This window comes from Ricinus communis, chromosome 7, assembly GCF_019578655.1.
Source record: "Ricinus communis isolate WT05 ecotype wild-type chromosome 7, ASM1957865v1, whole genome shotgun sequence".
Taxonomy (NCBI): Eukaryota; Viridiplantae; Streptophyta; class Magnoliopsida; order Malpighiales; family Euphorbiaceae; genus Ricinus; species Ricinus communis.
In genome coordinates, this window is record NC_063262.1 from 18,317,855 (window position 1) to 18,389,943 (window position 72,089).

Below are 72,089 nucleotides of genomic sequence, written 5' to 3' on the forward strand. Positions count from 1 at the left end.
ATCAATAATAATTTTAGAATCCTATTTGGTCTAGGTAGCGTCTAGATTAAAACAAGAGTTTGACTCTTATCCGCCAAAAATTATAAGGATTAAAAGGGATTTTTTATTCTTTAAATTTGATTTATTAATTAAAAATATCGTTAATCCTAATTAACCTAGGACTTATGCCTTAGTGTCCTAGTATGACTAGGTTGTTTGTCTTAATTAAGACATAAGTATGATAACTAAAATAACCAAGACAAGAAAGCAAACCCAAAGGGAATCTAAACTAGTTGGCAATCAAACAAAAAATAAAGGATTGGTGAGTCTAATTATGCTACCTGTGGACGAATTCTTAACCGAATTCGGTTTCTCTCTCGAGATAACCGAATTCCTAAACCTAATAACCTAAAGTTAGAATTTCTTCCTAACGATTGATTCTTAAATTAGCATTAAGCTTTAATCCGCCTCTATTAAGCTTTATTAATTCCTAATCCGGCTAGTTAATTATCCTTATCTCTAAGCGATTATTAACCAGTTCTTGCTATTCAAAATTCCAATTACTAAATGGACTTCTCAATCACACAAAGCAATCTAAACACACAATTCACAACGTCTCATGAATGATGCATTATCTTATTAATACTTAAAGCAAGAAGAATACAAAACTAATCCAAACAATCCAACAATATAATACTAAGCCAACATAGTAAAGAAATCCCAATGGATTTAATCAATCTAGCTAATCATGTTCATTATCAAAATACACAAGAATACAATTACAACAAAGAGTAAAGGTAGAGAAACTCGATTACACCCTTGGATGAGAGTAAACAACCCCAATTCCTCTTGCTCGAATTGAATCGATTCTTGTTTCTTGCTCGATTTGAAAACCAATCAACGAACCTCGCCCAATCTTCAATCCTTGAAGGGAATCCGATTAAAACCTTGATCCAAGTCTCCTTTTTCTTTGGTTCCATCTCAGAAAACCCTTAGGGAGAGAAAAGTTAGGGTTTGGGACGTTCTCCCCCGCTTTCCTTTCTTTTTTGTAATTAATTCCCTCTATCGCCGCCAACACGGCCGTGTTGAGGCCTGTGTTCCCAACACGGTCTGGTGTTTATGCCCGTTTACTCTTTGTGGTCATGCTCCCTAAATACTTCTCCTTCTTTGATGTTTGATGCACCCAACACGACCGTGTTGGTACCCGTGTTGAAATCAACATGGCCATGTTCAGCTTCCTCATGCTCGCACTTAACTTGTTTCGGCAGCTTCAGCGTCCAATTATGCTCCAATTCTTCCCTTTATCATCCTTTGACTTCTTTTGGACCTAATGCACATAAATAGACGCATAGGGTGAGTGTTGGGACCAATTCACATCCAAATATCCATAAAATCAATCTTAAAAACCTCGTATTTTATGCACATCAGGGCTCGAAATAATAAATAACAGATTTTTATAGTTTGAAAGTAAAAATGTTATTAAAACCTTAAAAAGAAGGATTTTGGTAATAATCTAATAAATTAATAAAAGAGTTTTTTAGTGGATATCCATATCCAATCTAACCCAATCCATATATATAAGGGTCATTTTCTTATTACCCTTTTACAATCCATTTAATTCTTATATATTATCTATTTTTTACTCATTACCCATATAATAAGGGTGAATTAGGATGGATAAAAGAGTAAGGGTGGAATTTGCCACCTCTATTATTAGATGATTGAAAAAGTATAAAAGTTCCATCAGACATCTACCTTAAATAAAAGCAATAACAAACGTCTGAACATAATTCTATGTGTCAGCAATCTCTATTTATGAACATGTGCATCTTAGATATCTTATTAAATGGATCAATGTGCTTTTTCAAAATGAATTTCTTGCACATTGTAAAATTTCAAATCTTCTTTTGTTTTTAAATCATGGAAAGATATATTTGATTTTCTTAAAGTGATTTAGAAAGCAAAAACTCTTATTCCTTTAATGTCATATTTTTAAGACATTTATTTTGGATCAGACATCCATTCAATACTTTTAAGGTATCTATTTGTTATCTAGTATGATACATTATTTTTCATATATTTACATATTCCTCAAATATGTCCAAACAACAGTTTTTAATGGATGAAGTAGAAGCAACCTCACACTATTAACTTTAGTTATTTACCAAAATGACAAATGTTTTTAGACAGCTTTCTATTAACTGTTGGCGGAAAGCTATAAAGTGTGTCAAAAGTCTAAATAAGCAATTGTAAAGTTCTTTAAAGTAAATTTTAAAAAGGTTTCTTTTTGCATATATCTAAACTCTTTAAAAATGTCTCTAACAACTATAAATAAAGGCTTCATCTACCAAATCAATAAAGAAGTGTAGCATTTATTCACCAAACTCTCAAGAACCGAAAAGCCTTATCACTATTCATCTTCATCTTTTATTCTTAAGTGTTTGCATTTATGATCTTTCAAAATCAGTTTTTCTTGTATTAAAATTGCATCTGATTCAAATAAGGATTCTGTTCATTTATATTTATTACTTTCAAAAGAGAAAATCTCTTGTAACTTCTCTAAGCACCTTATGTCAAAGCTTGTGGTTTGTAGGGTGACACAATTTCCTTTCTAAACGTCTGTAAGAGGTCCATTTGCACCTAAGAAAGCAAGTAGGAGGTTGACAAAGGCCAATAACTTCTATGGGTTAGTAAGAGAGGAGATATCTCAAACTGTATAAGGTGTCTTTATATTAAAACCTTGTAAGGCTTGATATCTAGCCGTTAATAGAGTCAAATAGTGGAGACAATCTTAAGGTGCATCCTTAAGGACTGGATGTAGGTCTTAATACCAAACCAGGATAAATCTTTATATTGATCTCTATTAACTTAAAATTCATTAGAGATCTAATACTGCTACATACCTTGTTAGTTCTCTATTACATCTTAAGAAAACAAGAATCTACTACTAAGACATAATTATTTTCAAAAGAAACGTTAGATGGCTTTCTCCTTGCATCCTCTTACTCATATAATCTACAAGAGCTTACAAGTTATAACAGTTGAGGTATTAGTTGAAATAGCTGGATTACTGTTGTAGGTATCTAATAGAAAGCTTTCTAAGCTTAGTTAGATATCTATGCAATTAGCTTTAAGCTCACAATAAAATAAATGCAAAGCTATCTTATTAGCATTTCATAAACTAGTAAGGTACCTAAGCTAGGAAAGTTTGAGAAGTCCAATTCACCCCCTCATGGACATTTATTTTACACTTTCATTTGGTACTAGAACATGCCTTTGCAATATAAGGCTTAACATCTTTGAGTAAAGATCCAGGATGGTTAGTACATCTCAAACTAGTACACCAATGTTGTATGAAGGGTAATCTATTACAAGGCTTTCTTTATTCGATGGAACACACTACTCCTACTGGAAAAGTAGGATGATCAATTTCATTGAGGCTATTAACATAGTTGCCTAGACTAATATTAGAACTGGACCAAAAGTTTCGGTTGAAAGAGTTGATACATAATGGGTTCCTATAGAGGAATCTGAATATACAAAAATTGACTAGCAATAGGTAGCTTATAATGCAAAAACTATAAAAATTCTGCATTATGCTCTAACACCCATTGAGTATAATCGGGTGTCTGGTTATAAGACAACTAAACAAAAATGGGATAAGTTAAAAGTAACTTATGAAGGAACAACCAAGTAAAGGAATAAACAATCAACCTTCTAACAGAGATTATGAAATGTTTCAAAGGATTGCAATTGAGGGCATTGCAGAAATAAATACGAGATTTATAGATATAATAAATCAATTGAAGTCTCTTGGAAAAGATATCTCAGAACTAGAGCAAGTGAAAAAGCTATTGAGATCTTTGTCTAAATCTTAGGATTCCAAAGTGATCGTATTGGAGTCTAAAAATTTAGACGTCTATATCTATGATGAATTTATTAGATCTCTAATGACTTATGAAATGTTGTTGAATAAGTAGGATAGTGAGACGTCCAAAGAAGAGACAAAGAAGAAAGGAATAACACTTGCTGCAAGCTCTAAAAATATTGATTCAGATTCATCAAATGAGAAAATTACGGCTTCCATTAGAAAAATGAAGAGGTTCTTTAGAAAGGTAGTCCAAGGAACAAAAGAGCTTTTCAGAAGTCTAACCCTGTTAAACCAGATATTAGAAAGAATGAGACTTCTAATGTCATATGTTATGAATACAACAAGTTGGGTTATAAAAGTGTAACTATCCTAATCTCAAGAAGAAAACAAAAAAGGACAATCAGAAGAAAGTTTTAGCCATATGGAATGCTAGTGATGATCTATCAAGCGATGATGAGACGTCTGACAAAGAAGAGAAAGCCAACCTATGTCTCATAGTAGATACAGATGACCAATCTTATCAGACAATCAGGTATCTAATTCAGATTCAGATAATTCTTAAAATGTATTCAATGAATTGTTTAACGAATATAGAAACATTAAAAGAAAGTACAATTCTCTATTGACAAAATTCACAGGATTACATGTTCAGAATTCCATCACTTTTGAATTAAATAATTCCTTGCATGTTGATGTCATGAAAAATGAATTTCTATAAGAAAAATTGAAAAACTAAGCAATGATCTATCCCATTCTTTGATTCAAAATAGCTATCTAATTTGTAGAAATGAATGAACAACTAATGAGAATGACAAGATACCAAAAATATTGAGCCTAAATACTTCTTTCATGACTAAGTTAAAGGGTGAAAGAGAAAGTTTCTTAAAATTCATGGAGAAACATAAGTCTGATCAAAGGAAAGGAAATTTCTTATCCTACCTCAAGTTCTAAAAAATGGTTTAATGAGGATTACAAATAAAAAATGATTGAGAAACCTTTGCATGAATCTATTACTTCTTCATCTAAGTCTACTAAGATCATTTATGCTAGTAATACAGACATCCAAAAGCATTGTACTCATGGTTATTGTAACGGGCATAAAAGGGTATAAGGCTAAAACCTACCAACAAATTAGGACCCAACATAGATTAAGGACTTAAATCTAAATAATTATTTATAGGTATGTTTGAGCAATATAAAGCAAATAGATGACTGGTACATTGATAATGGTTGCTCGAGACACATGATAAGGGACTCATTGAAGTTCTTAAAGCTAGGTAAAACCTGTAATAGATATGTGAAATATGGAGATAAAAGAAAAGGAATGATCATAGGAAAAGGAGTTATCAATTCAAATCCTCAAATTGAAGATGTTTCACTTGTGGAAGGACTAAAGTACTATCTGCTGAGTGTTAGTCACCTATTTGACAAGAACAAAAAAGCCATATTTGAGGCGTATCACTGTGAGGTGTAGTCAACCATTGATAATCAGACCTTGTTCATTGGTCCTCGTGTGGGTAATGTATATGTGTTCAATCCGAATTCTCTTAATGTCAAAGAAAAATGCCTGATTACTATTGAGGATAATAGTTGATTGTGGCATAGGCATCTAAGATATGTGAACATGCATTTAATTTCAAAACTAATTCAAAAAGACCTTGTTAGGGGTCTACCCAACTTTAAAATTGAAAAAATCATCTATGTGATGCATGTCAAAAGAGGAAGCAAACAAAGTCTGTTTTTAAGTTAAGATCCATTATGTCCACGTCTATACTTTTGGAATTGTTGCATTGTGACTTGTTTGGGCCCATAACTCCTTAGAGTCTAAATGGTAGTAAATATGCACTGATGATAGTATATGACTATTCACGGTTCACATGGGTTATGTTTATGCATAAAAAATAGATACCTACGCTGAATTTATACATTTCTCCAAAAGAGTTCAAAATGAAAAAGGCTATTCCATCACATATATTAGAAGTAATCATGGGAGAGAGTTTGGAAATGAAATGTTTGATTCATGTTGCAAAGACCATGGGATATATCATAATTTCTCAACACCAAGAACCCCGCAGCAAAACAGTGTGGTAGAATGTAGGAATATAACTTTAGCTAAAATGACCAAAACCATGTTGCATGAGAGAAACCAACCAAAATACTTTTGGGCAGAGGCAAGAAACACAACCTGCTACATAATAAATAGTCCTTACCAGACCAATTCTAAGTTATGAGCCGTGGAGAGGAAGAAAAGCCAATTTTGCCATATTTTCATACATTTGGTTGCATATGTTCCATATTGAATAACAAGATGGATTACCTTAGAAAGTTGGACTCAAAATCAAGTGAGGGAATATTTCTTGGCTATCCAATATCAAGCAAAGCATATAGAATATTCAACAAACGTACTCTAATTGTTGAGAAATCCATGCATACTATTTTTTATTAATCTAACCATGTTATGGGATAAAATTGTTAAGATACAGATTTAAATGAGAAAGAAAGAAAAGATGGTGAAAAAGGAGCAGATGTCCCGGAAGAAAAAGCATAAGAAAAGCATGATGCATGCAATGATAAGGAGATGTCTAAAAATGAAACTAAGATCTCAAATTCAGCTCCTGTAGACATCACCATTCAACAGACATTAGACCTTCCAAGAGATTGGAAGGACCACAGATATCATCCAAGTGATAATATATTAGATAGTCCATCACAAGGAAGAATGACCATAGCAGAATGCAGACGCCTACTTGGAAATATGGCTTTTTATTTCACAAATTGAATGAAAGTCTTATGATAAGGCTTAAACTGATGAAAATTAGGTATCTGCTATGCAGGAAGTGCTAAATCAGATTAAAGGAAGTTTGAAAGCTAGTACCTAGACCAAGAAAGAAATTTGTCATTGGAACTAAGTGGGTATTTAAAGAAAATTAGACGAGCAAGGTAATGTTATTAGAAATAAAGCTAGATTAGTCGCCTAAGGGTACAACCAAGAAGAAGGTATTGATTTCGATGAAACTTTTTGCTCGTATAGCTAGACTTAAAGCTATTAGACTTTTATGTGTTGTCACATGTTTTAAAGGCTTTAAACTTTACCAAATGGACATAAAAAGTGCATTTCTAAATGGATATCTAAATGAAGCCTATGTGGAATAGCCCCCTGGCTTTAAAAACTATGAGATGCTTAATCATATTTTTAAACTTACAAAGACTTTCTATGGTTTAAAACAAGCCCTAAGGGCTTAGTATGAAAGGCTAAATAAATTTTTGTTAGAAAAGGGCTTTTCTAGAGGAGAAATCAATATCATCTTGTTTATAAAATCAAAATAAAAAGATTTGCTCATTGTTCAAATATATTTAGATGAAATTACTTTTGGTTCTAATGACAACTCTTTTTATGAGCAAGTTTCTAAGAATATGCGGGGTGCGTTTGAAATGAGCCTCATGGGTGAGCTTAACTTTTTCTCAGGATTACAAATAAAGCAATCAGATGAGGCATCTTCATTTTTCAAATAAAATACACCAAGGAATTGATAGAGAAATTCAAAATTGAAGGGCTCAAGTCCATTGGATCACCTATAAGCCCCTCAACTAAACTTAAAAAGGATGAGGATGGTAAATATGTTGATATGAAGCTTTAAAGTGGAATGAGTGGATCTATATCGTAATTAACTACAAGCAGACTAGACATTCACTTTAGTGTATGTCTATGTGCAAGGTTCTAAAAAGACCCTAAGGAATCATATCTAATTGTTGTGAAAAGAATATCAGATATCTAATTGGAAGTAGTAATCTAGGTTTATGATATCCTAAATGTGAATTCTTTGATCTCAGTGGATACAGTGATGCTGACTATGCAAGAAACAGAGTTGATAGGAAGAGCACATTAGGCACCTGTCAGTTCCTAGGTCACTGCTTAATTTCTTGGTTCAGTAAGAGACAGACGTCTGTTGCTCTATCCATAGTTGAGGTAGAAAAAATTTCAGCAAAGCAACTGCGTTGTAGAAATCCTATGGATGAGGCAACAATTAGAAGACTATGGACTGTTTTACAAATAGATATCAATTCGATGTGACCACACCAGCACTATTAACCTATCAAAAAATCCTATACAACATTTAAGGACCAAGCACATTGAAGTAAGACATTATTTCATCAAAGATCATGTTCAAAAGGAAGACATCCAATTGGAACTTGTCCCATCATATGAGCAACTAGCAGAGATCTTAACCAAGCCTCTTGGTGAAGATCAATTTTGCAAAAGTATAAGATCCCTTGGTAAGTTATATCTAATTTGCTCTTCAGTGATAATCTAATTGTGCCATGTGTCATATCCGTTTAGATACGTGATCATTTATTTTACTACTCATTTTAATGTGATCCCCCTCATATTATTTTTGTTGATTATTTATTTTGAGATGTTATTAATAAATTATCTTGAAGAGATTAAATCCAAAATATTTTATTTTCATGATGTGCACAAAATCAATTTTAAAATCATTATGAAAATTTATTTTACAAATAAGGAAAAGAGCCCTTATATTTGGTGTAGGGGGCAGTCTCAAGTGCGCACCCAAGTGTTTTTAGCGACCATGCTCTGTAAGGCTTTTTAACCTAATTGAAAATATACTACCTAATCATGAAGACTAGCACCGAAAAAAGGGAGTCGCTGCCCGAGTAAATTATAGGATACTTTTTCTGATTGAGTGGCGTAATTAGATTCCATAAGAAAGCATCACCACATCCAAAGATAGATCTGGAAGCCAACTTCCTTATTTGTGTATCTCTACTTTCAATTTTATTAATTAATAACTTATTCCCTGTAAATACAATATAATAATTTTCTACACATCAAATAATACAGCATGTTAGGTTCACCTAGTCCTAGCTCATTAAGCTTAGCTCAATTCCCCATTTATTTGATTATCCTAGTTAACTATTAAATTATGCCAAAAAGGTGAGCTTAGTCTAGCCAAATTATTATAAATTATGCTTTAATTACTTACAATTAATCCTAAATGTGCTACATTTTACATGGCAAAGCCTGTTTTAGCTGCCTAAGTCTAAATGAGTCCATTTATTTATTTAGCATGACAAAGTCCACCTATGTCTAATTAATTTTACTTTTTAAAGCCCAAGTACCATCTTATTAATTTAATGGACTATAATCTTCATGTCAAGATCCAAATTAAAAGCCTTATGTGTAGGTAATCAGTTTTAATTATCAATCAGTTAAACATGCATTTTTCATCATAGGTTACAAAAATAAAGCAAAAGAGAGCAGAAAAATTACTAAGCTATTAAAACTCGCCTGCAACTAAAATGACTCAAAATTGACTAAAATATGCAAACGACACCGAAAATCATCCAAAATCTTTAAAAATCAGCAAAACGGACGATTAAGAGACAAACATTCGATTGACTATGTTATAGAGCCGATCGGCTCTAAGGGCTTTCCTAGGCCAAATTTGATGAACAGTCACTCCAAACTCCTTGACAGTTATATACATGCATGAAAACACGTGAACATTAGCTAGTACACATATAAATTGCAAAGAGACACATAAATAAGTCAATTTTAGGGCAAAATATAAGACATGAACTTACAGTAAACAAGTAGATTCATTAGATATGATAACTTTCCTAAAAGAAATAAATATCAACCAATCTAAACTAATAATGTGAATTTGATAACAAAACCCTAAATCTAGTAATACACATGGAAATTATCATAATCAAATCTAACAAATATACTTCCACAAAAGTTATTAGATTCAAAATCCTATTATGCAAGTCAACAAAAAATAGCATAAACTTAATAAAATATCATAGAAAACTTAAATCTAAACATGGTATACATATAAACGATCAAAAGAAAGCATTTATCATATAAAACCTAGGCATGTTGCTAGATCCATAAAGAAAGGCATTAAGAGAATAAATGAAATAGAATGATGCAATGAGTTTATAAACCCTCAGGTTGTCATCGTATTGAGAAGATCCTTAAGTCTCAAGAGCACTGGAGTTGATTCAGAGATCGGGTAGGAATCTAGAGTGTTTAGGGTTTGGTGTTTAGTTTTAAGAAATCTCAGTATGTTTACCTAAACAGCTTATCTGTCATTCTCTATCAAGAATTGTCAACCCTTTAGCCTAGGGTTTCCTTTTTTATTTATAGAGAAGGAAGAAGGAAACCTTAGAATCTAAGATATACATTTACTTAATTATTGATAATCACTAATAATTATTAAATAATAAAGGGTTTATCAAAAATTGTATTGAACGATAATTATTGATAAATGTTAAATTAATCATAAAAAGTATTAAAAATCCGGATAGTTATCAATAAAATCTTCTAGAACACAAATTTCAATAATTTTTGGCATTTACAACCAAAAAATACTCAAAATGATATAAAAATTTATGTTACGAGTTAATTAAGATTGTGTAGAGCTAATCGACTCTCCATAGAGTCGATTGGCTCTGCGTACAGCCAACAGCTATATGCAAAGTCAATTGGCTCTAGGTTGGCAACTTTTAGAAATTTATGCAATTTAGACTCAGAACTTTTCAATTATTTCAATTTCACCTTGCAAACTTATTTTTTCTATCAATTTAGTCCAAATTGATTACAGAAAATGATATGTGGCCTAATCATTTGTAACCCTTGCTAGAAGTTGACCGTCCTCAACTCTTCGAGAACTAGGAGAACCAACAACTTTCATCATCGGGTTTTTTGTAATTCTCTCAATAACTAGATTTTGAAAACGGTTACTTATAGTTTGCCCCGGTTTGTCGAGATTTATAAAAATATGCATGATTAAATAAATTGAGACAGATCATGAACATTAAGGATATGAATAAAAGGAAATATGAGCTACAGAAGCTTTGCTTCGTAGCCCGTGATATCTCAAAGACCTCCCTCCATGTAAACTATGTGTAGAATTTTTACGGCTTTCTGGTGTAGATTTTGTTTCTAGCTTTGTTGTCAAGTTATGGGCTTAATCCGTTATATCTTGAATACCTCCTCTCAAGATAAATATATGCAGAGACTTCCCTCTAGCTTTATGGTATCCTCTTCTAAAACCGATCTCATGTAGATTTTTTATCTGGCTTGAATTAGGGAATTTGCCTGCCATAAATTGATTTAAGGACCACACCTACCATAAATTAATTAGGGACCACTCCCACCCATCTTGATTTTAGGAACTATACTTGTCCTTGATTTACTTTAACTATGGCAAACAATGAGATGTAATTTGATTGTTTTGCTCTTTGGGGAGTAAACCGGTAATTCGCCAACTAGAGACCAAAACATAATTTGTTGGTTAGAGACCCAAACAGCAGCTTGCCTCTTTTAGGACATATATTTATCCTTTTTATTTCATTATTTTATTTCACCCAATTTTCTTCTAACTTTATATACTCTCTTTCTTTGATTTTTCTCTCAATTTTTAACCAAATCCATCCAAATTTGTTTTGAAATGGCAAGTTCCTCCTCAAGATCAGCGAGCTGCATCTTAATCGCACTGAATTGAAACTTTTTACTACTGATTTCGTGCCAAAATGACCTAGGATTGGTGATAGGGAAGGAAATTCTCCTTTTGGCCAAATTGAGCACTCATTGAGCTTATTCGGCGATCGATGAGGTATTTTCTCTTGCTATTTGCTTACTTGTCATTTATACACTCAAATTAGCTGTGCATGAGCTGAAATAGCCTTACGCACACCGATTTGCAGAAAAAAATTGAAAAATCTAGCATTCATACTAGATTTTTTTACTGTAATATATGTATATGTGTCTTCAAACCTGTGTTAATGCTTTCGGACTAACACTGTATCACTCTGATTCGCTGGTAGCTTCTATGGAGCTTGTGAGTGGTTCGATGAGCTTTCAAGCTCTTTCCAAGCTCAAATAGATGACACCGGTTTGTAGCTGCCCCTTCCTTTTGCAAATGGAAGGACTAATCCTACCTTGGTGTATGCACTGATCAAGTAGTGGATGGATATTGCCCATACCTTCCACACTCCTCTCGCCTTCATGGCCATTACAGGGATCGACTTCTCGTGTTGCCCTGTACCTTTCAACAATGCCATCCATAATTAGTGGTATGATGCTCGAGACTAGTTTAGCATATCAAAGAACTCCTCTCCACTATAGAGGATTCACTCCTCACTTTATTAAAGGAGGTTGATAAGATGGCTCGGGCATTCTTAGTCACTTGTTCGGGACTACTCTATTATGCAATTCAGGCAATTCAATGAACCTCCACTATTTACATAGACTATGTCTCCTCATACGACTGTGGGTCTGCTGCACTAACCTACCTATACTAACATATGGATATCATAGTCCGCAGGAGCAAGAGGCTTTATAGTTTCTGGCACGCCATACGTGTACATTTTCCTTTCTATTATCTATTCATGTCTTATTTGTTGTACATTTTTTTATTGTTTGAATACAGGTGTGGGCCTTGGAGCTCAGCCTCTTGGTAGATGCTCAACCTATCAGTACCACATGTGTTTTTCTATGCTTAAGCCATTGGGGTTCTAGCAGTAGCATCCTGCTGGAGTGGGAACAGGTCCATGTGCACCGTGTGTGGATTAACTCTTTGTCTTGGTATCAGGTAATAAGGAAAGTATATTAGTTTAATTTATAAATTATAGTTTAAATACTTACCTTTGTCTTTCAGTTTTGTGCTAATTGGCTCAAGGATCGGTGCTGTTGGGACCCTTATATGCTATCTACAACTAACTTTGAGTGCAGAAAGATACTCCTTACAGGACTAGCTTGCCAAATATGGTACTTAGGTAAGCAGATCTATGGTAGGGAGAGAGGACCTAGTTGTCGATAGGACCTAAGTCACCTTCTTTTCCATATTCTAGACAGTGGATTTGGCTGATAAGGAGCTGGAAGAGTGCCTCAAAGGTTACGATGACCTCAAGGAGCTTAGATTTAGGTGACAGAGGTCCAACTATATGTCCTTTATGACTCAGCTATTGGGGTTTGTGCCACAAGACAGGGACATTGTCGCTCATGTATTTTCTTACCATTCTTCCTTTTACTTGATTATCATATGTCTATCTAAGTATTCTTTTGTCATGTTTTTAATTTTCCCAACCTAGTGCTCCTCGAGTATTGAAATTAGAAGAGGGGTGGCATGTACGTCGTCCTAGGGGCACTCAAATTTCTAGCTCATCTACCATTACTGCTTCTGAGGTGCCTCCTACAATGATGTTGGATGTGATCCTGGAGAGTATACCATCTCTTCCAAATCTGACCGTGTCATACTGGAGCCCTTCTAGTGCTGCAAACCACTAGTTGGCCCTAGAGTCGAGCCTCCTTTAAGAGTTCACTCCGAGTGTTTGCACACATGTGAGTAGTCTTCTCATTAATTACTTTAACATACTTTGCTTCCTTGAAATGTTAGTGATATATGTACACATATATACAATTATATAGATTCAGAGGGATCAGTTCGAGCACGTACATAAGCTCACTACAGCTGCTTAGAGACAATTCTTTATCATTTGTGAGGACTAGAGGGTAACTAAAATAAAATTTATAAGATGTATGCATTTTATGTCATGAAATATAATGCCGAATCCTTTTGGGTTTATACAAAGGGACCATGAGGGCTTCCAAGGGCCAGTCGACATTCATTAGCGGTAGATAGGGACTTTGATGCTTTAATTATCGGCTCTCTGACTCAGAGTTTAGAGGCCAATTCCAATGAGGGGATAGATGACTTGGGAGATGGTCCCAATGACTTTGACTGGATTAGCTGCTTCTTTTCTTTTAGAACACTGCTTTTTACTAATACTTGCTACTACACCCATTATTGGTTATATAACATTGAATTTTGAATAGTAAAGCCAATTTGATCACATTGAATGCATATATTCATTATTCAATGCCAATTTTTACATATGTACAACTTGTACAAGTCTAGGCATGTGAAAACATATTAAGAATAGGATTTTGAATCTGGGCTACGTCACACAACCAATCGGTTATAGAGCTGAGCCGATCGGTGCTGTGATAGTCGATCCCCTGTAGGTAGTGCTGATTGGCTCTACAATTTCAAAGTCCAAATCCACCTAGATTTTGACTCTATAAATACATGCACACCTCATGGCTTCCTTAAATGCAATTTCCTCTATTCTTAGCTCAAATAAATAACTCAAAGAACTGCAAAAGCCCTCAAAACCCTAACTGGTAATGAAGGGATCAAACTTGGAAAATTTCACCTGTCCTTCTTCAAGACTTTGCAACACAGCAAGCTTAACTACAGGTTCCTCCATTTAGCTGTTAACTTTTGTTGCCCAAAAGACCATATCTTTTGTTTCAATGGCCAAGAGTTATGCCCAATAATTGAGGAATTCATAGCCATCCTTGTAGGTCCTAATGATTCTACTCATCAAATTGCGTTGCCAAGACTAGATGATCCTTTTCCTGAAAAACTAGCAGAGCTATTCAACATGCCCTTAGCTGAGGTACTTTTCTATTTTATTGATTACATTATTCTTACTTCTTTAATTTTATGTTGTGATAAGAAAGAGAGAGGAATTCTTGTATGGGTTAGGATTATTAAGCTTTTATCTTTTTGCCAAATTTCTGCTAATTTCTCTTCAAGGAGGAGGAGATATCTGAATTGTTGGCATCATTGACCAAATGGAACATGGAGCTAATCCAGTTCCAGTGATTTTGGTTAAAACCATTATTGTATTGAACATGTACAAAACCCATTAAAGGTTTACTGGAAGCCTTATTCTCCTATAGGTATGTGACTAAATCTCTTTTTATTTTATGACTTAACTTTTGCCTAAGCCGCCATTTCGGGTTTTCAACTTAGCAAGCTATTCTCTTAACTTTTGCCTAAGCTGCCCTTTCGGGTTTTCAACTTAGCAGACTCTATTTTTCCCTAAGTCACCCTTTCAAGTTTTTAACTTAGCATGCTCTTTTCTCCTTATTTATTATTTTCCTCTTTTTTACAAATTTGGTTGTGCGAGAAACTTCAAATACTGACTGTCTCAAGGGACATTGATAAATTCGAGCCAAAGCACATGCAAGTCCGTTCTATTATTGTGCCTCGAGGTCATGAGAACTGGGTTACTTGGATGAAGGGCACTCTGGATACATTTTTTGCTGGAGCTACCCCTGGTGGAATATTCGACACGTCCAACTCCTGATATATAGGAGTTGCATCCCTTCACCTGGGTTACGAGCATCTACCTTCTACACACCCTCTAGGCTATGTCACCAATATGGGCAGATGCAACAAGTCCTAGAATATCTTTCTAAGTTTGAAGTATTCCCATTGAGGAAGATTTCTTGGACAAGATTGAGAGATTGTGGCCCCAGCTTACTATAGAGTGCAACATCTTTACGAAAGGTGAACTAACCACAAACGATAACCTCAAGGCTTGAGTTCTACTTCACACCACCACTACACTTAGATTTGCATGGTTTAAAAGGATTTGAGAACTAGCTGCTGAGTCTAGAAATGCAAGTGAAAAGAGGAGAAAGTGAAAAATGCTTCCATCATTAGATCTCATAGATTTTTCTTAGGATTTAGTTTTATTTTTCTTTTAGTAGTGCATAAAGTAATAAACATTCATATGCATATTTAATAAAACCTCTATACAATTTTATTCATTTAGTAAAGGCTCAAACAAGTATATTTTTATTTCTCATGATGCAACTCCTGTTATCAGCCAGTCCTTCCAGATTTTCAAGCTGAACATTCTCTCTCTTTATTGCCTTAACTTTTGTGTGACCAACCTTTTTAGGTTTATAATCAACAAGCTTTTTCTTTTTCTACACGTAGTGTTTCTTGAGATGATCTAGGTTGATAGGCTCAGAGAATTCATTCCCTTTCAGGTTTGAAACTTAGTCGCACCCCTTGGGTAGGATGTTCTTTATAAGATATGGGCCCTCATAATTAGACTTGAATTTCCCTATCAAATCGAGTGTTGTAGGCCTCATGTGCTACAACATAAATCACTAGCTCTGGTCTTCCCCTATTACACTTTCTTTTTCAATACCCTAGCCACCCTCTTTTGATACAATTACATATGATACAAAGCCTTCATCCATTATTTGTCTATCAAAGCTAACTATTCATATCTTTGCTCGGCCTATTAATACTCTTTTATAGTAGCTTCCAGCACAACCCTTCAACTCTAGCTCAACTGGTAGAACTGCTTTAGTCCTATAAACCATGGAGTACGGTGTTTGCCCCTCGATGTTCATTTAGTAGTTCGGTGTCTTGAAAGTGTGAAAGGTAGTCGAACTAACCAATCCTTATAATTCCACACCATCTTAGAAAGTATCTTCTTCAAGTTCTTGTTGGTTGATTCAATTGCACCATTTTCTTGAAGCCTGTATGGAGAAGACCTGTGATTTTTAATCTTGTATTCTTCAAGTAGGTTTGTCCCAACATGATGCGGGACCCTATACCTACAAAATAAGGTTCCTTTCTATAAAATAGAGCCATCTGATTTGCCCCTATGGTGGTAAACGACTCGGCCTCAACCCATTTAAAGAAGTAGTTAATTGCCATGACTATGAACCTATGCTCGTTCGAAGGATGCTTTATCTCTCCATTATATCAATTTCCTAGGCGGTGAAAGGCCACAAAGATGTTAGATTGTGAAGTTCAATCGAAGGCAAATGACTCGGATTACTGTACAGTTGATACTCATGGCATTTTCTTACTAAGGCTATACAATCTCTTTCCATCATCAACCAATAATAGTCTTAATGCATGATTTTCCTAGTCAAAACTATGTTGTTCATGTGAGGTGCACACACCCCTTTGTGCACTTCTTCCATCATAACTTATGCTTCTTTCTTAGTCAAGCACTTGAGCTGAACACCTGAAGTCATTCTTCTATACAATATCTCATCGTGGCTGAAGTAGTTCCTAGCTTGAATCCGTAGCGCGTACTTGTCCCTTGCAGATGCCTCTTCAGGATACTCTCTTCTTTTCATAAACCTCTACAAATCATAAAACCAGGGCTTCTTTTCTGGGCCTATTTAGATATCCATAATCTGCTCCCTATAGTAGCAAAGTACTTTGGATTTTACAATCACCAATGGCTTTCTCAAGAGCCGTGCGAGATTATTCCATATAAATGAAAGAGTGGCCAATAAATCCGCCATTTGGTTATCATCTTTGGGAAAGTGTATGAATGAACACTTAGAGAAATTGCAAACCAAAGTTCTGAGGTAATTGACATATGGTCTTAACCTCTCTTCCTTCACTTCCCATTCTTAAAGTAGCTTGCTGAATCACCAACAAAGAGTCCCTTAGAACATCAGCTGCTTCGCTCCTGCCATTATAGCCACTTCTAATCCATATAGACATGCTTCACACTTCGCTATGTTATTTATTACCTTAAAGTCCATTCTCTAGGCTATTAGCAGCATTTCACCTTCTAGTGTGGCTAGAACTAGTTCTAACCTTACATGTCTTGCATTTACTGCTCTATTGAAGTACAACCTTCACTATTGAGTCTTGATTGCCCTTAGATTCTCATCGAGAAACTCTAGATCCTAAGGGTCATCTCCCTCAATCTCATTTTATGCTAGGATTTGTGCTACAACCCTTCCCTTCAACACTTTCTTGGCCATCTACTCAATGTTGAACTCTATCAGAAGTGCTAGCCATCTAGCCAACTTACTCGTGAGCGACAATGCTTCGAATAAATACTTCAGTGGGTCTATGTTCGAAATTGCTTGAATCCTATAAGACTAGACATAATGTCTTAACTTTCTTATAGCCCATATCATAGCCAACCAAGTCTTCTATATAAGATTGTACTTTGACGCATAAGGTAGCAATTTCTTATTGAGATAATAGACTGCATGCTCCACGTCATTGGGCCTATACTATGCCACCATCGCTCTTATTGCCTTCTCTTCCAAAGCTAAATAGAGAATCAACGACTTCCCATTCTTTGGCGGTTTTAGCACCCGCGGCTTTATTAGGTATTCCTTAATCCTATCAAAGTTTTTTTGATATTGTTTATCCTAAAAAATGGGTTGGTGTTTTCTCAAAAGCTTGAAAATTATATCATAAACCATTATGAGCTTGGAGATGAACCTATTGATGTATTGTAAACGTCCTAAAAACCTTTTGACCTCCTTTTCTATCTTTGGTAGCGGTATTTCCTAAATCGCCTTAGACTTGTCCAGATCAATCTCTTTTCCTCGTTGACTCACAATGTGCCCCAGCAGCTTCATTAACGTCACTCCGAGAAAACTCTTCTTGGGGTTTAGCGTTAGATTATACATTTCCATTTGTCTAAGAAACCTATCTAGAGCTTGGAAATGCCCTTCTATTGTTTCTGATTTAACCATTATGTCATCCACACCTCAGCCTCCTGGTGCATTATATCATGAAACAAGGTAGTGGTTGCTCTCTAATAAGTTGCTCCAACATTCTTTAATCCAAACAGAATAACTTTATAGCAATACTTGCCTCATTCAATGATCAATCCTGTTTTTAGCTTTTCTATGACCACCATCATAATCTGGTTGTATTTGGAGAATCCATCTATGAAAGAATACATCACACTTGAAGCCACACTATTAACTATCATATCTATATGAGGAAAGGAAACGTCGTCCTTGGGGCAAGCCTTGTTCAAGTCTATATAATCTACATACATTTTAACTTTTATATCCTTTTCTAGGACCGGGACAATATTCGCAACCATTTAAGATAATCAACTATATCGAGAAAATTGGTTTTTACCTGCTTAGGAACCTCCTCTCGAATCTTTTCTGCCCATTTCGGTCTTAGCCTACTCATCTTCTTCTCGATAGGCTTGATGTGTGGGTAGGTTGGGATGTGGTGCTCTACTTTTTTCCTATCTAACCCTAGCATATCATCATATGATAAAACAAATATTTTTTTTTCTAATATCTTTTCAAACTCTCTCATATTCTTAAGAATTATATCATGAGCAATAGAAATATTTTTGGAATTTTTAATTGTGCTTAAATTAAATGAATCAATTTGAATAGAATTTACATCAAATATGCATATGTAATAATTATTAAATGCACACTACCATCAGAAAAGATATCACACAAGTAAGAAAAATCAGTGTTTATATCATTAATCTTAAAAGCAAAAATGTCATCATCCTTATAAAGACTGGATGTTATTACATCAGTTTCCTCATAAAGCAAATCAATAATGTTTTCCTCCAGTAATGTAACTAAACCTTATTGGCTCAAGTTTCTGGGCAGGGTTATGAATACTTCCAGCTTCAAATCCCCAGCCTTAGGAGTGACTTTCTTCTAGACATCCTTAATGCTAAGCTTAACCATCCTGTTGATAATCAAGCTCTTGAAGATCTCAAATCCGAGCACCTTAATCCTAAAGTAATGGGCTTAGAGCCACCAGAATAGGGCTTGTACTCCTTAAAAAGAAACATCCTTTAGAGTCTTACCCTTTAGTTTGTCCTCATCTTCATCCTCATTATACCCTAGACCATGACGAGTCTTTTGTCTATTGAAGTCTAACATCTCTACAACTCTTTGATGATTCTTTCCCAGCCCTATTCTAAGCATGAAGTCCATCTTCTTGAACATGCTTGCCACCTTAGGAGCCATATTATCCTTATAAAGCACAAGAACTTGAAACTCGGTTAGGGCATCAAGATCCTTATCAGCCTCTTAGATGTCGAGACAACTTTGCCACCCTCAACATTGATAGTGGCTATCTCTCCTTCTAAGAAAACTTTACCATCTAGTGCATGGTGGATAGCACTCCTCCTAGGATATAAAACCACAGCCTTCCTAATAACAGCACAAAAGTTATTAGGATATCTAAGATATTGAACTTAACCAAGGATTCTATAAGGTCTGTCTTCACTAGAGCTGAGAATGTCCCTTCCATATCTCTATTGGTTTCGTTATATCCTCTTATGACCATATCTGATGGTTTCAGATTTTTTTGCAGTTATTCCTAGTTTGGTAAGAATGCAAGTTTTTTGTAGTTATTCCCATCTTCTACCATCACACAAAGAGCCTTATGATCCCTTCCTTATACTAGCAAGTCTTCACCCGAGAAAGTGATAATCTCGGTGGTCTTGTTAGTTACTATTTTGATCATTTTCTTAAGGGTAGCTGTTGTACTTATGGTGACATTAGATAAGGACTAGATCAGAGCCTTTCTATGATCTTGCGAGTGCATTAATAGTTTCTAAATATCAATTGTCTTCTTATTCTTTTTCAGCTCTTCTAATAGCCCTTTATCCTCTTCTTCTGAACCCTTCTCTACTTATTTCAACTCTAATGCCCCCTTATCACTACCCATAATTTTTGGCCAATTGTTAGAATCACTGTCTCCTTAGATGTCTTTAGCACTGCTATCTTGGACCTCACATTCATCCCTAGAGCTGTATCAGATGCCAATGGCCATGACCGATTTCTTTGCCCCTTGTTTCTACATTTCTATGATACAAGTGTCACTAACTAATTGCTCTTCACTATTTGATCCCCAACCACTCGATATAATGTCCTCAATTCAAATGTCATCAGAATGAGGCCTAGAATAGAACCTTATAATCAAACTTACTCGATGGCTGCCCTAATAGATCTTCACACTCATCCATTGCAGCATTTTGAGGAAGTTGCCCTACTTGCCCTTCCTCGCAATCTATTAAGTCATGGATTTTGTGCCTCAGACGATTGCATTGATTCGTCATATCCATAAAGGTCTGGTGATACTCACAATACTAGAAATTATGAGGGATTGGACCATGCCTTGATGTGAAAGGCTTAAGCTTTTTACTCCTTACTTAGTGATAGAACACTGTAGAAAATGATGCCTCTAGCTCGACAAAGGTTCTCTGTGGCTTCTCAGGTTTAGACTTTGGTTCCTTTCATATTTTAGGTGATTATCGATAGACATTATCTGTAGTCGAGGTAAATACATGCAAATACGAACTAGAATCCATCAAAATTGAGCAAGGGCTACCATTTCAAGGTTGACCATGACCTAGACTCTAGCCGTGCTAACCCATCAACATTTGACCATCAAGAGTGTCATTTTGGCATGGTTTCCGAGGCCATTATGACTCATGGTGGCTCACCACTAGTGAGGGTATGGCCAGAAAGAAGACCTAATTTATGACTCTGAGATTCAACAACATGGCCCGACTGAATCGGTAGTGGACAAAGACGGCTATGACATTGGCGCGGGGATAATTATATAGGCAAAATCAAATTATTTGGCTAGGTTTGACTTGAACTTTCACATACATGCCCGAGCCACCCTTTTTCAGACTTCGATATTCGACTTAGGGAGACTATTTTGCCTATTGAAGGCGGATTACATTGGGTTAAACATCGCATCGAAGATCAAGAGTGGATTTGGAGGCATGCAAGAGGCAATTTAGGTTTCATCATTCAGATTTGGGGATTTAAGGCTGTTCATCTGACTTGAAGAAGAAGGGTGTACATGTTTTCAATTTGCTTCTCTGTGTTTGTTCCTTACTTTGTGTTACTTATTAGCACGAGTAGCTAGAATTGTTAAACCTATTAGGGTTCCTATGTTGTTGGATTGCATTTAATGTTTATGAGAATTTGATTATCAATGCTTGTTTTCTTCTTGCTTTCATTATTAATGAGAAATCACATTATTCATGAGAAGTCCTGAGTTGTGGTGTTTAGATTGCTTCATTTAATTAAGAAGTTCATTTAGTAATTGGAAATTTGAATAGTAGGAACTGGTTAATGATCACTTAGAGATAAGGGTAATTGACTAGCCGGATTAAGAATTAACAACTCTTAATAGTAGTGAATTTAATCTTAAGGCTAACCTAAAATCAATCATTAGGAAGACATTCTATCATTTAGGTTCTTAGGTTTAGGGATCCGATTCTCTCGAGAGGGAAATCAAATTCAATTTAGAATATGCTCACAGGTAATCACAATTAGTAATCAATAAATCTCTACCTTTAGTAAAATCAAACTAGCTTAGGCCCCCTTGGGTTTGCTATTTTCCTTGATTGTTTCACGAAATCCTTTCAGGCTGTTTGACATTTAGATAATCACTTAGCTTGCATCTAGTTATAGAATAGAAACTTCATTGATTTGTTAAGGTTAGATAATATAAGACTCGCCAAGAGTTCTGATGGATCACCCTTTCCGAGAATACGACCTTCACTTACTGCTATATTTAATCTAGATGGAGGTTCACTACTTTAGATTATAGCTACATAAATAGCCTATCAAGTTTTTGACGCTGTTGTCGGGCAATCTTTTGTGTGAACTAGAGTGAATTTATGTTTGTGTTAATCTAGCCATTTTTATTTTCTATCTTTTCATTTCTTTTTATTCTTTATTATTTTATCCAATTCTAAGTTCTTTGATTGATGCCTCTTAATTTCAGGTAGTTTATGACCAGGAGCTCTAATCCTACTCATGTAGACCCTCTTGCTGAACCAGAGCGGTCCTTCCGTCTTTTGAGGAAACATATGCAAGAAGAAGATGAGGTGCAGATAGAGATTGAAGCCCCTGTAAATAGACCGGTAGGGATGGGAGATAATAACCAGGCTACGGATGAAAATAAGACAATGTACGAGTTTGCTAGACCTTCTTTTGAGGGGACACAGATGAGTATATTGCGACCACCAATGGCAGCCAATAACTTTAAAATAAAGCCCGAACGTGATACAAATTGTCCAAAATAGTGTACAATTTGGGGGACTATCGAGTGAGGACCCAAACGCTCACATCGCCAAGTTCTTGGAGATCTGCGACACCTTCAAGATAAATGGAACGACTGATGGTGCTATTCAGTTGAGGCTGTTTCTTTTTTCTTTGAGGGACCAAACGAAAAGATGGCTGCAGTCACTCCCAACCAACACTATTATGACATGGAGATTGTTGGCTGAGAAGTTTTTATATAAGTACTTTCCTCCTGCTAAAACTGCTAGATTGAGAAATGATATATCTTCTTTTGTGTAGTTTGATGACGAGAGCATGTATGATGCTTATGAGAGGTACAAATACTTGCTCCAATGTTTCCCGCACCACGGACTACCAGTATGGATGCAGGTTCAGACCTTTATAATGTGAACCCGGTACTAAGTGATGGTAGATGCCGCATTAGGTAGAGCCTGAGAAGATGAGATGGCCATGAACAATTACCAATGGCAATCTCTAAGAGTTGGCCAGTCAAGTAGGGAGTGGTCAACTAGCTAGACTCTACAGCAGCCTTGGAAGCTCAAGCGGAGCTTCTGACCAAGAAATTAGACCAGCTTCAGATGCCGGTTCATGTAGCCCAGATAAGCTGCAAGTTCTGCGGTGGCCCGCACTACGGTGCAAACTATAATGCGGGAGGTATGTTTGCTTCACCTTCTAATTCTTCATCCTCTATTGTTTCTGCTGACCTTGAACAGGTAGACGATATGGGTAATGCACCTAGACAGGATAACAACTCGTACAACAATACATACAACCCCGGTTGGTGCAATCATCCCAACTTCAGTTGAAGGAATAACAACGGCTTGGGACCACCCGGCTTTTAGAGGTTGCATCAGCAACAGCCACAACCGCAAGCTGGTCCACCCCAACTACGTCCATCTCATGAGAAGAAGCCTAATCTCGAGGAGTTGGTGATGAAATTTATGTCCTCCACCAATAATAACAGGATTTCAGAGAGCCACCAGACGGGGGACTTGGAATCAACAAGCCTCCATTCGATTGAGACTCGAAATAGGCCGATTTCTAGGACGAGAGAGGCGGCGTGGGACTCGCTTAGCTACACAGCCCAACCCGAGAGGATGTGTGAATGCAATCATGTTGCGGTCAGGTAAATTTATTCCTGATCCTTCTTCTATTTCTAACACTAATGTTGATGTGCAGGTAGATTCAAACAGGAAAGCTGAAGCTACCAAGGCAAGAGAACTAGAGAAGGAAGAGGGAAAGGAGATTCCATTAAGGGAATACCAGCCTAAAATCACGTACCCTGCTAGATTAAAGTAGGCACAAGTCGAGCAGCAATTTGGTAAATTTCTAGATATTTTTAAACAACTGCATATAAATTTACCTTTTGTTGAAGTTATTTCGCAGATGTCTCGGTATGCGAAGTTCTTAAAGGAGATTCATAGTAATAAGAGGAAGTTTGAGGACTTAGCATGCGTGACGCTAAATGAGGAATCTTCAGTAATTTTTCAGAATAAGTTATCGAAAAAGCGACATGATCTAGGGAGTTTTAATATTCCTTGTGTTATAGGTAACTTATTTATCAATGATACCTTAGCTGATTTAGGGGCTGGACTTAATGTAATGTCGTATAGTTTGTTTGTAAAATTGGGGCTGGGAAAGACCAAATCCCACTAGGATGGGTATACAATTAGCTGATAGATATGTTAAGTATCCTAGGGGTATTATAGAGAATGTGCTGGTAAAAGTAAATAAATTTATATTTCCTGTCGATTTTGTGATCTTAGACATGGATGGTGAGAGTAGTGTACCCTTAATTCTAGGAATACCTTTTCTTGCAACATCTAGGGCAATGATAGATGTTTGTGATGAAAAGTTAAAACTTAGGGTAGGGGATGAGACTGTCACCTTTGACTTGCATAATCCCAGAAGCTAGTCTTTAGATCATAATAATGTTGTGTACACTGTCAATATAATTGACGATGATATTGAGACACAGTTGTAGGAAGTGTTAGTTGAAGACCTTCTACAAGTCACTTTGCCAAGGGGAGAAAAGCATGAGCTGTCAAATGAGGAAGTGTTGAAGCAGCTTGAATTTATGTTAGCAAATGAGCCAAGCGAAAATACTGATGAGTTTACTATGATTGACAGGATAGGTGTGTAGAAGTTGAGGCCATCACTTGAGGAATCCCTGGTTCTTGATCGGAAAGAGCTTCCGGAGCGTCTTGACTATGCGCATATGGATGAGGATAACAGGCTGCCTATCATTCTAGCAGCAGACTTGACAACCAAGGTGAGGGAAAGGACATTGCCCACTCGAAGGAAGTACCTAAAAGCGGTTGCTTGGAGGACTGCTGACATTCTAAGGATCCATAAACTGGCAGCTAAATCGCAGCAGATGTGAAACCTACACATGAATGGAGTTATCATAGAGTCCAGCTGAATGACTCGGGAACCAAAAAGAAGCGCTTTTAGGAGGCATTCCCATATTTAGCTTTACGTTTTTATTTTTATTTTATTATTCGTATGCATGTTTGATGGTAGCTAGAGCACTTGCTTAGTGACTAAACCTAATCATATGAAGCTAGGGTTTTAATAACTTAAGTCCAATTTTTGGTGATTGGTGAAGATGAACTTCCCTGTTTGATACATTTTTACTTGAATTATAGCCTAAATGTGTACGTATGTGTATTGAATGCAGGTAGGAAGTTTAGCGGTTCAAGATGTCGAAGAAAAGCTTGGATTTCAGTGGTCCACCACGGTTTTTGTGGGCATCACGGGTTGGATCATCAGGCTGTGCTGATCGGCACGGCTGGAATCCTACCCGTGATGAACATGCACATATACAGTTTGGAAAATCGGTCTTCCACCACAGCTTTCGAGGCCACCACAGGCTGCAACACTAGACAGACGGGTCGGTGACTGTTCCTTACCCGTGATGGACATGTACGTAGCTCCCACTCAAATCTGTTCACAGCTTGGCAGCACCGGCAAAGACACACCGGTCGTCTTGACTAGTACAACCACGCCCTCGCCCGTGGTGAACTTGCACATGGAGGACGCTTTAGAGTTCAGCACGGGCCGAGCCCATGACATGTTAACCAGCACGGCCATGCCCTCGCCTGTGCTGACCCCCGTGACTATAAAAGCAAACCATTTCAAACCTCTTCCAACTTTTCTCTCTCTAAAGTTCTAAGGTTCTTTTCTTCTTCTTCTCGATTTTTCTTATCTGTCATGGCAATTTCAAGTAAGTTTCTTCGCCTTTTGCTTTTATTTGCTTAAATTTGGTTTTTTTGTTATTTAGGACATTTTGATATGCTCTAGTAGTTGTCCATATTTATTGCTTTGATTAGTTTATTCTTTTGTTTTATTTTATTTTTATTTACGCTGCTTGAGTTTAATTTGGATTATATTTAGCTCAGATTAGTTGCTGTATTCGTGTGATTTTGAATAATGACATGCTAAGTGTGGGGTTTGGGAGCAGTAAAGTTAATTTATGGCATTCTATTTTGATAAATTAATAGCATAAATTCTCTTTATTTTATGCGTAATACTATGGGCTGGAATGCTATTATGAATTAGTTTTCTGCAGGAAATTGAGGCTTTAGTCGTAGTCTTAAGCCTAAAGTTTTCTGTTAATCAAATTATAACCGTTATGCTGCTAAATTTTTAGTGTAATTTATGTTAACTTGATTTCTTGTTTGATTACTAATGATTGACTATATTAGGCAATATGAGGGACCGAGATCAATGCCGTCGAAAGCAACTGTAACGCGCTGCAAGTAGCAAGCGCTCGCATGGCGAGGGAACTTCTTCTTCCACTTCACCTTCACCAGCATCAGCACGAGCACCCCACCACAACAGCAACTAGTCCGAGCACGAAGAATAGCAGCTGTAAATCCACCCGCACCTAGTCGACATCCCTTATGGACATTTCAAAATGCTGATAAGAAGAGCCGCTTCCAAGTCATGAGATGGAAGCAAGTAATGGTCGAACGATGCATTGACTTTGTATCCTTGAAGAGAGTGGGATTGGCTCAGGATGTTCATAAACTGTTCGACACACCGCCTTATGCATGATTCTTCAACATCATTGAGCCTACCTACCGCGAGCTCACCATTGAATTCCTCAGCACCTTCTTCCTACAGTAACAAATCACAAGCTGGCATCAGCCTGATGTAGTTTACTTCAGACTTGGAGGAAGGGAGTTCTCAATGTCACTTCCACAATTCGGTATGCATTTGAGACTAGGATATAGTTCCAGGGGTTAAATGATATGCTCCAGTAGCTTATGCATGGACTGGATAGGCAGGCCACCTAGACGTACCTAATGGCGGAGCAGATACAAAAGATGGCAAATTCTGGAGCACAAAATCAGTGATTCATCGATGACATGGAGTTTGATCTAGCAAGTTGCTTCACGGATCCAGTGCCACCACTACCGCCCCCTCCTCTAGTGCCTTCCTCTACTCCTCACCCTCTAGCCGATCGAGCCAGTGAGGATGTGCCTTCGGCAGACTACCAGCAGTGATAAAAATTTGTGTTCTATTTCTTTTCCTTTTCCTTTTTATTTTATTTCTTTATTTTTATTTTTATTTTATTTTCGTTTCTTTTTGCATTTTCATGTTATTTTATTTTCTTTCTTTTTCTTTCATCTTATGTTATTTTAGTGGAACACTTTGCTTTGCCTTTATGCTATGTACATTTAATATGATCTTCACTCTTCTTATGTGCTAGCTATGTTATATACCCAAATTTTTTTTCTAACACTGAGGGCAGTGTTATACTCAAGTGTGGGGTGGGCATTTGTGGTTTTATTACCCCTTAATTGTTTAGGCAATGATAGTGGACTATTCTTAAGATGTTAGGACCTAGGTTATTCATGAAATTTAAGCTTAGTTATTCTTTTGTAATTAATGACTTAATTCACACACTAGTAATTGATTGTTTTGTTCTTGGAAAGCAATTTCACTATATTCAATATGTCAATTTGGCCAGGTTAAACCGGTGTTGCTTGTGTTCCTTGCAAATTTACAACTTTATCTTTGAACTTTGATTATGCCAATGTCTTATACAATTTATGTGATGATTCAATTGATAAGTCTGGGAACCAATTGTAAATTTTAGTCAATTCAGACGTGAGTTTTTGAACCAAAATTTGAGCATTCATTACAAATTGTGCTCATGATTTTTCTTGTTCGAGTGTGTGTTGTACTTAATGTTGTTTCTATAATTTGCTCTGTAATACTTGTTAAGGTTACATGAACTTTTGAATACCATTAGATGATTTGGGCAACTTAGGATTCACCACATCTGGCTAAAAGGCTACCCTTTGTTTTCATTAGTCAGCCAGTTTTAAGCCTTAACCTTTTCTTCTTGATTTGCACCTATACACTACACATACACCATTCTATACATTTATCTTTTCTTTCATCCTGTATACTAAATAATTATGTGTTATCTTCTTCTTTTATGTGATCATAGTGCCTAATTTTGTTGTAAATTCACTTAGTCTTTTTAATCATTCTTTGATGCTCCCTTCAATTCAAATTGGATAATTGTTCTCGTTGTTTATGTCAGTGATCATGCAGCTCTTGTGTAAGCTGTTGTGGCATATATATATGCTAAAAAAATAAAAAGAAAAAGAAAAAAATTTTGACTTATTCCTTAGCTCTTTTGTCTTTGAGATTTAATTCTTGTGAGTATCCTTTACTTCAAATAAGGCTTAGTGAGTATTTTTGTTGTCTTGGCATTCAACTCCTGAAGCATTCATTCTAAATAATTACATGATCTTTCAGTATACTTTACACTTCTATCCAAATATTCTTACCTTTACCTTAGCCACATTTCGATCCTTGTAAAGACCCTTTGATTTTAGTATTCATTTATTCGCAGTAGCAAAGATGAGATTTAGGAGCAAGCTTATGGTAAACAGGTTTTGTACAGCTATATTGAGGGAATTTTCTTGTTTACCTATAAACACTGTGAGTGATTTGAGAGATTCTTGTGAGGCAATGGTTCCTGGTCTTTAATGTTGAGTTGTTATATAAGTTGTAGTTCGAGATGGTATTACTATAGTTCTTCTTTGAAGGTGTATGATTTATTTAGCTACTCGAGTTTCATTCTTTATATGTTGAATAAGGTTAAGTTGTGAATTTTAGCATGGATTTTGAGGGGTGATTGTTGCTTGTATATGTATTGAGTTATTGATTGGTTGAGGACAAGCAAAAGCTTAAGTGTGGGGTGATTTGATATGCATTATTTTATACATGTTTATATGCCTAATTACTTTTAATTTGTGCATACTTATCTTGTTTTATGCCAGAATTACCTGTGTTTTGGTTCCTTTCATGTTTCAGGTGATTATCGATGGACATTATCCGTAGTCGAGGGAAATACGTGTAAATATGGACCAGAATCCATCAAAATTGAGCAAGGGCTACCATTTCAAGGTTGACCATGACCTGGACTCTAGCCGTGCTGAACCATCAACATTTGATCCTCAAGAGTGTCATTTTAGCACAGTTTTCAAGGCCACCACGACCTCTATCACGGCCCGTGATGGCTCAGCACCAGTGAGGGGATGGCCAGGAAGGAAACCTAATATGTAGGACTTGAAGGTCCAGCACGTCATGGACGATCAGCACAGGCTTGACCACGACCGTGCTGCGATAATTATATAGGCAAAATCAATTATTTGGCTAGGGTTCGATTTTCCCACTTGATTTTTCACATACATGCCCGAACCACCCTTTTCCAGACTTTGATATTCGACTTTAGGAGACTATTTCGCCTATTGAAGGATGGATTCCATTGGGTTAAACATCGCGTTGAAGATCAAGAGTGGATTTGGAGGCATTCAAGAGGCAATTTAGGGTTCATCATTTAGATTTGGAGATTTAAGGCTATTCATCTGACTTGAAGAAGAAGGGTGTACATGTTTTCAATTTACTTTTCTATGCTTGTTCCTTTGTGTTACTTATTAGCATGAATAGCTATAATTGTTGAACCCATTAGGGTTCCTATGTTGTTGGATTGCATTTTAATGTTTATAAGACTTTGATTATCAATGCTTGTTTTCTTCTTGCTTTCATTATTAATGAGAAATCATATTATTCATGAGACGTTGTGAGTTATGGTGTTTAGATTGCTTTATGTAATTGAGAAGTTCATTTAGTAATTAGAAATTTGAATAGCAAGAACTAATTAATGATCACTTAGAGATAAGGGTAATTGACTAGCCGGATTAAGAATTAACAACTCTTAATAGTAGTGGATTCAATCTTAAGGCTAACCTAAAATCAATCGTTAGGAAGAGATTCCATCGTTTAGGTTCTTAGGTTTAGGGATTCGATTTTCTCGAGAGGGAAATCAAATTTAATTTAGAATTCGCTCACGGGTAATCACAATTAGTAATCAATATAATCTCTACCTTCACTAAAATCCAACTAGCTTAGGTCCCATTGGATTTGCTTTTTCCCTTGATTGTTTCACAAAATCCTTTCAAACTGTTTGACATTTAGATAATCACTTAGCTTGCATCTAGTTATAGAATAGCAACTTCATCGATTTATCAAGGTTAGATAACATAAGACGCTTCAGTAGTTCTAGGATCACACTTTTCCAAGAATACGAGCTTCATACTTGCCATTAATGCTAGTTTGCATCGATAGGTTCACTGCCTTAGATTGGAGCTACATAAATAGCCTATCAGTCACAGAGACTAATGTAGAGAAAGGGAGTTGCCAGTGGGTAAATCACTAGGATATTTTTTCTAATTGAGTGGCATAACTAAATTCTGTAAGGAAGCATTGCCACATCCAGAGACGGATCCGAAAGCCAACATCCTTATTTGTGTATCCCCACTTTCAATTTTATTAATTAATAACCTATTTTCTTCGGGTAGGTATCTAGAGTGTTTAAGATTTTTGTATTTAATTTTTAGAAATCCTAGCATGTTTGGATAGAAAGCTTACTGGTCATTCTTTACCAAGAACTGTTACCCCTTGAGCTAGGGTTTTCTTTTCTATTTATAAAGAAAGAATGAGGAAATTCTAGAATTCAAGATATACATCACCTTAATTAGTGAAAATCACCAATAATTATTAAATAATTAAAGAGTTTATCAAAAACTGATAGAAAAATTAAGTTTTCAAAGTGAAATTGAAATAATTAGAAAGCTTAAGGACTAAATTGCAAAAATTCTCAAAAGTAGCCAACCTAGAGGCAATCAGCTTTACATATAGCTGGTCGGCTGAGTCGACCGACTCTGTGTAGAGCCACATCCTGACTGGCTAGTAACATAGATTATTTTATCGTTTTGAGTATTTTTTGACTTTAAATAAAATTATTGAAATAAATTTAGTCCAAATTGATTTTAGAAAATGTTATTTGTCTTAATCACTTGTATCCCTAGTTAGGGTTTCACCGTCCTTAACTTCTCGAGAGCCAAAAGAAGTAGTAACTTTCTTCATCAGATTTTTCATAAGGCATAATTGTATTTTTAGTGTCTGAATTTGTTAAGAAGTGACAATCGAGTAGTTGAATTTTTAAAACTAACAATTGAGTATAGCAACCTGTAAAAGAAATAAAAAAGTGGTGTTTTTAGCATGTGACTTTTAGGTTTTCCTTAAAATTTTATAGGTATAGATGAGAGAACAAAGATTATTAAATACATTAAAAATAAAAATGGATTCATTAGTGATATAGCCTTAGGATAAATTTTATCTCATACAACGATTTTTCTTTAACCTATATTATTTATCAATTTAATAGTCTTAATCTTTAATCTCCAATTCATGAATCCTAATATTCATTGTACTACAAAACTCTAATGACTTGGTAAAAAACACATTTGTATGTGATGGACAAGTTTATTATCTTATTATTTTTATAACATATCTTTACTACATATCTCTTATTTTCATCTCATTTAACATACACATTGGTATATATAATATGTGACCTGCTAAAAACACAATTTTATTATTTTTTTATAGGTTTCCACACTTAATTGTTAGTCTTAAAAGTTCAACCATTCAATTGTTATTTTTTGACAAGTTTTGATACCAAAATAGAATTATCCATTTTTTTAATTTTTTTTATATCTAGATTTGAGAAATGGGTGCTCAAACGTGGCTTATATAAGACGTGAAGAAAAAGAAAATGAGTATGACTTGATGGTTGAGTAAAAAGCAGAGAAAAAGAGTTGATAGGTCTAGGAAAGATAGGGAAAGTTGACACAAATATACAAGACTGGGTGCACGATAAATGAGGAATGGTTGTCAAGAATCAAATTTGAAATAGGAGTAATTGTTGAGTATTTGAGACTCGTATCCCCATCTCCATTTCAAAAAAGAAAATAGAATCTTTATCTTCTCATTATTTAATTATCTCAATCTCTCTTTCTCTCTCTCAAGCCTTATATTTCAAATTCCCTACTTCTCTCTCTCACATATCTCTAAATCCTTAAATCCTTCTTTATGCTAAACAAGAAAACCTTTCTTCTTCACTCATTTCACACAAATGGCCAGAAAAGCAAAAGACTCCAGCACCTCCACTACCTCAACTAAACAATCGAAAACAGAAAAGAAATCTCAAGCTCTTAAGATCTCCATCTGTGCATACAAGTATTAGATGGTGTAACCTAGAGTTTTTAATTGGAAGATATTCGGTAATAAGGCTATAAAGCTTAAGAGTGGGTTGAATTTCAAGGTTGGGTTCTACTTTATTCATAACAAAGAAAAATTTTATGAGGAGCTTACACTCGAGTTCTACAGATCAATCATGAAAGTGACAGAAGAGTTAGTTTGGGTGAGTATTAATAACGAGCTAAAGGAAATCACACCAACTTTGATAGAAAATGTTCTGGGTTTACCAGTAGAAAGAGAAATAATCCTGAATACACCAGCAATAAAGATATTCCAAGATATAACAAGAAGAGATTCATCCAACAGCTAAGAGCCAATCAACCAGCCCCTAGTAAAGAATTCTATACTAACAATGGTCTTCATGGTACAATGTTGCCTAAGTTCATACTCAATGTTTTATTCCAGTGATGGGCAGCTTAGACTATATCATTGAACTAGATTTAAAAATTAAGTGCCAATAGTTAAGAAATAAAAATTAAACCTCCTTATCTGCTACTGAATGTAATGACAAATTTGAACCCTACTAGTGGAATGCCTTACAACATGTACCTTACTATGTTGTTTAAGCACTTTAGTGTTCCTCTTAAAGATAGAACAGGGTTGAAATCAAGTGATGTCTTTGGAAAATTCACTATTAACAACAGTAACTATAGAGAAAATGACGAGGTTGATTTGGTTAAAACACAATGAGAAACTCTCGGAGGAGCAGGTGAAGTAAGAAAGAGGAAAACTAGAGCAAAGAGACATCTAAGTTTAGTAGATGAGGGGTCTAATAATAATAGCAAAAAGATAATGAGGAACATGAGAAAGAGAAATCTGTAGATGAGAAGGAAAAATCTGACGAAAAGGTTTAAGCATCTGAAGAAGAGAGAAACAAAGAATTGATTGACTTGAATGAGGGCTTTTTGGCCAGACTAGAGCAGTAAGAGTTAGCAGGAAAATAAACGCTCAAAAAGGTTAAAGAGGAGACTGTTAAGCAATCGTCAGATGCCCAAGAGGAACCAGTTGAAGGAACAAAAAGTCAAACATCTAGCACCGATAAGAAATATAATAATGAGGAAGAAAAATCACATGATTCAGAAAAGAGCTCTGATTTGACTGAAAAATAACGAGAAGAAACAGAAAGAAAAAGCAAAGCAGAGGCAAACGTTCGTATTGCTGTTTCGAGGGACCAGAATTCAATCGGCAATCTATTGAATGAGATTATTGCTGCTCTTAATAGTCATTTGACTACATTGTCAAACCAACAACTGTGCATGGATCTTGATCCTAGCTCAGATGTCTATCACCTGTTGAAAGAGATCCAACAGAAATAGACTGATTTAGAAAAGACTATTAGTAACTTTGAAAAGAGCTTAAGAGAAGAGTTTCGACAGTTTAAGTATGTGGTAGCTAAAGGATTTAGAATGAGCATGAAAGCCAGGCATCAATGTGGAAGGAGATGTCTGACATAAATGAAGGAGTTATGCGCCTCTCATCTCGGACAGAGAAGATATCTATTAAGGAAGCTACCGATGCCGTAAAGAAAAAGATAGGAAAAGCATATGAAAACGAGAATCTGGTCAACGATGAAGAGAGATAGGGAAAGAAGATTAAGATTGAGATGGTCAAGCTTGTAGAGCAACGGACATAAGAGAAGGGTGTCAGAAGCGACAAGGTCTCCAAGACCACTAAAAAGGGAAAGCAAGCATAAATCTGTCTAAGCCCATCTTCCAAGTCTATTACTTCATCTCTTCTTCTTTTATCTCAAAAGCCTTTTTAAAAATCTTTTTTAACAATTGAACAATCAAAGCCTTTTTAAAAATCCTTCAACAATTTGAACAATCTTGATTTGTGAATGCTAAGTATCCTTTTTTCCTGTTGATGATAAAAAGGGAGAGAAATATATGTGCACGGTGGATATGCTCAGGGGGAGCTATCCTGAATTTTTATTGTAGGGACAAATAGGCATCTGCTCGGGGAGCATGCCTTATAACAACTTGAACAAGTTTGTTTTTAATCCATTGCCAGTGTGCTACGGTTGTTTTATCTTTTATAAGTCTTACAAATGTGTTGGAATGTTGATATTGGATACATACTTTTGTCTTCAGCTACCTCACTTGTAGGTACAAATATCTAACTATACAGTTAGACTTCTACAATATGTAAATTACAAATAATTTGAAGGGTATCCTGCTTTCCAAATTGTCTATTTTTTTGTCATCATCAACAACGGGAGAATGTTAGCTTAAAAAGCTAATAATCTAGATTTTGATGATAACAAAACATTACATATTTTTATACTATATATATGAATATCTAATAGTGCAGGTACATAGTAGATTTAATCAGATGATTAGCAAAGTAGAAAGTTTCATCAGACATCTACTTTAATCAAAGGAAAAAAAAGATGCCTGAACAGAAGTCTATGTGTCAACAATCTCCATTTAGAAATATGTAGTCTTATATATCTTGTTAAATGGATCAATCTGCTTTTGCAAATTGAGTTTCTTGCACACCTACAATTTCAAATCTTCTTTTGATTAAGTCATGAAAAAATTTATTTGATTTTCCAAAATGAGTTAGAAAGTAAAAATTCTAATTCCTTTAATATTATATTTTTGAGATATCTATTTTGGATTAGACATTCATTCAATACTTTTAAGGTATCTATCTGTTATCTAGTCTAACACATCATTTTTCAAGCACTTACATTTTCCTCACATGTGTCTAAATGGATAATTTTTAATAGGTGAAGTAAAAGCAACCTCACAGTGTCAACTTTAGTTGTCTGCTACAGTAATAGACTTTTTCTGATAACTTCCATTGACTATTGACAAAAAGCTGTAAAGTGTGTCAGATGTCTAAATCAGCAGCTGTAAAGTTCTTTAAAGTAAATTTTAAAAAGATTTCTTTATGCATATATCTAAACTCTTTAAGAAATGTCTCTAACAACTACTTTTTTTCATTGCTCTATATATAAAAGGCTTCACCTACTAAATCAATAAAGAAAATTAGCATTTGTGCTCTGAAACTCTTAAGAATTGAATTTATCACTCTTCATCTTCATCTTCTATTTTTGGGTATTTGCATTTATGATATTCCAAAGCGAGTTTTCCTTGCATTAAAATTGCATATAATCCGTATAGGAGGAAGAGGAGGGGAAGCATTGGTTGGAAGCCAAGCCCGATCATTTAGCTTTCCTTTCGACAAGAGAGTTCAAGTTCAAGCAGGACAGAGGTCTCACTCTACTTCAAATATGACATAGCTTTGCGAAAGGTACGCCCAATGAAAATAGAGTTACAAGTTCTAGGGCGAAGGACTCTGATCCTGGGTTTTTGAACATCAAGCTTGTGAACAGGCCTCTCTCTTCCTTCTTGCTTCATACCAGCTATTGTGACCCAATTAACTTAAGAAACCAGCCAAGCAATGGCCCTACGGACCCTCTGCCATCCATTACAGTAGAGCCGTTTCATGAGCGGGGGGGCCAAGCGCACTTCTTTGAATCGAACGTTGAATTCAATCTCTTTCTTTTTTAGATATTAAAAAAAAAAACTAATTTCATCAGTTAAGAGCGTAGCAAGAAGCCCCAAATTCTTGATTTGACCAATAAAGACTGCACTGCTTTGGGCCCAGGAAATGAAGGGAATGAGCCTGAACTTTCAAAAGAGAAAATCTCTTGTAAGGTTTCTAAGCACCTCATGTTAAAGCTTGTGGTTTGTAAAGTAACATAACCTCCTTTCTAAAAGTCTATGAGAGGTCCATTTGCACCTAAGAAAGCAAGTAAGAGGTTGACACAAATCTAATAACTTTTGTGGGTTAGTCAGAGAGGAGATATCTAAGATTCTATAAGGTGTCTTAGTATCAAAACTTTGTAAGGCTTAATCTCTAACCATTAATAGAGTCAAATAATAGAGACAATCTTAAAGTGCAATCCTTAAGAACTAAATGTAGGTCTTAGTACCGAACTAGGATAAACCTTGGTGTTGATCTTTATTAACTTGCAATCCATCAGATTTTTAATATTGTTATATACTTTTTTAATTCTCTATTACATCTTAAAAAAATGAAAATCTATTATTTAAATATCTAACTGTTTTCAAAAGAAACATCAGATAGCTTTCTTATTGCGTCCTATTACTCATATAATTTGCAAGAGCTTACAAGTTACAACAGTTGAGGTATCAGTTGAAATAACTGACTTATTGTTGTAAGTACCTAACAGGAGGCTTTTTGAGCTTAGTTAGATATCAGTTAGCTTCAGGTTCATAATAGAAATCATGCAGAACTATCTTATAAGCATTTGATAAATTAGTAAAGAATCTAAACTAAAAAAAAATTAAAAATTTTAATTCTCTTTTTGAATATCTATTCCGCACTTTTATAAATATATATATATATATCAGTGACAGGACTAATGAGTTTTTCTTTGAAAGGATAAAGAATACTATTTTCTTTGCAATAAATCTGAAACCAATCAAAAATCTGATTTGGATTCTGTTTTGTATGCAAAATTGGTAGTATCTTTCTTGGATACTGTATTTTTCTTGTAGAAAATATTTAAAAAATTAAAATTTTTGGCATGGTTTTTCTTTGAATAGAAATCTTCATGTAAAAGCTTTTTATTGATTTGAAAATCTTTTGAAATCATGTTGATTTCTGCTTCTAGATTTTGAGTTATTGCAGCAGTAGCAAAAAAGTCGGACCAACCAGAAACTTGTTAGTCTTCTCCTTTTTCCCCTTCTTGGTATCAGAGCCTACAGGGTTCCTAGGAAGAGAAGATTATTTGCATATAAGAGATTTTAAAATTATTTTAATATGCATCTTATCTCTAATAAACAAACTTGTCCATTTATGCATAATGGTATGTCCCGTCTGATTTAAGGGCAGTAAATCTGGTGGCTTGGTCCACATTTATTTTATTTTAAAATGAATTTAGAAACTTTTTTCTGTAGATCTTCTTCTTTTTCAAACTCTTCTATCTCGGAGTCTTCAAGGTCTAAAGGTTTAGTAAATAGTGAGAAAATCACTATTGAAGATTTTTCAAAGCATATTGATGATTGAAAAATACCCAAGATTTAAAAGAAGCAAATCTATGAGTTTTCAAAGTTTCCTCTCTTCAAAACTGATTTTACTATCAAAAGTGAAGAAAGAGATATTCAAATTTCAAAGCCTTTTGAAGAAATTTATCTTTTGAATCCAAAGACCCTCCATAAGCATAAAGAAAAAGATTATAAATACATTCATATAGGCCTTATCCAAGTAGGAATAAAGCACCTTACTAGAGAAGCTTTAGATACTTCCATCTTAGCAGTTCTTAGAGATGCTAGGTTTACAAATTTTTATGATTCTTTATTTTGAAGAAATTTATCTTTTGAATCCAAAGACCTTCCATAAGCATAAAGAAAAAGATTATAAATACATTCATATAGGCCTTGTCCAAGTAGGAATAAAGCCCCTTACCAGAGAAGGTCTAGATACTTTCATCTTAGCAGTTCTTAGAGATGCTAGGTTTACAAATTTGTATGATTCTTTATTATGAACTGTTGAGTTAAGCCTTAATAAAGGACCAATTTCTTTCAATTGTGCCCTAAACATTACAATTTCTTTAAATGACAAAAATATTTTAAAGAGCATTGTTCTTCAAATAAAAACACATAATTACAAAATTATTCTATCAGCTCTATTTTAGAATTTTTTCTTAGAAGCTGATAGTTTATTCGACTTTTTATTTATTTAGAAATTATTGTCCTTATTGAAACTTATTAACAATCACTTACTTTAAATTGATCTCATACAATTGAATTTTTATATTTTAAAATAAATAATTATTATTTTAAAATTATTCTTAATAATTAAATAATTATAATATTTAAAATTAAGGTATTTAAAATTAAAATTTTTATTAGTATTTAAATTTAAATTTCTACTTTTAAAAAAATTTATAAATATTTTTAATAATAAATACAATTGAGCTAAATAAAATTAACTATAAAATTTTAATTATTATAAGTTATTTTTATTAATTTGTATCATTAAATATAGAAAAAATGCTCAAATTTGTCCCTCAAGTATAACCTCAGGTACAAATTGGCCCTCTATGTTTTTTTTTAGCCAGTTGCACATAATATCTCGCCAAACAAAGTTCTTAAGCCCCTCTTTTGACCTGTTAATAACAGAGCTGAAGAGCTGGTATATATAACGGTTAGTAGGACTCACATGTGGAAATAACTTAATAAAGAAGTGGGACCCGTCTGCTAGCCACATCTTCTGATAAAAAAATATTTATTGAAAATTGTGGGAGTTACTGTCTAGTCATTGGTCTGAAAACCCTCTCCTCCACGCTCTCCTCCTTTCAACTCTTTCGACTTTCTAATGCCTCCACTCTCTCTCCTCCATGAGTGGCGGCAAACTCCATTTCCAAAGTGATCTTGACATCGCTTCCTCTTAGCTCTCAAACCACCTTCACAATCTTGATTTGTTGCTAAAATTTGGTGTCCTTGATCAATCCAATGCCATTATTCTCTCGCATCTGGGTCTAGGTTCAACCAGAGAAAAACTAGCATTTTTTGTTAGAGATGTTTTTACTAGATTGCAGATCGGTGGGGTTGAGTTTAGAAAGAAAGCATTAGATTCACTTGTTAGAATCCTGAAAGAAGAAAAATCCACCAGTTTAATTGCGAAAGAGGAAAATATTAGGTATTTAGTTAGTTTAGTTCTGGACTTCAATAACGTGATTCAAGAACAAGCGGTTTTGGCCACTGAAGCGAGAAAGATTGTGTTTGAATAAGGAGGATTGGGACCATTATTGCGAGTCCTAGATACAGGTTATATGTCATTAAAAAAAAGGTTGTAGTTCCTGTCGAGACAATTACTTCCGATCCAGATAATGGGTAGGCGGTTTCCGTATACGAAGGTGTTTCAGTGTTGATTGAGGCGTGTCGATCTGGATCGGAGGCTATTCGAACGCATGCAGTTGGTGCTATTACAGATGTTGCTTGCATTGAGGACATCAAGATGGCTATAGTAGAAGAAGGTGTTGTACCACTTCTTGTTCATTTACTTGTTTCGACTAGTGCTACGATTTTAGCGAGAGAAAAGGCAGCGCATTGTGTGTCAATACTAGCTTCTTCAGGCGAGTATTTTCGAGCACTGATAATTAAAGAAAGAGGACTACAGAGATTGATGGATTTGATACAAAGTTTGCCCATTTCGGATACAATCGAACACTCAGTTGCATTTAACGGAAGTTTCTTCCTTCCTTCAGCTCCATCATTAACAGGTCAAAAGAGGGGCTTAAGAACTTCGTTTGGCGAGATATTATGTGCAACTGGCTAAAAAAGATATAGAGGACCAATCTGTACCTGAGGTTATACTTTAGGGGCAAATTTGAGCCTTTTCCCTTAAATATAATATAATAAGATAAAATATATTTAGAAATAAATTACATATTCAATGGTCATTTAACATACTAACAGCAATCGTTAATAAAATTCTACCAAACGGTTAATTTTTATCAGCCCTGGATACCAGCTATCAGCTGCTAGCCACCAACTACATTGATGAGTTGAACCAAATAGGTCCTAATTTTCTGATTAAAAATCTGTTTGGTTCGGCTGATCAATGCAGCTAGTAACTGATGGCTAATAGTTGGTAGCTGATGCTTGATAGCTTGGAGCTGATGATTGATAAATTAAATCATTTGGTAAAAATTAATTAGTGGTTGCTGTTAAAATATTAAATAACCATTGATGGTATTGATTTATCGAAAATATATTTTATTTTATTATATTATATTCAATCATACAAATTAATAAAAGTAACTTATAATAATTAAAAATATTATAGTTAATTTTTCTTAGTTCAATTGTATTTATTATTAAAATTATTTTGAAAGTAGAAATTTAAATTTAAATTCCACTAATAAAAATTTCTAATTTCAAATACTATAATTGTAGATATTATAATTCTTTAACTATTAAGAATAATTTCAAAATAATAATTATTTATTATAAAATATAAAAAGTTAACTATATAAGATCAACTTAAGATAAGTTATTATTAATAATTTTTAATAAAAATTACAATGTCTAAATAAATAAATAAATTAAATCAACTATTAGCTGATAAGAAAAAGCTCTAAAATATATATGATACAATCATCAACTGATTGAATCTAAATCAAGTATTAGATGTTATTTCTTAAGTGTTCATTAAACGCTTTAATATAGTTGTTTAATGAGAAATAATTATGAGTTACATCAAATCTCTAAATCAAACATCCTTTAAAAAAATCTTAATTCTCTTTTGTTCTCTTCATCTCCTATATAAGGTATTTTTATAATTATAAATTTATGTGATATATATATTAACTTATATATTAATTGCTAGACTTTCATCTATCGATGATCTCTCCATAAATATAATAGATTAGTATAAGAAGGAAAAAATAGATTATTTTAAAATATAATAGTATCGCTGAAATTAGTATTTTTAATTTTATACTAAAATTAGCAATTTGTTTATGCTAATGCGTAATTATTGATATTTTTTTATCTAAATTTTGAATTAAAATATCTTATTTTGATTATAAATATAGTAAATTATAAGAAAATAATTGTGTTTAGCTATTATTTTACTTTAATATCTTTAAGATTTAATGATTATAAGAAATAATACAAAAATAATTGATATATAGTAAGTTAATAGCATTATATAATCACTAATTTTTTTATTATATTTAACTATCATTTTATTTTGATAATTAATTAAAAATATTTTTTGTTTGATTGGTATTTAATATCATAATAACCATTATATAATCACATTAAAGCTACATATATTTTTTTATAGAAACTCTACGTGATGTGGTTTTATAAAATATCGCCAAGTGTAATCTCATAAAAACATTTGGTCTACTATATATATATATATATATATAAGATGATATAAATAATTTATAGATATGTCCTTGATACGAACAGAGGAGAGCCAATCCTCATGTCCAATAAGAGTTATAAATGAGTTAGAACTGAAACTAAACAAAATTCAGTTGTTTAAGGTTACAATCTGTAAACTATATTATTAATAATTTAATAAAATTTATGATCCTATATTTCTATTAATCATAGATATAAAAGATATTATACAATTTCTTTTGCTATAATAAAATCATAAATAAAATTATAAAGTTCAAATATATATGTTACAATTTTGATAAATTAATAAATTATTTTTATTTATAATTTTTAATCATTAGATTTATTTCCGCTTATAAACTGTAAATAAAAATACATTTAGTTTAAATTTAATTTGATAATAAACGAATTAAATTTAGATTAATCAAAACTTAATTCTATTAAATTCGATTATAGCATCCACATAAAGAAATAAAGAGTTAAAAGATTATATTGTTGTTTGCTACCCATCCATATTAAGAATGTAATCAAAATTATCTCTCAATGTTAAAATGATATAATTTCAAAAAAAATTAATTTAATTATATTCAATTTAATATTTTATAAAATACTTTTTAAAATTTGATATTGAAAAAAGAATTAAAAGCACATCTAAGAAAGAAGCTGAAGTTTTCCAAACCTCATTACCAAACCCGCTAAATGGTGCTATCCACCATTAATCCCATCCCACGTGATACACCTTTCCCTTCACCTTTTTGTAGTCGTTGCTTGTTTCCTTTCTTTTTCTTTATTCTTTTCTTTATTTCTGAAAACGAAAGGACTGTTGACATGATATATAATTATTATTATATTATTATATTTATTATTTTGACTGAAATTAATAATATATATATATATATATATATATATATATATTGAACATCTACAATGGCCAAATCTTTTAAATATACAAACTTTGAAATAAAATAAATTTTAAAATAAAAACTTTAAAATAAAAGATTTAAATAAAAAAAATATAACTTAGAAGTTGAATACAAGAGGAAGGTGGTTTCTCACTATCACTTTCACACTCTCTTTTCTCACTATATTTCTAATGGTATAACTTGAAGAATACAAGAGTTTCTTTTTATTTTTTCGTCTACCTTCTTCTTTGTTAGCTCCTCTATTTATAGAAGTCTTCAGCCTTGAGATTCCATAAATGTTGCTTTGGTTGCTCTTCATAATAGAATGAGGGACTCCACGTCTTTTGGATGCTTTTAATAATGGAGTGAAGGGTTCCACGTCTTTTGCAGGAGTTATCTGTCATGCTTCAACAGAGATGAATCTTTTACTTTAAAAAAGTAACGGTGCAGAGTTATTTGTCTTCTTTCTTCTCTTTTAAAAAGACTTTTTTTTTATATATATATTATTGGGCATTTGGCCTATTGCAGAATTGTTTTGGGCTGCAATTTCTGGTTTTCAACCCAAGGACTTTACAAAGATGTCATTTGATGGGCTTAAATATTCCAAAACAGTCATCTTCGTTCGAGTCACCATCTAAATCAATTGCTGCTGAGCTGGTGCTGGAAGAGAAAGATGAAGCTTTAGATTTTCCTTTTGAAGAGACGGTTTCTGACAACTGTTTGATCAATTGTAAGAAATCTTCTTCTGTTTGAGCCGCCGTTAGCTTTGGAATAATGAAAGACTTTTGTGTCAGGAAAGTGATATGTTCTTTCGGAGGTGGCAAGAAGTTATTCTTTGAAAGAAAACTTTGTACCATCTTTAGAGATAATTTTTCTTGATGGTTAAATTTATCTTACCATTTAACTTTGAATCTTCGGGCAAGAATGATTTGTCCATTTGCTGCTTGGTTGAAATGGAAATATGTCTCCAAATGGGGTGATGGTTCCCCGGGAGATATAGTGTCCAAGAAATCTAATTTAAATACTAAAAAAAAATTTAATTTCAAATACCATAATTTTAAATATTATAATTATTTAATTATTAATAATAATTCTAAAATAATATTATTTATTTTAAAATATAAAAATTCAATTGTATGAGATCAATTTAAAGTAATTTATTGTTGATAAGTTTTAATAAGGACAATAATTTCTAAATAAATAAAAAGTCAAATAAACTATCAAACATAAGAAAAAAAATTCTAAAATAGAAATGCGATCTTGTAATAATCTTTGAATTTTTATATATTTAATAATGAGTTTTTATTTAAGTTAATTTTAGCTTCATTATTATTGGGTTTAATTTGAAATGATTTAATGAAAAATTTAATATTAATCAAATAAATGAGTTATTTTCTATACCCAATTAGTTTGAAATTTTAAGAAATTATTCAAGTAAATTATTTGAGAAATGATTATATTTTGGTTATTCAAATTTTCCCAAATGCATATTTATATAAGTAAAATTATATATTGGAAAATTTTGGAAGAAATTATAAAGGATGTTTTTATAAAAGAATTTTGAAAAAATTGGTATTATAATTGATTAGTAGTATTAAATTTTAAGTTGGAATTTGATTATTTAATTTAATTGTGTGTTAGGACTAAATTGGAAATTTATTTTGGAATAAGGATTGAAAGTATAATGTTATTTTTATGGAGTTTTAATGGAAATTTGTGAGTTTGGTATTTTTGTAAATAAATATGTCGGTCAGGGGTATTTTTGTAATTATGTATTTTCAATAATTCGGATTTGGCCCAAATTAAATAGTTAGGGGCTTAATTGAAAGGCTAAAAAGAAGTTTGGGGGTCAAAATGGAATTCTGCGGGATGAAATTGTAAGTAATTAAGAAAGTTGAGGGACCAAGTTGTAATAAGGAAAAGTTCGGGGGCCTAATGTCGATATTGAAAGAAATGGAATCGGGGAGAGAGAAGGTAGAGAGAGAGAGAGAGAGAGAGAAGAGAGAGAGAGGACTGCAGGCGTCGCGGCTCCGGGCGGAGGCAGCGTCTTGGTGGCAATGGCAATGCTCAGAAGCGTGGTGGCGGAATCGCGCGGTGGCACCGGCCGGCTGGGCCGTCGGCCGATCTCGGTGGCGATCGGCCTCCCTTGGAGAGAGCTTCCTTTGGCGGCGTAGCCGGTTTTAGTGGCCGGGGAGAGTTGGCAGTGGTGGCGGCCGTGTTTTCGATTTTTGGCGAGCTCCCACGTGAGGATGGACGATCGGAGGACGTATCCCGACTCTCCTCAGCTCGAGCTTCGCGATAGCACCGGTTTTGTGGCGATCGGGCTCCGTTTGCAAACCGACGGCCGTGATCGTCCGCAAATTTCTCCGAACGATCGGGTGTCAGATCGGAAAATCGAAAGCGGGGATCGTCATCAGCGCGTCGTTGTGAGTCCGATGGTGTGTTCAGATCGTCGATCGGACTTCGGCGGCTGGAGGCGAGTCGACCGAGCGATCGAGCGTCTCGGTAATTTTCTTTGGCCCATTAATTTTAGAAATTCTTAGTTTAATTGTGTGTATTGGATTATATTGAGTATTTGATGATATTTGTGAGTCATAAATAATTGTTTGTCAGTTTGCTTGCCTTGTATTTTGTGCTGTGTGGCGGAGTCGGGAAATAGTGAAGTTTGGGGACCCGACTCCCGTTGTTTTAATTGTTGGATATTTGGAGTGTTTTTCTGGCAGGTCCTGGACCCGTTTTTACGGGGGTAATGTTCGTGTTGTAGGGGAGGTTCTGCCGGATTTTCGGTAGAATTCTCCCGAGTCGAGATTCTTAGACAGTCAGTCCTAGGAGTCTAGACCTAGGATTAATGATCGATTGTCTCAGCGTATTGATAAATTGTTTTCCGTGATTAGATGATCTGTCTGTTCGGCTCGCTCCAATTGAGGCACCAGAGCAGAGCTAGGAGGTCGCCCAATTCTGTGAGTTAAAGTCACTTAATCGTTGCACTATTGCTAAGTCTGAATTTAATATGTTATTTTGAAGGTTTATGGATAATATGGTTATTAGTATCGCAACATAAATAATTTCACTGGATTATTGAAGATAATATAAATATTATTATTAATAATGTTATAATAATATCAAATATTATCAGTTTTCCACATGAGTTGCATGATGTCTTACTTTAAAATTGTTAATCGTTATTTTGATATAGTTGAATGACTTCTTTAGACAATAATATTTATTAAATGTGGTGATTGCGATTTGGGAAATGTGGCTTGTAGAACATGCCGCCTGATGGGTTACATCAGGACCGCATGCGCACCGGTAATAATCATGGACATGTAATAAGATATTTATGGGTTTGCCCTGGTCGAGCATGGCTCTCTGGGCTGATTTGAGTAAATTGCCGGAGGTAAGGTCCCTGGTCGAGCATTGCTCTCTGGGCACCGGCTTATTTGGATACTTAAGTGACCAGACTAGAGGTAAGGTCCCTAGTCGAGCATTGCTCTCGGGGCGCCAGTCTTATTGGATTAAGAAAGCCGAATGGCTACTAGATTTTGGGGTTTAGAGTTCTACCGAGCCACTCGTCCCGTAAAAGTAAAAATATATTTTTATTTATTCATTTATTAATTTATTGTGGTATGATTATAATATGGATTGTATTTACGTGCATGGTTGATATTTTGATTTGAATGATTAATATTTTATGTGAAGGAAATAGTAGGGTATGATTATAATATGGTTTGATATACTGATTTGAATAATCTATGTTTTCTGAGAAGAAGCAATAGTCCCTAGATTATTTGATTTTAACTCACTCTCGAGACTGACAGTCTCCATTTATGGCTTTTTTTTCAGATTCGTGACTGTTAGTCCTCTCGCGACTCTTATTCAGTAACCCGACTCTTAAGTGACCAGACTAGAGGTAAGGTCCCTAGTCGAGCATTGCTCTCGGGGCGCCAGTCTTATTGGATTAAGAGAGCCGAATGGCTACTAGATTTCTTATTTGGATACTTAAGTGACCAGACTGGAGGTAAAGTCCCTGGTCGAGCATTGCTCTCGGAGCGCCAGTCTTATTGGATTAAGAGAGCCGAATGGCTACTAGATTTTGGAGTTTAGGGTTCTACCGAGCCACTCATCCCGTAAAAGTAAAAATATATTTTTATTTATTCATTTATTAATTTATTGTGGTATGATTATAATATGGATTGTATTTACGTGCATGGTTGATATTTTGATTTGAATGATTAATATTTTATGTGAAGGAAATAGTAGGGTATGATTATAGTATGGTTTGATATCGATTTGAATAATCTATGTTTTCCGAGAAGAAGCAATAGTCCCTAGATTATTTGATTTTAACTCACTCTAGACCCATACCTCCATTTATATTTTTTTTCGGATTCGTGATCGTTAGTCCTCTCGCGACTCTTATTCAACCCGACTCCTTCATCATCGGGTGATGTATTTGATTTGGTATGTAAATTGGTAAATCTTAGATTCTCCGCAGTAGTAATAGTAGATGTATCAGTTATAAATTTTCTGAGTTTCAGGTCTCGCCTAGTTTTTCTGGCAGACCGAAGTATTTATGTAAAATGTAGCATTTAAGATAATTTGTGGCTTTAATAATATTAATTTGAGATGAGATTTGTTTAAATCAGTGAGTATCAGGCTTACTACGGGTTTCGGTGGCCTTAAGCCTATCCATTCCCTAGTGCCGGTCACGGGCCCACGGGTGGGGTCGTGACAGATACAATCGGCAGCTGGTTTGAATTAAATCAGTTATCAGTTACTGTTTTTTTAAATCTTTATCAACGCTTTAATATAGCTGTTTAGTGAGAAACAACTATCAGCTGTATCAAACCTCTGAATCAAATACCTTTTAATATAAATACCAAAACATTTACAAGTTGATGTAGTAAGAATTAGAGTAAATTGCCCAGCTGGTACCAAACCTTGGAACTGTATATCAATTTGATACCAAAACTTTAATTTGAATTAAAATGGTGCCAAAAGTATAAAAAAGTATATCAATTTAGTTCAAATGTCTAATTTCTGACAACGGATGATGACGTGGCAAGCTGAGGAGGTATATTTCGGTTGTTTTGCCCTCTCAACATGTGTCACGTCAATTAATTTTTCTCCTCAGCTTGCCACGTTACCATTTGTTGTCGGAAATTGGACATTTAGACTAAATTGATATATGTTTATGTACTCTTGATACCATTTTGATTCAAATTAAAGTCTTGGTATGAAATTGATATCCAATACCAAAATTTAGTACCAAATAGACAATTTACTCTAAAAATTGTGATAAGATTTGCAGAAAATACTATAAATCTAAACAAAATATTGATGAACCATATTAAAAAAAAAAACCTGCTAACAAGAGGGCTATAAAATCTTTTATAAAATCTAAAATAAAGAATACAAAACTGCAAGAGAATAATTAACCTTTTTTAAAAATAATTAGACTTTTAACAAAGCTATATAAAATTTTATGAATGTATATTTACATCCTGTTTTATTTCCATTGGCTTTTTAACGTTCCGATAATGGTGTCACATGGCTTGGCCTTGGAAAATGGGATGAAGCCTCTACATCAGGAGATATGTCATTATGGGAGGTTCACCAGCCAGCGGGCACTTTGCATGTCTGCCATGAACATGATAAACATGCTAATTTTTTAAGCCGTGATACATTTGAAGAGACCTTTAAATTGGTCACTTCACTTTCACCATCACTCAACAAATTCTCTCGTCTGTTTTTTTTTTTTTTTTGTATATATATGTATACCCATAGTTTATTCTACACACACATCTTTTATACCCACTATTACCAGAAAATAAGCCAATTTTCCATCCTCATAAGGACCTGCCACTAGTTTCCAAATGCTACTTGCAATAATTTCTCATCAACCAAACAAGATCCTCGTTCACAAAATCAGAGGAAGTCGGATGATTATCTACCCACCATTTGCACACATAATTTCCTTCAGTCCCACAATAATGCTAATGCGGTACCCTACTAATTTATTGTTTCTGAGTGCCCTTTTTTTTTCTTCTTAAATTCTCTGCTTGAATTCCTCTAGCAAACTTAGAAAAATAATAGTTGACTTATTCTAAAAAAGCATATTAATATTACTTTTTATGTTATTTAATGAATTTTAATACATTTAAATTTCGATATAAAAGTCAAGTTCACGAGGTAAAGTTCTATTACACGAGTACAAGTATAAGATATGTATATTTTCATAACAATTTTTTATCCTAAACCATTATTTTCTTATTCTAAATAATAAAGCATAATATTTATAATTATTAAAATAATCTCATCTTATGATAATAATAATAATTTAATATAGTTGTTATAATAAATTTGGGTAAAATCTAAATTTCCGATTATCTATGTTGTTATATTTATCAAATACATTTGATTGATTAGATGATGCTATTCAGATCTTTATCCGACCTACTATAATTCTATTTTTATTAGTATTTGTGGGCATTTATTTTAATTCAATATTGGAATTCATTTTATTCTTTTTAAACTTGGAAGAAGGGATTCTATACTAAATTAAAATTTGGTACATTAAAAATAAAAAAAAGTGCGATAGTGATAGGTTCATATTATGTATATATAATTATGATTTTTAGTAGTTTATTGATATATTTATATACATAATATGGAGAAATATGTGCTATTTACCTTATTTTAGTTTTTTTATCTAATTTTAGGAAATAATAGCTAAAAAGGAGAATTTGAGCTAAAAATGCATTAATAAACTTTAAATAGACTACGGTTGTAAAAGACTTGGAAATAAGACATGTAGACTGCCAATAGCGCGGGCCTAACTGAATTTATCACGGCCCACGAAAGAAGAATTAATTAGTTATGATGTAATTAATGGATACTTATCTTATAAGTTGTTTATTTTGTTTAGAACAGTAAATATATAACTATAGAAGTTATGTGTTGAGAGAAGGACTCTAAAAAATGGAATTTGTATAAGAAGTAGAGGTTAATTAAACAAGAAGGCTTCTACTATTCTCCGTGAACAGTTCATCATCTTCTACATCTTGTTAGTCTTGTTGCATTGTTCTTTCAAGAATCAAATAAGCTTTTTAAAAACGTGAAGAGTAAGGATCAATCTTCTTTATTCTTTAAAAGGCCTTTGGATTTATGAGGAAGTTTTAATTTTATGTTCTTTGTATCTTATGTCTTTCTATTTAATTATAACGACTATTGGATTAAGTATGTCATGCTAAATTCTATAAGTGTTTAATTTGGCTTTTTATTTATATATGAACCTTATATATTATGAGCTTAATGAATGATTTCTTTATCTTCATATATGTATTAGTTTCATCTATTATTATTGATTGACCATTATATCAATTTAGCAATAATATTTGTTATAAAAATCTTTAGGTTACAAGTATTAGAAACATCATCTTTACTTTAATATATGTTGGTGTAAAAAACCTAGATTGCGTCATTAGCTTGAGCGACTTAGCAAAAAGGCATATTACTATCTCATTCATTAGATTTGGACTTAAGAGAAATAAGAGGGTTACTAAATATAAGCTAGACTAAATGCTCTTTTATCATATAGTTTATATTAATCATTCTAGTTGTATATTTTTTTCTAGTTATTTAATATTTTTATAAATCTTAAGGTCATTCTCAAAATATTGGCTTGGAGTGTTTAGATTTATTTTTTCATATTTTATGTGATAGTTTATCTTTATAATATTTGCTCTATAATCCCTTGTGAGATCGATCCCACGATGAATTTACCCGTACTATCATTCAGTTCATATACTTGTACATACTAATTTAAACACATCACATAACAACTACTTTTAGAAGATCAGACAAGGAAATAGATACTAAATTTATTTTATTTATAAGCTAACATATCATAACATTTACTTAAAAATAAGTTTGCATGTTTAATATATACAATATGTTATGTAATTATATTAAATTATAAAAGTACTTTGTTGGAATAAACGACAAATTCCATTTATGGGCCTGCTATTTCGAGAAAGAGGGAGGAAGGCAGAACAACACAGTGCGGGAGAGATAGAGAGAGGGATCGAGAGGTTAGAGTGTTAAAGAAAAAACTAACTTTTTTAGTTAGTAGCATTTTAAGGTACTCAATTTTTCCAAGCCAGAAAACTTAGACCATATAATATAAACTCATCAATATTATGTAATTTAAAATTGTAGGAATTATATTTTTCTAAGTACAAAATTATTTAAATCTTAAAAAAAATGGTCTAATCATATTATGTTTCCAATGCTAATTATTGTTTATTAATTTACATTTACACTTGAATTTCCAGGATGAAATATACAGAGACAAGGCAAAGAAGCTTGAAGAGAAAGTGAGATGTATGCTCCACAGTGAATATATCAAATTATTAACTGTACTTGAGATGGTTGAGGACATTCAACGGTTAGGTTTAGGCCACCGCTTCCAAGAAGACATAAAGGAATTCTTGATAGAGTTCCATATATGGAAGAAGAAGGTAATAAAGGAACAGAGAAATCTCTCCATGAATCTGCTCTTTTCTTCAGACTTCTTAGGCAACATGGCTACACGCTCTCCCAAGGTATATTCGAACTTTCTATTCTCTTTTTTCCGCAACACATTCTATTGTTCTTATTTTTGAATATTTCTTGGACAATTTTAAATGCCGTCTTTCATATTAGCTTAGTTCATTTAGTGATATTTTTATTATTTATGTTAGATGCCCTAAATAGTGACCTTTTTTTATTTATTTTAAGTATTACTTATTTGTTTAAAAAAACGAGAAAATTCTCTTAACCATTTGGATTAATTTTAAAGTTATATATGCTAAAATATAATTTTATTGCTTAATCTTAAATCCAAAAGCAAACCTATTATGGGTAAATTGCTATATTTTATATACAATTAGTACGGATATTTTTATTTTTATTTTTCTTTTGGTACTACTGTTTTTATTTTTATTTTTATTTAACTATTAAATTTTTTTTAATTGATTCGTTATATTAACAATGTCAACTCATGAATAATATATTATACTAAGAACATGGGACTTACCAATGAATGTGTATAATGTTTAAAAATTTATAAGCAAGTCCTAGGTACTTAGTAGGATAATAATGAATTAATATTACTTGTGGAAAATTAATTAAAAATATTTTATTTTCAATAACATGTCAGTAAATGTAGATAAAAATAATAATCGGTACTCTAAATAAAAATGAAAAAAGCAATGGTATTATAAAGAAAAAAGTTATAATATTAATACCAAAATTTGGTGCTCACAGGCCATATTTACATCACTTTTGTTATTAAAGAACCTCCAAGAATAAAACCTACGAACTCTAATCCTTATGAACCTGTAAATCACTAACCTAAAAACCCAAAGAACAACTTGAAATCAAATCCTAGGATCGTCTAATTAGATTGTAAGATGATCAAGAATTAGAATCTAATATAATGGATTTTAATTAGTTTAACAGAGTTGTTCATTTTGGTTGTAGTTTTTCTTTCTAGCGAAGTTTACATTACAATTTATCTCCAACGTTGAAAAGTTCTTTTAATTTTATATAAAGAAAATTTACCATTATTTACATCTAGATTAAGCTCAGTAATTTGGTCAGGCTCAATGGAAAAATCCTTTTAATTTTTATTCAAATTTTTTAAGTTAATTATATTTTGATCCATGACCCGGTTCTTGACTATGTTAATTTCTTGATCCATAGGCGAGGGGTTGATTTATAAATAAAGATGTAAAGATGTGAAAGAGCAGTTACAAAAGTTTTGGATATTAAAGTACATTTTTATAAAATAGGATATAAGTTTAGGAGACCGAGAGAAAGAATCAGATAATAAATTGAAAAAATTAAAGAAGTAGAAAAGTAGAATGTAGAATGTAGAAGTTATACACATATTTTACATGTGCAAAATCTAAGCCAAGCCATTTATATCTATAAATACATGATGGCCTTTGAAGAACAAATCCTAGCCAAACAAATAGACCAAACTTAAAGTCTTTTATCTATCGTTAGCATTTATTTTAGTGCACTGGCTATTAAGCTTTCCATTTCAATTCTCAAGCACTCATTTACTTGCTTGTAAACATTTATTTTTTATGCAATCAAATCTTTAATCTCTTTAATTTACTTTTATGCGAATCAATTTTTTTTATATTTAATGCTTTCAAACCTATAAATTTCAATTTAATGCCTTTAAGTTTTTAGCTTACAAAATCTTTAGCTTATTAATCTATAACTTTTAGCTTACAGTTACTTTATTTCCAACTCAATTCATAAAGCTCATTTCAATTCCTTCACTCATTAAATATGGTTTTCACAACTCATTATATTCCATAAGCTCAAGTTTCGTCTTATTAATTTGCCATGCTTTTAATTTAGTGAAATTGCATTAGCCTAACTAGGAATCCAAAGTAATCTATGTCCTTTTCTTATTCATATAATCTTTTATATTAGAAGTCTAAATGTCGGGCATAATCATTTGAGGCAATTCCTGAATTGTGGCTCTAAAGACTAGAATGTTTGTAAAATATTATCGGATCTCAAGATGCAGAGGATGCGCCTACAACAACATATCACAATATTCACATTCCTTAGCTTATGGAAGAAATTAAATAGAGAAGGGAGAGGATCCTAATTCCTTAAAATCATCACCCTCAAGGCAAGGAGGTTCAACAAATTTCAAGAGGACCAAATACTGCAAATCTAAAGAATAATTTTCTTTCATTGCTTACGGCTACTAACCCTAATACTTATTTTGAAATATTAAAAGCTTTAAGGAAATAGAGTCAGAAAGTACTCAAGGCAGTAGGAGAACGCATAGGGTTTTTAGATGAAAATTTTGAACAGTTGCATAAAAGATATTATGATGATCTGGTAGCACTATTCCATCAAATGAATTCCTCAATTGTATTTGTCAAGAAACATCATCATCTTCCATTACCAAATTCACAAAGGGCTGAGGAAGGTTCAGTTATCAAACCCATTGGACATCTGATTGAAGAGCTTAAAGGAGGGGATTCCTTCATTATGATTTATACTCCTCAAAGGTAAAACAAGAATCAATATCAACTTCCTAATTGAAAAGATGAAATTCTAAGACTTGTTAGGGCATCACCTCCAACTGGGTGCCAACCTAAAAGGCATTTAATTCCTCAATAATTCTATGGAGCAAACAACCCTAGCACTCAACATTATTTAAATAGGGCAAAAATGTTTCTTTCGAGGATTCCATACACTTGGACAAAAGAGAAAATATTCCACAAGTCATAATCCCTCATATGCAAATTCGTCAAGTTGACATTAGAGAATATTTCCTTTAAATTGGGTAACATAAATACCAAGAAAATATCGGAGAGAGCCCAAATCTTTAATTACAAATGCCTTACTGAGATTGTTAATAATGTCCTACAATAAATACTCATCACTTATCATTAGGACGATATTGTCAATATAAAGTTGTAAAAGAGCAGCTCCTTGAAAAACTCAAAGAATAAATAACATTGAATCAACCCTACTATAAAGAAAGCCCATTGAGATAAGATGAAAAGTGAATTTATTAAACGATGCTTGTGGTGCTTATCGAAGGACATAAGTTGATCAATCAAGTCTACAAAAATAATATAGATGTTGTGGGTCAACAAATCCTAATGGTTGTGCCATGTAAATAGTTTCTTTAAGTTAGCCATAGAGGAAAATGTTTTTGAAATCAAGTTATCGTGTTGGCCATGATAGAGTTATGGAAATAAGAAATACAAGCTGAAGCATTGTTGGCTTAAGAATAAGGCTAAAAGTTTCATTAAAATCCAAACTAGGTTCTTAGAGTGACACTATAAGAAAAACTACATTTAGAGATGCTAGATAGTGATAGACAATTACCCGTCGCTAAAAGGTGATAGAATAATAATGGCTCACCATTAGATTTGAGGTTGAAAAAAAGTACGATGAGCTAGCTAGTGATAGACTTCGAGTTCTTACTAAATGAAACGCAAAATTTTGGCGCTAATATTAATTATGAGATAGTGACAATATAGCAACAACACTATAAGTCGTCATTATATTTTTGCAGTAATGTGGCACGAGTTCTTAGCGCTAAGAAATTACAATTAGTAATGGCTAAATGTGTAAATAAATGAGGTATTTAGCGACGACTATTGTACTGTCGCTGGTGCTTTGCCATTGCTAAATTGATCCATTGAATACGCTATCATTTTTTGCATGTTACATAAAATGAAAAGTTGTTAGCAATGATGTGCGTTTAATGAAATGGTTCACTTTATAGATCTAAAACATTTTGTCGCTAAATTTTAGGCCTTATGTTGTTGCAGTTTCCCTCCTTCCCCCTTTTTCTAGCTCTCCCTCTCTTTTCCCTCCCTTTCTTCTCCCCCTTCTCACTCCTTCATTCTCACAACCTTTCTCCCTCTTTTTCTCCCTCATTTCGTTGGTCCTCCATCCTATAGCCACTGATGTACATGTCCACCACCAGTTTTCAGTAAGGTTTGTTTATTTCTTTTTTCATAAATTTGCAGTTTAATTTCTTTAGGAATACAAACCCTTAATTGTCTCCTCTCTACCCCATACTCCTAGCTAGTCCTCTCTGTTGCCGATAAGTTTATTTTCTTTTTTAATTAAATTATTTTAATAATTTGTTTATCGTTATTTAGTAATTTAAATGTTTTACATTTGTTTATTTATATTTATTTTGTTAAATTTTTTGTTATTTAATTTATTTTTATATTCTATTATTCTTTTAAATTTTTGAAAATTCCAGTTAATATAAACTTTAAAGTTTAGTTGTAATTTCTTTTATTCCTATTATTATTATTTTTTAAATTCAGGTTTGGTTTTTTAGTTTCTGTTAAACTTATTTGTCTTAATTTCTTTTAAATATGTTATTAATTTGTTTTTATATTGTATTATTTTAGTGTAGTATCAATTATTTTTTAAATTTTTTATTATTATAGTTTTTCAAGTTTGTTTAGTTTTTCTTTAATATTTTTTGTTAATTTAGTATTTTTAGGGTTATTTTTATCTTTTTGTTCAATTTGTTCAATTTGTTCATATTATTCATTATTTAAATTTCATTATATTCATATTTTGTTTCAAATTTTATTTGTTAGAAGACATGTATGGAGATTAGCCAGTAGTATAATAATTAATTATTTAATTATTTATATTATTTTATGTGTACTTTGAAAATAAATACTAAATATTACATTTTTTACATTTTTGTTATTGAATAAATTATTCTATTTAGCAAAATTAGGTAGTTTTTGATAATTTAGTTTTTCTATGAATAAATTATTGATAAAAGTAGATGTGCATAACTTAAATTAGTGAAAATTAGTAAGTATACTTGATGTATTTTCGTGTCCGATTGATTATGTGCGTACTTTTTTAATCAGAAACTATAACCATTTTATGTGAAGTGTGTCATATTACAGGGAAAACTCTATCCAAATTTGGATAGAATTTTAGTAGTAAAGAATATCTTTAAAAAAAATAATAAAAGTTTTAATAAAATTATTATTAATATATAACTATAAATGAATTTATTATTTTTAGGGGTAAAAAAAAATAAATTACAATTGTAATTAAGCAAATAAAAACAAATGAATTAATTATTTTTAGAGATAAAAGAATATCTTTTAAAAAATAATAAAAATATTTTACAAATTAATACGTATTAATTAAATCTTTAATAATCTTAAGAATAAGATTTTTAAATTTAAATTAATTTAATAATGCTAGCTAGGGATAAAAAAATATTTATACGTTCGTTACCCGCATAAATCCGTTTAGTGTAATTATTTATCTTAGGACTTTGATATTCTTTTTAAATAATATATGATGTTTAATATTTGAAATAATAGAATAATTCAGACGGACGCTTACGTAAGAAGCATCAAGGACGACCTCCTCCATCGTCCCCACCCTCTATTACCTCGTCGTCCCTACCTCTATTATGTTACCATCGTAGATAAATACATTTTCACTTTCTCCATCTTCTTCTACACTGATATCGAGGCCATCATTGCCTCTACCAGCCTCCACTACACCCACAATACCACCACCTACTACTTTTATTTAGCTTTCTTGATAGTAATAGGTTCGAAGATGTCAGTGCCTATAAGGGATTTGGGAAGACACATTAGTTACTAATGCTTGAGAAAGGTAAATATTTGTACTGGTATGCTTCCTTGTACAAATTCGTGTATGCATAGAATGAGTGAAAGTAGTGATAACTTGACTAAAGAAGTAAGTTATCAACAAGATCTTCTGGTCTGACCCAATCTTCGAAGTAAGTAAACCATAGTTAGAGAGCACTAGACGAGGTTATTCGGCTACTCATTCTGATGATTAAGTTATTGTATGAGGATGATTTAAAGTGTATTGAGTGTGTCAAGTAGCATGTGCTTAATATGTCTCCTAATCCTACAAGAGTAGGACTTCATGAGCGTAAGGTGACCTAATCCTACTAGAATTAGTCTTCTTGGTCATATGATATAGGTCAGCTCGGACTCTTCGACTAGAGTCCGATGACTATGTGAACTCTAAGATTCCTTATTATACTCAAATATAGACTTAGTTAATCCCGCCTTTCTTGGATATGATAGATTGACATATAATGCTCGGTTATCATTAGTCCCTCTCTTACTTGAGATTATTTATGCTCGGTATAATATGTTTGCTTGTACTCAGTTAATACAGCCATATAATAAGCTTTATGCCTCTCGATAGGTGGGATGAAAGGATGTTCATTCAAGCTTGATATGATCGTGAGCAACAGGTATGATCGGCTACACAATTTGAATTGTAAACTTTTGCTAGGTGAGATGTTTGACATGCCTCCTGATGTTTCATATGTCGCGCCCTAATTATGACTCTATCCCCATGTTCTATAATATTCTTCCTCTAACCTTTAGAGACATTTTTGGTATAGAAAGTCTTCTATAAATTTGTCCTTTATTTCTTACCAAACACTTTCTACCCTTTGTTCTATTACATTCTTGATTTCCCTTCTCCTGTCCTTTCTCTTCCTATTTGAATATTACTAAGTTTTCTCCTTTTCTCTCATATACTTATTAGTAAGTATCTCTTACTCTTATTCTTCTAATTTTTTCTATTTTGCTTTTTCTTCTTTTCTTGTTTAACCATGGATTCATCCTTGTCCATTTCTCAAAACCCCCCATTGAGTATATAGATGAGGAGGAACCTGCTTCTCATCTTGAAGAAGTACATAACCCCGAGTCCTCTTCAAAGGGAGATGAGGTTGATCATCAAAATGATCATCATCTCTACCCTTCAAAGATGAACTTGAGATACCTTTCTCTTGTCCAAAATAGATATAGGCAATAGAACCTCTAACACTGGACATATTCTCCCTTTCAAAGTTCATCTTAAGCTGGTATTCGTCATTCTTTAGATCCGCTTATAAAATCGATCATTTAGTATCTGAATGTTGTAATTCACCCTAATTCTATTCGTATATTAGTGCCATTTAGGCAATTGTATAAGAAAGTAAGATTTTACCTTCTCCTTAATTCTTTTTCCATTTCTATCTTGTTGCTCGAGTGTCCGAGTATTCTTTTATGGACTTATTTCTTTTGTTCATAACTGGCAAGATCATTTTTTTCTTGGTTGCCCATCCTTTTAAATTTTCTAACTCCTAAGGAGGTGGCATGTCCCCTCTCTTAAAAAAATATACCAAAATCATGTGAGGGAGGATATTCGAAAGAGGCAAACTATTATGAGTGTAAGGAAGAAAGGGGTTCCTCTTCTTGTGTCTCTTCTAATTTCTCAATTTTTAGACGAGCTACAAGTTCCTGAATGAGAAGTTGAGCTAGGTGCTAGCTCATCAGCAATACTAGATTTACATGAATCATCGAGTTTTTAAACGCAAGTTGTGCCTAAAGCCTTTCGACCGAGGGCACGCCTTCCTAGGTACCATGCAACCGTTGCCCCCACCCTTTCGCTATACCAAGAGGGATGGATTCTGGCCTCTCCTACGTCTTATGCATGTCATTGGCCTAAAAATTGACTCCATATCGATTATTGCCACAACAATCGGTGGTTGCAAGACTTTCTAACACTGTCGTGCATGTTCGTCTGCTATGAGAAAACCCTTAAGACCCCGATACTACCCTAAAGGCATGCCCCGACTGCGACTCTAGGTTAGGTGGGATTGCCTATTGAGTTTAAGCATATCAATAAGCGGAGGAAAAGAAACTTACTAGGATTCCTCTAGTAATAACGAGCGAACTGGGAATAGCCTAGCTTGAGAATCGAGCCCCCTCAGTGTGTGAATTGTAGTATGGAGAAGTGTCCTCTGTGGCGGACTAGGTCCAAGCCCGTTGGAAAGGGGCGTTAGAGAGGGTGAGAGCCTAGTTGTGCTTGAAATCTGTCAAACCACGAGGCATTGTCTACAAGTTGAGTTGTTTAAGAATACAACCCAAATCAGGTAGTACATTTCCTCTAAGGCTTAATAGGGGCAAGAGACCGATAACAAAGACTACTTCGAGGGAAGATGAAAAGAACTTTAAAAGGAGAGTCAGAAAGTACTTGAAATTTTTAGGAGGGAAGCTAATGGAGGTCGGCAATGCACCTCGGTCGGATGTGGAATGGCCAAAAGCTAGTTCGTCGATCGGCTCAGGGTGTGAATCGATGCAGATTGCAGTGGCGGACCAAGTATATGCTTTTGACACGCCTGCAGAGACTCCATCACAATGATTGCGGACTATAGCGAGCGCCATCATAATGTGCCTCGGCACCTGCGAGCTCTCTATTCAACCTATCTTCAAACACGGATCAAGGAGTCTAATATGTGTGTGAGTAAACAGGCGATTAAACTCGTAAGGCGCAAGGAAGCTGACTGGCGGGATTCCCTTATAGGTTGCACCACCGACCGACCTTGATCTTCTGAGAAGGGTTCGAGTGAGAGCTAAGCTTGTTAAAGGCAAGAAATCAATTACTACCTCTTTTGCTCCTCTGAAATCTGTCACCAAGGATGGAACCTCAAAAGATAATTATGGTCAGCTTCATCTAGTCTTCCACCAAATTCCCTACCAAGAGGTCTACATGCTAACTTCATCACTGAATTCTTCTATTGGGAAATGTCCTCATCTTATTAACGAGGATGATTGTGTTGAGGTTGAAATCGCTCATTCTTCTACCAAGTGCCTAGATCCTTGGCCATATCTTGAAAAGAAATATAGAGACTACTACCTTACAAACACCTCCCTTAGCCAATGAGCTTACTGGTTTTTTATCAACTTCCCCTACAGTATGAGGGAGCTAGAGAATGTCCATCCTAACAACCTTCATGCTCGTCAGATATTCCTTATTCTTTATGTACATTGGTTTTCTTTACTATATTTATTTATTTTATTCATATTTTTCTTTAAGTTGATTGTTTCTCATTTTATAAACTAACTCTACGAAATGCTCGAAAATATTATGAAAGGTAGTTGAGCAAGCAAGCTTCACATGATCGGACTCATGCTAAGACTTTTGTTTTGTGCTTTAAACATAAGCCAAAGAATTCTCTACTAAAGAGAAAATGTTAGAGTGCAATCTTTGAGTAGCTCAGCTTTAAGTCGTGAATGCAGTTACTTAGCTTAGCAAAGCTGTATTGGATAAGAAGACATCTAACCAAAGGGTTGTTAATATGAAGTTGGAGTGTGTTTCCTTGACCTTAAAGCTTGACGATCATACCTTCATTATCAGGACATTGGAATCCGAGAAAGAAGGCTTTATCTTGGAGCTATATTTTCTCCTAAACAATTATGAAGAGGCGGTAAAGGAAGTTATGAGGAATAAGTTCTCTAATGCTAATATGAGCTTTCTTGAAGAGCTAGATATTGAGGAGATTGGGAATAAAGCTCGGGAGAAGGTTGCTCAAGAGGCTAAAGGTGGCGAGCTAACTAAGGTGGTCGATGATGAGCCAACTCTAAGTGCTAATGTAAAACCTCCTTCGAAAGATGATCTAAATGTAGAGGGCGACCTCATTGAAGCTCATGAAATAATTAATAATGAGTCCTAAGCTTAAAAAGCTTGTAACTTTTTTCTTCTACTAATGAAATATCTCTTCTTCAATTTGATCTTCTTCAATTGCTTTCTCAACTTTATTATTTGTTCTAAGTGTCGAAACTTGTCTATTTGTTTTTTCTTTTCTTTTTTGTGTAAAATATTACTAAGTATAATAACTTGATAATACTTAAAATTGGATTATCTTCATACCTTATTCTTTTCTTTGCACTTTCTTTATGCTTAAGTATAGTAACTCGGTATGCTGATGATATAAAGCTCGATGCGCCTAAATTGATGTCATTAGAACTATGCATTGAATGTGGTAAAGTGATTTATGTTGAGCTTGATGCCCCTAGATTAGCGTCTTTAAGAGAATACACTAATAATGTGCTAAGTGCTCTAAGAGAGCTCAATATGCCTAGATTGACGTCTTTAAGAGAATGCACTAATAATGTGCTTTAAATGAGATACTTTTATTTAATGAAGTAAAAGTAAGGAAATAAGAAAGTAAAAATTTACACCTTAATGTGCCTCCATGTGGGCTTTGCTCGAGTGTTTATTCATAGTAATTTTTAAGTACTTAGACATTCCATAAACGAGGAAGCTCTCTCCCTGACATGTCGACTATTCTATATGCACCTCCTTTGAGTACTTTGAAGACTTTCCCAGTTCGGCCACAATTCTCTAATACTAACTCCTTCTTTGCTAATGTTGGCTCTTCTCATTACTACCTCACCTTCTGAGAATGACCTAGGTTGGACTTTCTGATCATGGTATTTAGCCATTTTGTGTTTGTAGTCTTATTTCTTATGTTGGCTTCAACTCTTTATTCTTCAAGATGATCTGGGCATAACCTCATGTAATCCTCATTTTTCTTTTCGTCAAAACATTGTATTTGTAAGGTCGATATTCCCATCTTAATTAGTATTAATTCTTCTGCCCCATAAGCCAATCTAAAAGGTGTTTCACCAATTGTTGCTCTTACTATTGTTTTGTATGCCTAAAGAATACTATAAAGCTCATCAATCCATCTATCTTTTCTTTCATCTAGCCTTCTTTTAAGCTTTTGGAGAATTGTCCAGTTTGTGATCTCTGTTAGTCCATTGGACTGAGGATGAGCAGTAGAGGTAAACCTTAGGTTGATATTCATACAAGTGCAAAATCCTTTGAAGTCTTTATTATCAAATTGCTTTCCATTGTCAGTTACAACGATATGAGGAATGCCATATCCACATATTATTTCTTTCCAAAAGAAATCAGTTCTTTTTTCTATGATGGTCACCATGACTTCCGCTTTAACCCACTTTGTGAAGTGGTCAATGGCTACAAGGAGGAATTTCTTTGATGTGTGCTACTCGTGTTAGCTACAATATAAGGCAGTGTACCTATCGATGCAGTCTAGCACTAATGGCGAGTATCAAGGTTGTATTCCTCGGGAAAGTGAAAGCCTAGAGTTACTCCTTTGTTCTTTGTTATATTAACCTAAAATTAGCGATAAATAATTTCTAAACTAACTAATAGCTACAAACTAAGTCCTAAAAGAGATGCAAGAGTGATTGATAAACGAAATAATCAAGACAAGAAGACAAACCCAAAGGGAATCTAAACTAGTTGGCAATCAAACAAAAGATAAAGGATCGGTGAGTCTAATTATGCTACCCGTGGATGAATTCTTAACCGAATTCGGTTTCTCTCTCGAGATAACCGAATTCCTAAACCTAATAATCTAAAGTTGGAATCTCTTCCTAACGATTGATTCTTAAATTAGCATTAAGCTTTAATCCGCCTCTATTAAGCTTTGTTAATTCTTAATCCGGCTAGTTAATTATTCTCATCTCTAAGCGATTATTAACCAGTTCTTGCTATTCAAAATTCCAATTGCCAAATGGACTTCTCAATCACACAAAGCAATCTAAACACACAATTCACAACGTCTCATGAATAATGCATTATCTTATTAATACTGAAAACAAGAAGAATATAAAATTAACCCAAACAGTCCAACAATATAATATCAAGCCAACATAGTAAAGAAATCCTAATGGATTTAATCAATCTAGCTAATCATGTTCATTCTCAAAGTATACAAGAATTCAATTACAACAATAAGCAAAGGTAGAGAAAACCCGATTACACCCTTGGATGAAAGTAAACAGCCCCAAATCCTTGCTCCAATTGAATCGATTCTTGTTCCTCTTGCTCGATTTGAAAATTAATCAACGAACCTCCCCAATCTTTGATCCTTCAAGGGAATCTGATTGAAACCTTGATCCAAGTCTCCTTTTCTCTTAGTTTCAACTCAGAAAACCCTTAGAGAAAGAAAAATTAGAGTTTTGGGACGTTCTAACCCCCGCCTCCCTCCTTTTGTTTCTCTCTTCGTTCTTTTAATTAATACCCCCTGTCGCCTCCAACACGGCCGTGTCCCTGGCCGTGTTAAGGATATTACTCTTTGTGGCCGTGCCCCATAAGATCTACTTCTTCTTTGATGTCCAACACGGCCGTGTTAGTTCCCGTGTTGGTAACACGGCCTGTGTTTGTGACCATGTTTAGAACACGGCCAGTGTTGAGACCAACACGGCCATGTTCAGCTTCCTCATGCTCGTACTTAGCTCGTTTCGGCAGCTTTGACGTCCAATTATGCTCCAATTCTTTCCTTTTTCATTCTTTGACTTCTTTTGGACCTAATGCACACAAACATACGCATAGGGTGAGTGTTGGTACCAATTCACATCCAAATATCTATAAAATTGATCTTAAAAACCCCATTTAGATGTGTGTATTTTACGCACATCAAATAACCCCACACTTAGCTCATTGCTTATCCTCAAGCAATCAAAAGTAAAATAAGGAAAATAAACCACTAAGAGACAACACTTAAACTGACAAACAAACTAGAGAGCCCCTGCACATATCCTTAACAAGTGTAAGTCAAACAGAAAGAAACGAAGCAATCAATTCAAGTATCACAACCAAGATGCTATTGATTCACAAAATACTATCTCAACAAAATTATTTAGAACCAACTCCTCACCAGATTCACTCTAAATCACTCAAAGTGTTTAAAGGGGTAGTGTTTAATCGCTCAATGCATCAACTACTGCCTTACTTACTATATGCTTGCTCTTAAATCATACTCCTACCACTTATGGAGAGTCAACAACCATGTCAAAAGGTCTTTATAAGGGTTGTAATGGGGATTAGGTAGGGGTAGGTAAATTTAGTCAGAGTTGAACCTATGGTGTTCTGCAATGAAATACATGACATGCACACAAGCCACAAAAATTATAAGGGATAAACAATGAACAGTAGTCCAAGGTGGGAAATAAGAATCAAGTCAAAATGTTTAGCTCACTTACTTTCTTTCTTTTTATCACCTTTCCCTCTTATTCTTCTATTTCTATATTTTTCTTCTTTCTTCTTTTTTTTTTCTTTTTTTTTCATAAGGGAAGAACATTCACATAATAGAGTGAATTTCTTTTTGGATTGAAGTAAGCTGCTACAAGATTCCAAAGCTATTCCCAAGACAAAAATTCTAAATAAAACAACTCATGTGCAAAATCATAACCCAAAGCAGAATAAAACTAAGTGGTAATAGAATATGATACAAGAAATGGTGAAAGAAGGGGTTATCTACAGAATCAATAAACAAATGAAGGCTATTTGGCTAGAATGAAAAACCTAAGTGCCTCTATCATACCAAAGTATTAAACTCTCCTTGTGGCCCTCATAAGCATTACCGAGCAAGTTCTAAAGGTAAAGACAGTAATCGACACTCTCAACAAGAAATAAATACAAGCATATAAAGTGTATGCTTACAATTAAGGCTCAATTTCTCACAAGTGTGCTTTTTGAGTAGGTTCCAAACAAAAATCATCAAAACAGAATTAAATAAACCAAAGCAACTTAGTGCAAAACTCAAACTAATTATCTTACATTCTTCCGCAAGACTCAACACTATCGGTTTTACCCGATCACATGGACATAAACAAGATTTCAAAAGCAAGTCAACAGTAAGAGCATCGAAACAAAGTGAAAAATTTTCAAAATTTTACAAAAAAAATTGCACAAAGAATAAACAAATAATTGAGATGGAATAAATGAAATGCGATATATACACTAGAAAAGGATCTGAATTTCATATAAAAATAATAGAACATGAAAGCAAGTATATATTGATGTCACCACCCCACACTTGAAGGACACACTATCCTCAGTGTACAAAATATATGAAATGAAAAAGGAAAAAGAAACTAATACTGCCCTGATTATGGCTCCGGAGTGAAAAGAGGTGCATCAGCAGGTATATCAGGGCGTTGGCTGGTCTGTGGTGGAGGGCATAAAATGAACAAACCAAATGATTTAACTTGATAAATTAAACTGCTCAATGTCCTGCAAAGAAAATTTAATCCACAACACTGCCAAGCAATGCTAACTAATTAAATTTGCAATTCATCCATATGGAGTTTACTTCGCCATAATCCATCACAAGGCAAACCAACATGCTAATATAAAACAGACACAAACAGAGTCGACTATCTATAATAGAGCGTATTGTTTAGCGGCCGACAATAATAATAAAGAGAAAAATAAGGAATTAATCACAATCGTAAATAATGGTAGAAAAGAAAAATGGAAAATATGAGCAAGTTAAGTATATAAACTACATTAAAGAAAATAAAAGAAAATCAAGCACAAATATGAATGTAAATGCATGCACCAAATAATAAAATAAGGAAATAAATAAAAAAAATTGAAACACAAAATTCGAACACAAAGAAAACATAAATTCGAACTAATATCAAAATAAAATAATGGAAAACAAAGTTGGAGGGTACTTACTTGACAAACGCAATATCCAAAGCCTTCGAGATGAGAAATAAGAAGTGAGAGAGTAAGAGAGGAGATAATTGCCAAAATAAGGGGAGAGCAAAAAATTTTTAAGATTTTGAATGAAGTGGTATATATAGGCAATGTGCAGAACACGCCCGTGTTCGCCAACAGGGGACGTGTTCATGAACACGGTCATGATATCGGGTCGTGTTAAGAGAATTAAAACGTGCTGACTTACCACTTCTGAGAACACGCCCGTGTTACGGACACGGTCTTGGACACGGGAACGTGTTGTGGACACGGTAGGGCATAAATTCCCGTGTTAGCTTCTGTGAACGTGTTCATCTTAGTTTGATTTTCTTCAATTAGAACACGGGCCGTGTTAATGAACACGGTCTTGAACACGCCCGTGTTGATCTCCAGATAATGCAAAAGTTGCGATTCTCAGCACTTTCTCATTCTTTCTCACCTGCAAAACCAATAAGTCCTCAACTCATACACTCAACATAAATAAAACTTAACAAAAACCAACTATAAAACCTAATCAACTAAGTTCACAATGCCTCCCAAAAGCGCTTCTTTTTTATATGATGAGTCTTCTTAGCTAGACTCATGGTGAAAAGTAAACGGTGGGGATTGACGACCATCCATCCTTCTTCCAAGCAAATGGCCTCAAGTATCCGCTTAAAGGGATAATCGTCGACTTCCTCTTCCCGACTATCAAGCAAGCTGCTAGTATGATGGGCAAGACTCGCTCCTCGTATAATTGCACGTAGTCATGATGCTCTAGGGGCTCTTCCAATTTGAAAGCTGGAGTTTCACCAATTGGAAGGATCGATGGTTGGGCAATCTCTTCAGGAGTGTCGATGGTTTTCTTCAGTCCCTGGCTTGGTTCACTTGCTAGAAGAAACTCGAGCTCCTCCAAGACTTCTTCATTGGATAACTCGTGCTCATCTTCCATCATCAAAGGGACTTGTGGAAAATTTACCAACAATTCCTCTAACTACAACTCAGCATCATTAACTGTACATTCCTATTGATAGTCTTTCAGAGCAATTATGTTCATCTCTTCCTTTTCTGGTTCCATCTCCATGTTCAAGAAATCGTCTTGCACAAAAGCATCATCGTCAAACATAGTAGATAAACCAGAAAAATTCTCACCTGAATGCAAAGTGATGGCGCTCAAATGCTCATCGAATTTAGTAGCGTTTGATGGAGTTTCCAATTGCTCTTCAGCTAGTAACTTGAAGATTAAGCCTACTTGATGCTCTATGTTATTAATCGAGGCTTGTTGATCTTCAAGTATCCTCTCTGTTTGTTGGAATCTATCATCAAGACTTGTAATGAACCTCATCATCAGCTTCTCCGACACTAACTCTTCATCTTGAGTTGAAGGTGCAAGATTAGGCCGATGTGGTTCTTCGAGATTCGGTGGTTCTGGGCCATCTAAGCTCCGTCCATAGGGTGAATGAGTCCTCCACTCTTGATTATAGGTGCTTCTATACGAGTCATTTGGCCAATTGCCCGTATAATTCACCTGTTCACAGTTATAAGAATAAGGAGTAAAATCACTACACAATGGACAATTATTACTCAAATGTAAACCACAACAAAATTCACAAAAAACTTGAGATGAAAGGATAGGAGTGGAAAGTTGATCGGTAGCCCTGCAAAACGATTCCACTCGAGCTTCTAAAGATGCACAGGTATCCCAATTTTTAGCACTCTCTTGGTTCCTAATCCCATTTTCCAATGCGTCATACAAAGAGTTTGAGTTTAGCATTGAACCTCCTTATCATTCACTATCTGAATTATAAACTTAAACTAAATAAATATGTACAAATAAAATAAAATAAAATAAAAAATCATAAAATAATAAGAAAGAGAAAAAAAATGGCTAAATTAACAAATAGCCATGACCGATTTCTTTTGCCCTTATTTCTACATTTCTGTGATACAAGTGTCACTAACTAGCTGCTCTTCACTATCTGATCCCCAACCACTCGATATAATGTCCTTGATTCGAATGTCATCTGAATGAGCTTAGAATAGCGAACTTTATAATCAAACTTGCTTGATGGCTGCCCCAATAGGTTTTCACACTCATCCACTACAGCATTTTGAGGAAGTTGCGTTACTTGCCATTCACACTCATCCACTACAGCATTTTGAGGAAGTTGCGTTACTTGCCATTCCTCGCAATCTATCAAGTCATTGATTTCGTGCCTCAGACGATTGTATTGATTCGTCATATCTATAAAGGTTTGGTGATACTCAAAATACTGGCCATTATGAAGGATTGGACCATGCCTTGGTGTCAAAAGCTTAAGCTTCTTACTCCTTACTTAGTGATAGAACACAACAGAAAATTACTCCTCCAGCTCGACAAAGGTTCTTTATGGCTTCTCAGGTTTAGACTTTGGTTCTGATTCAGGTTCAAAGTCTAGTATATCTTGAAAGAAGTTCATGATCTCCTCTTCACTAAAGTCAAGGTTGATTGTAGAGACTTGGGTTAGGAGTGGTGTATTGTTATAGTTTAGTAGTATGTTTCTTTTGGTACTAGCTTGATTAAGGTCGGTTAGTTTTTCCATATCGATTAGATCTTGGAATTTTGTGTTTAAGGTGGACACAATTGTCAGTATGGTGTCTAAGTGCTTGGTGGAACTTGCAGTAGGTGTTTGGCTTATATCCTAGTGCATTGGGGTTTGGCGGGTATTTTAGGGTACTGGATTAACGCAAGACATGTTGCACTAGCCTCTCAGAAATCTTAAAGAGAGGTTGTTTGGAGTTGGAGAACCTCCTTGGTTATTAGACATTATTTACATTAAGAGTTTTGCTCCCTCCAGCATGATAGTTCATTCTTCTTGCAGTTTGGGCATTCTTCCTCTTGTCATTCTCAATCTCTTCAACCTGTAGCCTATCATCATATAAATCCATTAACATCTTGGAGTCCATCATCTGAAGCTTTTCAACCCAAGACGGAAGAATATTTTGGACCACCATACAAACTTGGTCCTTTTTAAAAGGCTTGTTCTTCATCGACCCAACGTTATTTCTCCGCCTAGTTAAGAAGTTAGAGAAGGACTCATTTGGCTCTTTCTTAGTAGACTCAAGATCTCTAATTAAAACTTTGAGATGTGTATTATAGTCATATTGCTTTATAAAAGAGTAACACAAATCTCGACATTCAACTTTGGCAGATCTTTCTAATTCATGGTACCAGTTTACAATAGCTCCTTCTAAGGACAATATAAATAGCTTAGTAATTTTGGACTTGCTTAGTTGAGTAGTTCCTATGATGGCAACAACTATTTCAAATGAACCTTCGGATCACCAGTTCCATTGAACTTTTATATCTCTGGCATTTTGAACTTGGATGGCAGCTTCCTCCCCAGTTAGAACTAACTCATTGCAATCATAAGTCGGGTACAAACCTTCGACTTCTAAGATCCCTTGCATCTTATCCAGCCTCACACTCAAGCCACTTACAACTTATTAGTAGCAAGAGCAGTCTTTTTCCTAACTTGATCCACTACGTACTCATTAAAATCTAAGAAGTTCTGGGGAACCCCTCTTCTATTAGGGTTATCTGCATTAGCATTAATGGTGGCAGCAGTACTAGTGGAAACAGTGGTAGTTTCGGCAGCAACAACAACTGGATCAACAATAGCATGGGGATTAGCCATCGGAGGGGCAATTGGAGTAGCCTATGGAGCTTGGTTCACAGCCATTCCAGGCAAGAGTTATTAGAGCTCTTCCCGAATCACTCCTCTTAGGTCATCGATAACAGCATTCTTGAGGATCTTAACATCTTGCTCATTAGCCCTCTCGTTAGCCATCTCAGTCTTAGTTGTAGCTTCAGTCTCAATCATAGAAGGTTGACCCCTTGGTCTTTTGAGATACTCTAACATTGGCCGATCTTTTAAGGTATATTATCTCTTCCAACCCAAATAAGAATCTATATGGATTCAAAAAAATGAGATAGAATGACGCATGAGATGCATGGTATACATGATACATGTGTAATGCATAGTAATAAAGATTATTAAACATATCAAAGTCTAAGAATATATAAAGTATAGTACAATCATCCTTCCAATCTTATCGCTTCTGCACACGGTTCGAGGTGAGTCTTTCTTTCCAAGAAATTTTGGTACGAGCTTATTATCAACAGGGAATAATAAGTACTGACGTGCATGCCAATTACTGTCAAAATATTTTAAACAGACAATATGATTTTTTCTAAGATAAGGGTAAAACTTACATATTTTAGGCCAAGGCCTTCCAAGATGTGGGCTTTTAACTCTTATGAAGAAAAATATCTTAAACATCAAGCATTTGGGTAGCTAAGGGAAATTTATACTATTATTACCATAAGTAGAGTCTCTAGTAAGTCAAAAGGTTCCCACATGTCAAATATCTTTTACTTATCTCCCCATTTAAGGGTCCATGAGATGAAAGAAATTTACTTGCACTTGTGAGTGATGGTTAGCTAGTATAGTAATTCTAAGGTCTTAGTAGAGCTAAAGAACTACTAATCAACGCCATCGAGGTTATAGGGACCATTGTGCGCAATGTATGAAAATGATCTAGTGATGTAAGAATAATTTTTTAAGTGATAAAATCGAAGGTAAGGATATACTAGAACCAACTTCTCTTATCTTCAGTGGAGTCACTACTGTGAGCGGTAGTTTCAAGTGCGCACCTAAGTTTCTTTAGGGACTATGGCACTACAAGGCTTTTCAACCTAATTGGGAATATGCTAACTAGTCATATAGACTAGCATAGAGAAAGGGAGTCGCCACCCGGGTAAATTACTAGGACATTTTTTCTAATTGAGTGGCATAACTAGATTCCAAAAGGAAGCATCGCCACATCCAGAGATGGATCCAAAAGCTAACATCTTTATTTGTGTATCCCTAATTTCAATTTTATTAATTAATAACCTATTTTCTTCAAGTAGGTATCTAGAGTGTTTAAGGTTTTTGTATTTAAATTTTAGAAATCTTAGCATGTTTGTCCAAAAAGCTTACTGGTCATTCTCTACCAAGAATTGTTAACCCTTTGGGCTAGGATTTTCTTTTCTATTTATAGAGAAGGAATGAGGAAATTCTAGAATTCAAGATATACATTACCTTAATTATTGACAATCATCAATAATTTTTAAATAATTAAAGAATCTATCAAAAACTGTTTTGAATGATGATTGTTAATAAATATTGGATTAACCATAAATAATATTAAAAATTCGACTAGTTATCAATATTTCAATAATTTTATTTAAATTCAAAAAATACTTAAAATGACAAAATAATCCATGTTACGAGCCAATAAAGATGTGGCTCTACACAGTGCCGCTCAACTTAGCTGACCAACTATATGCAAAGCTGATTGGCTCTAGGTTGGCTACTTTTGAGAATTTTTACAATTTAGTCCTTAAACTTTCTAATTATTTCAATTTCACTCTAAAAACTTAATTTTTCTATAACTTTAGTCCAAATTGATTTCAGAAAATATTATTTGGCTTAATCATTCGTATCCCTAGCTGGCGTTTCACCGTCCTCAACTTCTTGAGATCCGGAAGAAGTAATAACTTTCTTCATCAGATTTTTCATAAGGGATAATTGTATTTTTAGTGTTTGAATTTGTTAAGAAATGACAATCGAGTGGTTGAATTTTTAAAACTAACAATTGAATATGGTAACCTGTAAAAAAATAATAAAGTGATATTTTTAGCATATGACTTTCAGGTTTCCCTTACATTTTTATAGGTATAGATGAGAGAACAAAAATTATTGAATACGTTAGAAACTAAAATGGATTCATTAGTGATATAGCCTTAAGATAAATTTTATCTCATACAACTATTTTTTTTCTAATTTCTAAATTATCAATTTAGTAGTCTTAATCTTTAATCTCCAATTCATGAATCCTAATATTTATTGCGTTATAAAACTCTAATGACTTGGTAAAAATACATTTATATATGATAGACAAATTTATTATATAATTATTTTTACAATACATCTTTACCATATGTCTCTTATTTTCATCTCATTTAATATAAAAAAATCCATATTAGTGTATATAATGCGTGACCTGCTAAAGATACTATTTTGTTATTTTTTTATAGGTTGTCACACTTAATTGTTAATCTTAAAAGTTCAACCACTCAATTAATCATCAATTTTTTATAAGTTTAGACACCAAAATAGAATTATTTTTTTTATAATTCTCTCCGTATCTAAATTTAAAAGACGGGTGATCACGTTTGACTTATAAAACATGAAGAAAAAGAAAACGAGGATGACTTGATGGTTGAGTAAAATTCAGAGAAAGAGACTTGATAGGTCTTGGGAAGATAGAGAAATTTGACGCAAATATGGGAGAGTGGGTGTACGAAAAAAGAGGAACGGTTATCAAGAATCAAATTTGAAATAGGAGTAACCGTAGAGTATTTGAGACTCATATCCCCATCTCCATTTCAAAAAAGAAAATATAATCTTCATCTTCTCATTATATAATTATCTCTCTCTCTCTCTCTCTCTCAAGCCTTGTATTTCAAATTCCCTACTTCTCTCTCACATATCTCTAAATCCTTCAATCCTTCTTTATGCTAAACAAGAAAAACCTTTCTTCTTCACTCATTTCACACACATGGCCAGAAAAGCAAAAGACTCCAGCACCTCCACTACCTTAACTAAACAATCGAAAATAGAAAAGAAATTCCAAGCTCTTAAGATCTCCATCTGTGCATACAAGTATAAGATGGTGAAACCTAGAGTTTTTAATTAGAAGATATTCGGTGATAAGGCTATGAAACTTAAGAGTGGGTTGAGTTTCAAGGTTGGGTTCTATTTATTCAGACTAAAGAAAAATTTTATGAGGAGCTTACACTCGAGTTCTACAGATCAATCACGAAAGTGACAGATGAGTTAGTTTGGGTGAGTATTAATGACGAGCTAAAGGAAATCACACCAACTCTGATAGAAAATTTTCAGGTTTACTAGTAGAAAGAGAAATAACCATTGAACATGCCAATAATAAAGATATAACAAGATATAACAAGAGATTCATCCAAGAGCTGAGGGCCAATCAACCAACCCCTAGTAAATAATTCTATACTGACAATGGTCTTCATGGTCGAATATTGCATTAGTTCATACTCCATGTTTTATTCCAAGGATGGGTAGCTTAGACTATGT

General features: G+C 34.0%; 1 non-coding gene and 1 pseudogene across 1 annotated transcript; one reads left to right on the forward strand and one right to left on the reverse strand.

The window, feature by feature from the left end:
* Nucleotides 1-22,805: 22,805 nt before the first annotated feature.
* Nucleotides 22,806-22,912, reverse strand: LOC112534265. The gene has a single exon (XR_003078562.2). It is a non-coding gene; the product is annotated as a small nucleolar RNA R71 (small nucleolar RNA).
* A 4,020-nt stretch (nucleotides 22,913-26,932) lies between these two features.
* Nucleotides 26,933-39,506, forward strand: LOC112534259 (annotated as a pseudogene).
* Nucleotides 39,507-72,089: the final 32,583 nt, after the last annotated feature.